The sequence below is a fragment of the Chrysoperla carnea genome, chromosome 5, assembly GCF_905475395.1.
Source record: "Chrysoperla carnea chromosome 5, inChrCarn1.1, whole genome shotgun sequence".
In the NCBI taxonomy this organism is placed as follows: Eukaryota; Metazoa; Arthropoda; class Insecta; order Neuroptera; family Chrysopidae; genus Chrysoperla; species Chrysoperla carnea.
This window is the reverse complement of record NC_058341.1, coordinates 26,291,194-26,363,282: the sequence shown is the minus strand read 5'-3', so window position 1 is coordinate 26,363,282 and position 72,089 is coordinate 26,291,194. Positions and strand designations below refer to the sequence as shown.

At 28.2% G+C, this 72,089-nt stretch overlaps 4 protein-coding genes across 6 annotated transcripts; 3 read left to right on the top strand and 1 right to left on the bottom strand.

The window, feature by feature from the left end:
* The first annotated feature begins 19,225 nt into the window (after positions 1–19,225).
* On the top strand, positions 19,226–46,067 carry LOC123301490 (hillarin). Of its 2 annotated transcripts, none has more exons than XM_044884247.1 (9): positions 19,226–19,561; positions 20,023–20,267; positions 42,172–42,288; positions 42,350–42,546; positions 42,610–43,080; positions 43,547–43,974; positions 44,390–44,520; positions 44,668–44,925; positions 45,696–46,067. In XM_044884247.1, exons 1-9 carry the CDS (start codon positions 19,237–19,239, stop codon positions 45,990–45,992), a joined length of 2,469 nt encoding a protein of 822 aa, XP_044740182.1. In that variant the 5' UTR covers positions 19,226–19,236; the 3' UTR covers positions 45,993–46,067. The 2 variants fall into 2 exon arrangements, with proteins under 2 accessions (XP_044740182.1, XP_044740181.1); XM_044884246.1 differs by having other exon boundaries at positions 19,226–19,579; positions 45,696–46,065.
* Positions 46,068–51,095: 5,028 nt separating this feature from the next.
* On the bottom strand, positions 51,096–58,185 carry LOC123301494 (dystrophin-like). Of its 2 annotated transcripts, none has more exons than XM_044884255.1 (13): positions 58,003–58,185; positions 55,256–55,315; positions 55,039–55,178; positions 54,759–54,966; positions 54,179–54,422; positions 53,970–54,081; positions 53,738–53,904; positions 53,248–53,366; positions 52,921–53,028; positions 52,719–52,839; positions 52,347–52,656; positions 51,978–52,186; positions 51,096–51,224 (listed from the first exon to the last, which is right to left on the bottom strand). In XM_044884255.1, the coding sequence occupies exons 2-12, from the start codon at positions 55,306–55,308 to the stop codon at positions 52,014–52,016; spliced, it is 1,755 nt and encodes a 584-aa protein (XP_044740190.1). In that variant the 5' UTR covers positions 55,309–55,315; positions 58,003–58,185; the 3' UTR covers positions 51,096–51,224; positions 51,978–52,013. The 2 variants fall into 2 exon arrangements, with proteins under 2 accessions (XP_044740190.1, XP_044740189.1); XM_044884254.1 differs by having other exon boundaries at positions 51,102–51,224; positions 52,049–52,186.
* LOC123301078 lies at positions 55,857–58,042 on the top strand. The gene is made up of 3 exons (XM_044883806.1): positions 55,857–55,885; positions 56,627–56,771; positions 57,542–58,042. Exons 1-3 carry the CDS (start codon positions 55,857–55,859, stop codon positions 57,782–57,784), a joined length of 417 nt encoding a protein of 138 aa, XP_044739741.1. The 3' UTR covers positions 57,785–58,042.
* Positions 58,186–59,540: 1,355 nt separating the features above from the next.
* On the top strand, positions 59,541–60,960 carry LOC123301511. The gene is made up of 2 exons (XM_044884278.1): positions 59,541–59,722; positions 60,612–60,960. Exons 1-2 carry the CDS (start codon positions 59,576–59,578, stop codon positions 60,852–60,854), a joined length of 390 nt encoding a protein of 129 aa, XP_044740213.1. The 5' UTR covers positions 59,541–59,575; the 3' UTR covers positions 60,855–60,960.
* Positions 60,961–72,089: the final 11,129 nt, after the last annotated feature.

Below are 72,089 nucleotides of genomic sequence, written 5' to 3'. Positions count from 1 at the left end.
TAAAATAATCAACAGGTGAAAATTCTGCACTCTCCTAGTAGTTTGAAGCCAGTTGTTTGAAGTTTCCTAAGAAAACTCAGGAATTCCTTTGCATAAACGAACTAAACCATTCTCTCTGTACAGCTATGTTTTTTAAACATATGTTCGCAGTGGCTGCTAATTCATTCATGAGGCCATAAAATATATTTTATGCATTATATAGACATACTTTTGAAATTCATTCTCTATATTATTAATAGTCCGTGTTTTTTATGATGATGCCCGCTTCACTGGGCTTAAAAGTAAAAATCACCGCTTAATAGCCCCCACCTCTCTTGATCACACTTATCGTGCTTCCATAACACTCACAGGGATTGTTTTACACAGGTAAATTATGTGTACAGTATATCAGAAAAGATGGCCATGGATTGTTTGACATTTTAAATTTTTACAGAAATCTTTAATTTATGGTTCAGTAAGATGACGCAGTAAAATGTCAGACTAAATTTAATTTTTTTAAAAAGTATATCTTTATAAATTATAGCTCATGTGTTATTTTGATGTATGAGCTATATTATTGTACAGTTTCATTCAGACTCGTTCTGTAGTTTAAAAACAAACATCCTTACTTTCACATTTATAATATATAGAGATATCAATTTATCTATTTGTCATCTATTATTCATAAGTTCTAACCTTTATTGCACCAAGAATATTAAAATTAATTACACAGTAATATTAAAATTAATTGTGCATATTGTACGGATCTATATCGTAAATAAACATCCTGTATATTGGGTCATTAGGATCTACGCACTTATAATTATATGCAAAAAGTTTCTCTATTTAAATATTAAATTTCATAATACATATATGCAGTTAGGTAAATACTAAAATTGTCAATGAGGACAATGTCAAAGACATCCCACACTTTATCATGATCGTATATGTAAAACCCTTGAATTTATTATATAAAATTAATCAATGTGTTATTTTATACACCCGCACAAAATTATTATGAATATTCAAATTTGTTATAAAAATATTCGATAATAATTACTTACAATTACTGTATTAAGTATTAATATAATTACTTCTAATAATATAAAGTATACGGCTGAACTGATTAAAACAAGTTCCGTTTCATGAAGAAAAAATAGAAATTTTTTTCATTAATCAAGTGTGAATTTTACTTAAGAATTAGGTGTTCTGTATATTTCAAATATTGTAATTTAACTTTTCGGTATAGTGAATTTGATTTTTTCTAAATTAAAATGAATTATTTTTTAACGTAAAATAAAAAAGTCTTCAAGGAAATTAAGTTTTAAAAATGGCCCCAATAAGATGAAGATCGTTTAGTTTAAATAATATATTTATAGACGTTCAGAATTGTTTAGAATTCATAAATTTGGTTATACCTATATAGACGAATGATTAGTTTTATTTTTATGATAAATGAAATTATCAACGGAAAGGTAGTAAAACGCATAATGGTACCACAATGAGCCCTATGGCCTCATGGCCTCGTGTGTCTCTCGTGGTTAGCCAATATAGCCTATCCTAACTTGCAAAGATAAACGACTTGGCCTGTTTGTACTAAGATTCAATATAATGAAAGTTTACCTTTGCCTTTAGATCCCCGCTTCTGATTGATCGATCTATATTAACTTCTTTCAAAACTTTATTCATGATATATAGTTGCAAAGTTACAGATTGCTAAGTTATACAGCTGCAACTTTTCTGGTAAGAACAATGACCAATTAGCTATAAAACCTTCACGATCTTATATGGTGAGTTCCTTGTTATCCATCCAAAAAAGTTAACTAATTAGCACTCCGTTAATTATAATTAACAAACTGCCATTGTATAGTCAAGAATATGAAACTCTTCGATTCGAGAATGAAAGTTTTGCACCTTACTCAGTACGCACAGTGGGCTGATAATGAATTTTTTCTATACGGAACACTAAAAACTCTATTAGTTATTATTTATTAATCTCACGTAGGAAGTTAAACTCAATTAATTGACTACAATTCAAAAAAAAAGGTAAGTTATAAATATCATCTTTTTTTCTTATAATATAAATTTCAATATCAACGCCTGCCTGCAGTATGCTTGGGTTGCTGGTTACTGGGAACACTTATAGAGTTAACAAATAAAAAAAAGTGATTATTAATTAAAAATAAAAATATATTTATTATTATTAAACACCTACAAAATGTATCAATTGGGGACGGGCAGAATTATTATTAAAAAATATTCAAAAAATATACATAGTGCAGGCGCTAGATAGGGAGTCCCAAGAGTTTTTTCAAGACATAAATGATTTCTTATGGTTATGGATCCGTAGGTATATGTAATCACTTTTAGTTAAGCCAAAATCTCCCAGAAAATTTTTTTACTTATATGAACCATTTCTGAGATATCGCACCACAAAATTTAAAAAAATTGTTTGCTTGTTAATTCTAAGCAAACAAAGTTAAAACAAACTTTAGAATTAAATAAAACTGCCAAGGCAACATCTATTTAAAAAAATGAAAAAATTCACCTAAGAAGGAATTTTTAAGATTTCTATGATTCTCTACTTATCGGGCTATTGAGGTATTGTGTATTCTATATAGTAGAATCTTATCTGAACACTCCATAATGAGAAACGTTAAGTTTTCCGAACAATTTTCGCCCGCCATTTCTACAAGGGTCCCTACGCCTGTGAGAGGCATGCATACATTTTTCTATACAATCCCAGTAATTATTAATTATTCAGCTGGGATTATCGATACTCTACAATGATTATTTTGTATGCATGCCAGCGTTGCCAACTCTTCCAACATTTTTCTTCCAACTTTGAATATCTTTTGAATGGAAAGTTGGCAAATCTACCAACTTTCAGTATCTTTAGTTGGCTCAAAAATACTCTAAGTAACTAGAGCTAAGATACGATCTACAAACTTTTAAGCAGAATTTGCTGAAAACTACCAACTTTTTAAATCATACCAACCACCTAGACAGATTTTGGGTTGGCAAAGCTGATACATGTATTCTGTTTAAATACCATCACCATGATTGTAAAGGGCTGGATATTTCGAGAAGTCTTTTGTAGGAAATTTCTGGATAGTCAGCTACATTTAATTGTAAATTTGGAACTGCTTTGAATTAAACAAGAGCACAGCCTTTTTTTTAATTTTGGTGTACGATATCTTAGAAACGTCTCAATTTAAGCAAAAATACTTCTGGCCACTTTTTATGTAACTAACAGATAGACGCTTTTGCAAGATCTAAAAAGTATCGGACTATGTTAGGCTAATTTGAAAGGCACTTTCGTCAACGCCGACACTGAATTGAGACCCGAGACCCATTCAACCATCTTATTGATTCTAAGGGTAAAACAATATTGTAAATCTCGACGAAATCCTTTTGTGGCCAAAGCTTCCTTGCTGGCGCCTGAAGTAACAACAAAACCTACAATATAAAAATTTTGAATTGAACACATAACATCAATGCTATAATGTAGGCTGTCGTTTTGAATGTTATAATACCAACCACACAAAATTTAATAATACCAGTTGTTGTTTATTTATTCTCTATGAATCTAATGTATAACGACCTTCACAATATTATACACAGATACACTACTTATATTATTATAAAATATATATTATTATGTATTTTCAATAATGAAAATGTTTGTTTTGTTACATAATTATATAGGCTTTCATCATCTAATATTCTTTAAAACATACAACAGTTATTCCTAATTTTCGTTGTGCGATGAACATTTTAAACATACATTAAAGATTAAAGAGGCGGGTGGACGTTAAAAATATAAAAGAATACTATCTTTAGAATAGCCGGAAAATTCCAAGTAAACCTATTCAGAGGATAAGGAGTGATCACCGGATTAACGTGGTTACTAGAATGATAATCAGGACTTAATTAGAGTTTAAAAAGCGTAATAAAATATTAGTGTTTTCAAATATAAATGAATTTTTGCTATACCCTCTATCTCAGTTATCGAATTTCGAAATAAAAATACTATTAATAATATACGGAAAACAATGAATTTATTTGATTTTTTTTAAAATCTTATTTGCATGCTATAAATCTATAAAACGTAATTCTGGGGTAAACGTACAATCAAATTTATTATACCATGTATATATGATATATATACATAGTATATTAAGTTTAGTCCCAAGTTTGTAACGCTTAAAAATAATGATGTTAGGAAAAAAATTTTGTCATAGGTGTTCATAAAATCACCTAATTAGTCCATTTCCGGTTGTCCGTCGGTTCGTCCGTCCGTCTGTGGACACGATAATTCAAAAACGAAAAAAGATATCAAGCTGAAATTTTTACAGCGTACTCAGGACGTAAAAAGTGAGGTCAAGTTCGTAAATGAGCATCATAGGTCAATTGGGTCTTGGGTCCGAAGGACCCATCTTGTAAACCGAGAGAGATAGAACAAAAGTTTAAGTGTAAAAAATGTTCCTTATCAAAAATTTAACAACTTTTGTTTGTAACATTTTTTCGTAAACATCACTGTTTACCCGTGAGGGCGCCAATTAGGCGGAAATTTTATAATATGTACTATACTCGATTATCAGTTAATCAGTTATGTATGTGTCACATGTATGTATATGTAATGTGATAAAGAAATCAACACTGACTATGCATGGTATTTCAACAATTAACTCAGTCAATTGTTTGTTTTCATTTGTTTATTCAATATTTAAACTATTCAATAATAAAAAAATTACGAAAATTTATTTAAACGAATAGGCAGCTCTACTTTGCGTATTCCATTCAAAATTATTAATTATTCCAAAATTACAAGTATTGGTTTTTTCGATTTTTTTGATTTTTTTAAGGGATACCCCTTTATACAAAATCGAAAAAATCGAGAAAATTTTTTTGTCTCTGATTTTGATAAAACTCTGTTTATAAGATAATTTTGACCCCAAAAATTCAAAAATGGTATTAATATAACGGTTAGGCAACTAGTTTCGGAGTTATCAAGCCAAAATATGGGATAATGGGTGATATTTCAAAAACTATGCTTCCAATCATCAAATGAATACGATTTTTAAAATTTTTGGGTCAAAATTACCTTATATACTAAGTTTTATCCAAATCAGAAACCATAAATTTTTTTAGATTTTTTGGAATTCTTTTAAGGGGTACCCCTTTACAAAAATCGAAAAAATCGAAAAAAAAAAGTTGGCTCCGATTTCGATAAAACTCTGTTTATAAGGTAATTTTGACCCATAATTTACAAAAATCGTATTTATATAACGATTAGGAAACTAGTTTCGGAGATATCGAGCCAAAATATGGGATAATGGGTGATATTTCAAAAACTTTGCTTCCAATCATCAAATGAATACGATTTTTGAATTTTTTGGGTCAAAATTACCTTATATACTACGTTTCATTCGAATCAGAACCAATAAATTTTTTTCGATTATTTGGAATTTTTTTAAGGGGTACGTACCCCTTTAAAAAAATCGAGGAAATTTTTTTCTCTCCAATTTCGGTAAAAGTCAGTTTATAAGGTAACTATGACCCATAAATTACAAAAATGGTATTAATATAACGGTTAGGCAATTAGTTTCGGAGATATCGAGCCAAAATATGAGAAAATGGGAGATATTCCTAAAACTATGCTTTCAATCAACAAATGAATACGATTTTTGAATTTTTTGGGTCAAAATTACCTTATATACTAAGTTTCATTCAAATCAGAAACCATAAATTTTTTTCGATTTTTTGTTTAAGTACTTTAGTTTATGTATATGAAATATACCAAGGTATACTAAGTTTTGTCCCAAGTTTGTAACGCTTAAAAATATTGATGCTATGAACAAAATTTAGGTATAGGTGTTCATAAAATCATTAAATTAGTCCATTTTCGGTCTGTCTGTCTGTCGTCTGTCCATCTGTCATCACGATAACTCAAAAACGAAAAAACATATCAAGCTGAAATTTTTATATAATGCATCTAAGTGAGCAGTATTATATACATGTGTTCCCTCCCACTCTATGCAGGCACACAATAGAAGAACTGTTGTATAGCTGAAAAGACATCGAAGCCACGATACAAGTCTTTTTTTGCAATTACATATAACATCTATAATATCTCTTACTTAGATGCATTGCTTAACGCATGTACTTTGTCATACTCGCGATATTTATATGCCTAGATGTAAATCGAACTAGTGGTATATGTGTGACATGTATGTATGTGTAATGTGAAAGAGTAATCAACACTGCCTATACATGGTATTTCAACAATTAACTCAGTCAATTGTTTGTTTTCACTTGTTATAATAAGATATTTTGTTAAATGTTTTGACTTGCGCTTCCACCAAAATGAACACTATGACAATTGACATGACACAGAAAAGTGAAGTAGGTTTTGGAAAACCTTTAGATGTACGCAAAATATAAACGTTTAAAACTCCTAATTAAACAAAGAGGAAGATCCTTAAAAGTGACATCATTGTTTTATTCTGCCTACAAAAAACTTAGATCATGTATTAATTTTCAAAGATTAAAAACTAGAAAATAATTTTTCTTATCAGTCACCACACATGACTATTGATATTTTAAATTGAGCTCGTCTAGTGGCTCATAAGAAAAATTATTTTCTATTTTTAGTACACTGAAAGCTTGTTCCTAAATATAAATATAAATAATATATAAAAATGTATTTAAATATAAAACAGTACCTATATACTAATAATCATAATAATAATGGTTAATAATAAATACAGTTAGAAATGTTTAGCTTCCTCTTTGGAGAAATAGTATAAAAAGAGTATTTTCTTACCGCAACAAAAAGACATTCATATGATAAGTAAATATTATATGGATATGTATAATTTTTATTATATATTGTTGTACATTTTATTATATTTATTTATCGTATGGTTAGCAAAAAAATTGTAGCCTCGTTGTTATAATATTGGGAAATTTATTTTTCTAGTCTCTTGGAAGAGAGTCATTTATCGACATGATTTGGTTACTCTCTTAAAAGAAAACAATACGAAAAATGTAAGAATATTTGCTGACGTTTCATTCTCGTAAAAATCAAAAAGCAAAGCAAAGTGATTCTTTACATTTTCGAAGATTGGATTCCGAGATATGTCATTCCTCCGAATAATTTTTGATTGAAATTTTAGGTAGAGACCTAGATCAATTTTTGTATTGCAAATTACCTTATATTTTGAGTTTTGTCGAAATTGGAGATACAAAATTTTTTGCTATTTTATTAAGGGGTACGTACCCCTTTGAAAAAATCGAGAAAAACGCAAAAAAAATTGCGTTTTGGAATCTGATGAAACTCGTTGGATAGGGTAATTTTGATCCAAAAAGTATAAAAATCAGGTTAATTTAATGATTGGATGCAGAGTTTGTGAATTAGCGCAATATTTGGATCAATTTTAATCCGTATCTCAAAAAATATTCGACCAATCATCTAATACACCCGATTTTTGTACTTTTTGGCTCAAAATTACGTTATATACTGGGTTTTATCGAAATTGGAGATAAAAAAACTTCATTTTCAAAAAAGTGAGTTCCCCAAAAATTAAAATCCATAAAATTGTGAACAAAAAGGAGGTTAAGTGAGGACTATAACGTGATAGTCTTTGTTTTTAAAGGAGAAATTGCTCAGCAAAGCGGGCAGATATCTTCTAGTTTTACATATAAATTCGCTAAAAATAATATAAAAGGCTTATAAAGAATCAACGTTATTTAAACACAGGTTTTTAAGTATTACAATAGCCACTTCAAAGTCAAAGTTATGATCTTTGTCTTTTTTATTAATTATAATTTTATTGTCTTCGGATGATAATACAACATAATTTCTCCTCGACGCGACGGTTGAATTTTCGACCAATTTCTTAAGTTTTTGTAGCAGATATGGTAGCGTTTTTATGTACCATATGGTATGAATATAGTTGAACAATGAGTGACGGGAAATCATCAGGTGAACTATAAAAATGTTATAACTTCTCTGTTTATGATGATGGGAAGAAAGCACGAGTCTTTTTTTTATATAGAAATAAACAACTACATTATATTTATTGTACAATATGTAGGTATATCGTATAATATCGTCAAACTTGTATATTATTGTATAGATTGTTTTATAAACTCAATTCATTCATTCATAAATTAATATTATTGCTATATTATTCCATATTTAATATTTGAGTAAAACAAAAGATTTAAACAATTACATTGTTGTTTATTAAATCTAGATACTGAACGAATATTATAAAGTGGATTTCATTTATATTAGGTGTCAATGAAATAATTTTCTTTCGACGTATTTTAATTATCTTATACTAGAATGATACCCACCCGCTTTGCTGGGCTTAAAAGTAAAGATTGATAAAGATTGCTCTCGCTTATCCCCTTTTTCTATAACACTCGAAATAATGCTTATTAAGTCTAGATTTGACGAAAAGTATACCCACGATCTTTAAATGTACCGCTTAGGAAAAAGCATGCTTGACAAATAATTTGAACGCAAAAATATCATAAATTTAAATAATAGTTTATTAGAGAAACTTTTTAGTTTTTACAGATGCTCTCCTAATATTCTAGACATATAATTTCTAACTTTGATTTGCATGCATTTTAATGATTTTGGAGAAATTGGACTTAATCCTTCTTTTTTTGGAAATTATATGAGACAAAAATTTAGAACTGAGAAAGGAAACTTCTGATGTTTCCCCATTCTAGGTTAGGTTATATTGGCTGTCCACGAATTACACACTTAGGCTATAGAGCCTGATACCATATATGTGTTCTACCACCTTTCCGCTTATAATTTCAATTATCAGCTCCTCAATTTCAGAGGCTCAATGCACCTCCTTCATGCATATACCATACACTACACCAGCCCATCACAACTAATAAATAAATTAACTTTGTTGCGACGGCGGGAGTCGAGCCCGCTACCCTAAGCATACCGCGGACTCTATTAAATAGATCTTATTTTAATTTTTACTGTCTTTATACTATATATGCCGGTCAAGGAAGATATCTTGGTTAGTTTCGCCTTTAAATAAACACTACTTACCTAATATTTAAACTACTTACAATCTTTTTCTATAACTGCGAGTTCACTTAGGAATTTGACACAAAAAAAGGAAGACAGTTATACAAAAGATAACCACAATTTTTTAAACCATTTTATGACGTCATTAGATGATGCGAATTTATTTAATTGAATTATTGAAACATGCAAATATATAATTTAATTTTTTTACTCTTGGCATTGAAAAAAAGAAATTCCCATAATAATTACTGTATTTTAATTGTAATATAATATAAATATAGATAATATGATTAAAATATGATCATGAAAAATTCACATAATTATATTTTTTTAATTAAGTATGTATTTATTATACAAATGAGTTTTAATACATAAAAAATATGATACGTTTCCTTAGTGTGAAAACACTCTTCAAGTCTTCGTAATTATTAAATCGGGTAAATACTTTTTACCCGACTAAATTCACCATTTCGTTACTTTCAACAGCCCGTAAAAAGGCGAGATAGAAGCAAGAGAAATTTGGGTATTTCCACAAAATTTGCATATGTATCAATAGAAAGTTATTGGCAACGCAATACGTGGAAAAAAAACCGGAAGTTTGCAACTGTCAAAAGAGTTGAAGAATGGAGTGTATACTTTCGATAGCTGCAAACTTCTTGCGATTTGTTCACGTATTATATAATTAATAACCATATTTACACAAACAAAAAAATCCTCCAAAAATATAGATAAAATTCAATTTCTTTGTTACAAAGCTTACCTTTATCAATCCTTAAAAAAGAAATTTCGCTTCATTACGGAATTCACTAGAATATAAAAAATTCCACGAAATATTAAATTTTATTTAAAAAGTGGATTTAATGCTGTATTTGTGAGTGTTAATGTTTCAATAGATCAATTTTTCCAATTAAAAGTTGAAAAAACTCATCATAATAAAATCATCACAATATTATAAAAGTGTACAACTTTTTATATAACTTATTATATCTAATAAAATTAAGCAAATGAAAGTAATATAAATTAAAAGATTTTTTATAAAATATAATATTTTTAATTGATTATTAAATTTAAAATAACTGGTTCGATATTATTTGTGAACGACAAGTTCCATGTAGGGTAAGATGTAACACCTAGAGTCATATGTATCTTGAATCTTCTGTAGTTTCTCGATATATAATGACATTTACTGGACAACATTTCTATTGAAATGAGGATATTTTATATGAGAATGCAGGTTGGCTGAAGATTTCTCATCAATGTAGTCTTGTTTTGGAATAAACTAAAAATAAATGTTTTCTGCGAACGAAAATAAACAAATTTTGATTTTTCTTATTTTTTATTTACGAGCTGACAATTGCATATTGTTACATATTTTAGTTTGGAACATAAAATTAAATTTTGGGGGCCTGTAGTTTCAATACGCGAAGTGATGTACGTTGATCCTTACAATATAATAGACACATGTAATGTGTATACACTAAGTATTACAATTGTTATTTTATTTTTTATGAATTTCTAAGTACACGTAAGTGGGAAAAAGAAGTCCCGAATCATTAAAAATAGCTTCTATAGTGTAAAGTTTTCAAAGTTTTAATCACATACTTCATGATGATATTCCCTACAGTAAACTGTAGCAACTATATCTCAAAGAGAGCGCCTTCAGGTACAATTGGGGGAAGTGATTCAAGGAACGTGGTTTTGTGAGCCATGTTACTTATGATGCTTTACCATGGTTCATTCATCATGTACCATGGTTCCTCATAATTGTTTATTATTAAAATTCTCAAAAAAAACAAAACACGTGATGTTGAGTAATAAAAGTGTTGTTTCTAGGTATTACATCTGCCCCTATAAATTAAAAATTATTTCCCATAAATTTTTAATATGTTTATATTGCAAATTATTACATGAGAATCAAGCAGTTAGTTATATTATTTATAATAATCCTAAACAAATTATAAAAATAATAAGTGGAATAGATTTTTAATGCTTTCCCATTTAAGATTTAATTCAGAGAGCATATGGTTAATAAAATTTTTTGAAACGTAAAAGAACCGAGTTCAAAAAAGTGAAGAATAATTTTAAAACAATACTAATTATATCAATAATTTCTTTGTAAGCAATTACTTTTTGTAGTAAAGGATGCGATTGGCGAAACATAAAATTTCTATTCTTTTGAAATTGGTTAGACTATAACTCCTCGATATAAAAGTTACCACAATGACAATGATCAAAATTGGTTGCACAGTTTCTACAGCGAATACGTATTCTTTTTGTATATCGGAGAAAAGAGACCTTATCTAATTAATTCTTCATGAAAATCCTTCGAGTATAATAGTTGAGAGTTTTAAAAAGTTAGAAATATTTTACCTAAAACCTAATATTTTAGGGTTTTAAGGTAGGTAGATTGAGTGAAATATTGGCACAACAGAAATTGGCAATAGAAATTTCTAAGAATAAAAAAAACAAGGCTAGTTTCAATTTCATTTTCATGAGTGACATTTTGGAGGGATCAGGGGTTTTGCATTGTTCTAAGAAGTCATTTCAACTATATACCAAACAAGTCACCCTATTAGCTCAGTTGATTAAGTCGTAAAAAATTCCGTTCGCGGTATGAAAATATCGTCTATAAATGAAATTATCAGCGGAAAAGTGGTAAAACACATATATGGTATCACAATGGGCTCTATAGCCTAAGTGTGTCCTTCGTGGACAGCCAATATAACCTAACCTAACCTATATACCAAACACAATTCTGCTTTTGATTGGTGTCTAGCCAATTTACATTACACCTAAATTGGCCACAGTCGATATTAAAATGATTTATAGTAATCAAAAAAGTGTTTTTAATTCAATCATAATCATATAAAATAATTTAAATTAAAGTAGCCATTATATTTGGTTTAAAAAAATTACAAAAAAAAAGTGAGGCCAAATTGGCTTCTTGAATGGAGAAAGTATTTTTTTTAATAAGATTATAAAAGTTGATTTTATATATTATATTATTTTGATTAAACTTATGTTTGGTTAACTACTTATATCAAACATATGGTGGTCTTATAAAGAATATATTTTATTTTTTTGTAAATGCATTTATTTTATTTATTTATTTATTTGACAATAATTTTCTTTTTATTATTAATTTAGAAGTGAAATCATTTATTATTGATTGCAATTATGATATAAATTGTAAATATGATCGAAGAAATATAAAAACAAATGCTATGTAAATACGAGTTCAACTATGTAGAAGTTGTCCAGATTACGTGCTCCATCCTCTCATAGGATTAATAAACGCAGATTGTATAGGTACTGGAAAACTCACTAATGACGTCAAGCATTTAATTTGGCACTCATAAACAAGCTTTAATCTTAAAAAGCAGTGGTTAATGGAATGTTAGACCTTTAAAAAGTAGGATATTTTTTTATTAGAGAATTTAAAAGAGTGTTGTTGTAAATTTCTATGGTTGCCTAATATTCACATGTTTATTCAACCCTGCTGAAACACATTTTTGGCCTTTTATCGTATAGTTCTATTTGACGCCACCGATTATTGCATGGCAAAATGATTTTTCCAATAGTGGAACAAAAAGATAATCTATTCCATATTAGGATGAAATGTTTTTTATTAAACGATTTTCAACATTTTTAGGTCCTCTGATTTCAAATTTTAAGACATTGATATGTGCATATGTCTGCTGTACGCGTGCCAAATGTCAATTGCTAACTAAAAAACTTTGTGATTAAAAATTAACTATTCATAATAAATATTAATGATAAATATATACTTTAGGACCAGCCGAATTAATTCACCACTTTCTTTTTTTAAGATTTAGAAAAAATCTTAATATGTTCTTCGGTGTATTTACACAAAGTATTTAATGCTTGAAATCGTATCCAAAATACTCATTCCTCTTACATTCGATAAGATTCGCTTTTGCGGTACCAACCTAACTAGTTGGTTTAAAATGGTTTGCAACAGCTTTCTAAGAGCAAAACTCAATCATATAGGTAAAAATCGCTTTGATCAGACAATACCACTCTAATATAGTCTTACGTTGAATTTTCTCGTACGAAACTCATCTGTTAAGATATTTACTCACTAACAAATATTTCGTTTAGAAAGGTTAGACGCATTAACTATTGTATGATCAAATTTTAGGTATCAGATTATACCATTTTTATATAAAAATGAACGCCTCTTTGCAATAACAGCAATTCTATTTTCTTCTTTTTTAAATGTATGGTCCGTTATTTTTAGCTCCCAAACAGTACTTTTGCTTATTCACGAATCCATTGAACCAAAAGGAGATTGTTTCATGAAATAAAGAGTTTCCTTTTACCTACACAGATATTGCCAGTTTTGAAGTTAAAAATCCGTATTCCTCTCTACAATTGGTATGATTAGTGATATATTTGGATCATACATTTTAAGGTGAAAATTCTTTTTTATAAGCTTCTAGTGCCCGGATAGGCATTATTTTACATGAAACAATTTTATAATAAAAATGCCACAGTCCAATGTCTAAAATTAAAAATAATCATTTTGATATCTTATACCGTTTTGTTTTACTATAATTTGAATTCCATAATATAATTTAAATGTATTTGCACCTTCCACCTACAAATAGTGCGATCAAAGTCTCTTATTATAAATGAGATGCCAAGGGCCATCTCAAATACTAGACTTAATATAGATATTTTTTGTTTTTGTTAGAATGAAAGGCGCCTATTCTATAACTTTCAAATCGTCATACTTGGTGATTTTTAAAATGTTTAATGGTATGCATAAAATATTCATGGCCATTAGAAAGATAGCATGTTTTGATTTCAAAGTGATAAAATTAAAATTGATAGATCAATTGATTTCATTTACAAACTGTATATAAAATATTTCTAATCAAATATAATAAATAAATATAATAATTATTTGTTCAATGAATAATTTCTTATTTTTTTCAAAAAAAAATAAAAATTTACTGTCACGATCACTATTAATATTTTAATTACATTCACCTTTTTCATAAATTATTATTATTATTATTTATGATACCATAAGCGTAAAGTATAATAAATAATATATTTTTTGAATACCATCACATTACTCATTCATTTTTTAAACTTGATTAATTTTTGTAATTTTACTTTTCATATTATTATTGATTTCACTTTTTTTTAAATATTTGTTGAGAAATTTAAATTATTATTATTTTTTATAATAACAGATTCTTTCTTCTGTACGTAATAGGTACCAAAATAAATATCTGAAGGGAGCATTAACACCAGATAACTTTAATAAGCCACAAAGTTTCTATAGAGATCTCTACCATATCTTCATATAAAGGTTAAAACCAAATATCTTTGAAAAGACCAAATTTATTAAAAAAGATCTGTAAGACTAAAATACTGTGCAGGCTTCAATAAAAAAATCTTATGGTTAAATATAAGATTTTGATGGATCGCTAACTTTCTAGAAAAGCTTTTTAATATAAGATTTCGATGGATCGCTAACTTTTTAGAAAAGCTTTTTATTAATCAATCATCAAGTATCAAAACCTTGAAATAAACTTTAAAATTACAAATCAATATGTTATCTCGTTGAAAATTACTCACAAAATCATTTTAGCTTTTTTTTGAAAAATGTCATAAAACAAAATATTTAGTTATTCAAATTATTCTGTTAAATTTTGCTTTCGATTTCTACCTAATCTATTCGGGTTACAAAAGGATATTTAAAAAAAGTTTTTTAATCCTTCAAAAATACATGAGAACCAGTACAGAGAAATTAACAGAATCGTTAAAGCTAATACAGACTTTATGGTTTATTCGCTCATTGAAGTCTCCAATATAATGGTGCATTTTTAATGGATACACAGACAATTGAGACATAATTATGGCCTCTCTTTTTTGGAGGATGTTGAGAAGATGTGTCTGTCCAACAAAAAGACAATTTAATATCAAATAATATCAGTGCAACATTTAACCGACTTCAAAAAGGAGGAGATGTTTGACTACATGTAATTTTTTGTATGTCTGCATGTATGTATGTATGTTCACTGATTTCTCCGCCAATTGTGGATCGATTTTGAAATTTTTGTTTAAAAGCACAATTGCTCGGCAGCGTTCTCCCTTTTACCTACAGATACAGTAGAATCTCGATAACTTAAACCTCGGTAACATAAAAACCTCTGTTACTTCAAAAAATACTAAGTTCCCTTCCCATCAGAGCCCAAAACCTCTATAACTTAAAAGACGCAACCTCTATAACTTAAATAAATAATCTCTGTATAATCCCTCAGTAACTGCATAGAAACATGTACATACCTCTATATTAACTAGGGTACATAGAAACATGTACATACCTCTATATTAACCTTTACCTAACATAGACACTTGATAACTTAAAACCTCTATAACTTAAAATATTTTGTGTTTCCCTTGGACTTTAACTTATCGAGATTCTACTGTACTTATGACTAGCATAGTTACTCGCGCACTCTGTTCTTATAATTTGCCTGATTTTTGTCCACTTATAGGAATTTGAAACATTCCTATAAAAATTATTCCTCATAATTTAGATTACCTTTTCAGAGACACTACATTTGTGATAACGTATTTTGAGTTATTGATTTTTCCTCAAGTTTCGTATTTAAAAGTGTTAGTTACATTAACCCATAGATATGTGCCTATGGGTTAATGTAACTAACACATATAAACCATATACTATTTTGTCTACATCATATACGTAAAAACTTATATAATATGTTGTTATATATTTTCAAATTAATAGTTTTATATTAAAACTGCAACTACTTTCAACGTAAGAATTTATAAAAAAGTCATTTATAATAATTGGTATAAATACAGGTAGTATTTTAATAGTGCAACTCCTATCTAGGAACTTACTTTTATACTTTTAATGTGAACTATTTATGCACTTTATAAGTGAGTTACGTGTCAAGTAAGAGATATTGGGTGTCTCAAAATTCAGATAATAGACAGCATTTTTGAATATTGTTTTTCTTGATATAAAGCCTTAACTTAAGTGCATGATGCATGATAGTAAAATTTCCAAGTAAATTTATTTAATTTTTCATACGTTTTACTATTAAGAATACCTACAGAAATTAAATCCTTTTACCTTATTGATACACACTGATGCATTAAAAACTTGATAGGAGAAAACGTTTTTGTTGAAGATGTTTAAAATTGTTTTGTACATGGGCTTAATAAAGCTGTTCGCTCGATCGATGCCATCACATAGCGATTTCTAAACAAAATCGGTATGTGATGGCATCGATCAAAATTTGTAATTAAAATACGTTTTCAATAAACTTTTAACTCTATATTGTTCCAACCAACACATAAAGGCTTATTATCGATTTTTGTAAATATTCCAAAATATGTTTTTCTTAGCAATCAAAAGTTTTATTTAATCGAAAGGCATTCAAATGTTTTTATACAAAACAAATTTTGTCTAAGGGCTTTTTACTGTATCAGTGTATGCAGTCATAGTTCCTGTTTCTATAAATCTATAACCATCGATATTATCGCTGTATATATTGCAATCTCTAACATTATTCCCCAGTAGATCATATAAAATGAAATAAAAGCATTAGATCCATGGAATGTTTTTGTTTTTTTTTTAAGTAAACTATTTTTGAGATACTTTGTATACCTACTGATTATGTAACACATAATACAATATCTAACAAATCACACTTATTTGTTTGTGAAAACAGTTGTTAAATGCATTAATTTGGTATTAATTATAAAAACAAGTTAATATTATTAAGTAATTTTTATTTAAAACAAATAATAAACAAACTTTTGAAAGAAAAAATCAGTTAAAAATGTACACAACATATTAGTCAAAAACTATAAAGATTAAATCGTTAGTTAAAGTGAAAGAGAATCCTTCGAATAGAAAAAAAAACCGTTCGAATAGAAAACGTTTCAATTCTAAAAATATTAGATACAGTAGACTCTACATGTTGTCTTGTACGCAAAAACGCACAAAAAACTAGAGACAGACCATTTAAATGCAAATTCTCTATAAATATTAGAAAAAATCATGAGTGCAGCAATTATTTCTATAAGTTTTCTTATCTCATTTTCTTACAAAACTGCTATTTTACTAATATAATAGAACTTCGATAATCGGAACACACTTCGTAACAAAAATGCAAAACCTGCAAGAAAAGTGTTAATAAATATTAGACTAGATGATCTTGAAAATTAGTAGAAATCTATTTAGATAGTTAATGAATCGATAGTGATTCGACGATGAATCGAGTAAAAAGCCAGTTTTATATGACCGAAAACTCATGAGGGAAAAAAACGTTGATGTGTTTCTGTAAATGGGGCCTACTTTCAAGACGCCAAAGTAGGAAATTAAAAAGTAGTAAAACAATGTAAATCACATATATACAATTTATAATACAAAACAGAATTTAATCAATTGAATTAAGAAAAAATCAATAGAATACTTTATTGACACCTTTTAAACATTTTTTTGCACATACTTTAGTTCGAAATTAACTATTCAATATATGTGTGATATACTTAAAATGAAGGTGACCTTCTATAAAGTAAGTACACACGTATTTGTATGTCTTGTAGATGGTCTAATTTCTATTTGTTCATTTTTATTGATACAGATCAATAAAAACTATTTATCACTTTCATCAAATACGTGCGTAAAAAAGTTATAATTTAATTATTTTTATCAATATTAGATCACTTTTTACCATTGTATTTATTTGTTACTATCAAAATATAAGATCATAATCTGATTCGCACGAGTCTTCAGTCATATTTTTGTTTAAACATGGTTTATTGGAAAGAAGGTCGCGCATGGCTAAAATATCTGATTTTATATACTCGTCGAATTTTTTAGAAACCGTATGCTAGAATATAGATCGAATATATGCTGATATTTTTCGGGTTCGAAATTTTCCATTTAATATAATCGTGTTGGGCATTAAATCAAGCGTCTTGAAAAGCATAGTCTAATTTTACATATAATCGATACAAAAAAACAAAATAGCGTCCTTTTTATGTCTCCCGTTAAAAGTTAAGGGTCAATCAAAAAGTTTATGTAATATTTTTTTGTGTATAGCGTTCTATCAAAGATCTTGCAAAGGTCTTGTAAAGTATATTCCATATTTAGGAAGCCGCATGTTTCCAACTTTTAAGTTTTTGATGTTAAAAAGATAAGAAGCTCAAGTTCAACTTCAAAATTATTTATTATTATAATCAATTTAGAAAGTTAAAATACAATACGTCTTAGAATATATAGTGCTTAGCCTAATCTTTACCTATAATACATCATCTTATTAAATAAACACATCGAAATATATAATCATTTTACATCGTTTCTTAAATTGAAAAATCCTATACAAAAAACCATTGATATCAAAACCTAGGTTTGACGGATAAACCGCTCTAAAACTTAAAGAAAAATATTTACAATTTGGCACGCGATATCTTTTCCTGAAAAGTAGCGTACGTGGGTCAAATTAGCTCAGTTCCGGGAAAGGATATTTGCGGGATGATTGGAAATAGTATTTCAAAATGGTTTGGAAGAAGATTTGGATTGTAAATAGCCCGTTTCTCTGTGGAGATAATTAAAAGTTTTTTTTTTAATTTGTTTTCAATTCGTTCCAAGTGAAAATTATCAAAAACTTTCAAAATATGTCGTTTTTTTGAGATTTCTCCATAAGAGCCATGTATTTTACATCGATTTTCAATGATTTTTTTCTTAAAAATTTGCATGGATACTTAAGCTGCGCTCTTAACTGCATATTCTTTGAGTAAAAGTCTATCGATAAATAAATTTTGAGCATTCAAATCAAACCTTGTTGTCATGCTCATACATCCTTAACACTGGAAATAATCTAAGGAGTGAATTCTCTCTCAATTTTAATAAACAACTGAAATGATCCACCCGTTTACACATTATGAATATATTACAGTTAAATGCAATTCCATTAATTAAATATTTTTTTGTTTCAGATAACCAAAATACCAAAAAGTTAATAAATTAAGTGATGTAAATAAGTATTTTTAATAATAAAACCAAGTGCATTTTAATAAAGAAAATCGTAAACAAATTAAAAATAAATAAAAGTGATATTAAAAATTATATAAGTGTATAAAAAAATAAATAAAAAATCATAATCAAAATGATGTACAGACCAAATTTTTATGAAAGTACCTGTTTACGTTGTAACGATATTGTATATCAAGTTGATCGTGTTGGTCCATTAAAAGATTTCACATTCTTTCATAGTGGCTGTTTTAAGTGTGCGGTGTGCGGGACAAAATTAACGTTGAAAACATATTATAATAATCAACATCGACAAGAGGATAAAGAAGTGTATTGTAATAGTCATGTACCAAAAATTGGACCAGGACATTTAGATCAAACGGCGGTTGGTATACGATCCGCGTTAAATGTACCACGTAGTACGAATTTTGTTAATGAACAGATACGTGGACATGGACGAGGTACATTCGATGCTGAAGGTAAATTGAAATTAAATAACATTTCTTTCTTTTAAGTTAGATTATACTTAAGTTCCCGAAAATCACCTCTATCACATAACAAAAGATACCTGAAGGTATCAAATCTTTTTTTTTCTATCTAAGCTTTCGTTGCCTCTACTATGTCCAAGAAGTCGTTAAATACATTAAATACTGACTTTGCTTGTTTGAGTCCATAGCGGTGGTTTCCTACGATTCGCCTTTAGTTGAGGCTATGGCCTATGAGAATTTTGAGGTCTCATAGTAAATGCTCTTTATTGCTCGCTTCCTTCCCATTTCTTTGTAAAATGCAAAACACTGGCGAAGTTTGGACAAAAAAAAATCAACTCAACCTAAGGATAACTTATAGATATACTTATTTTTATATAAAAAAGGATATTTACAAAATAAATTCAGGTTGTATAGCGTTAATTTTTTCTTTACAGCGTTAAATATTCGAACACATCTAAATGGTTCAAATAATTATCAACAGACATCACCCACACATCATCGGGATGCACATTATAGTAGTCAAAATCAATATGCACATCAAAATCAGAATTCAAATTCACCAAATTATCAATATGGTCGTTTTGATGCATCTGCATTACATATTGCGCATGCATTACGACAGACCGAATTACAGAAAGCATATCAGAAAGCACGTGAAAAACCCATTGATTGTTATTTGGTAAGTAAATTTTATTTTTCACATTTAAATTATTTGAAGATTGCCATTTGCCTTTGAAATAGTCAATTTTTTAAGTCAAGTCATTAAACCCCCTTTTTGGAAGTTATTTGTAAAAAGTCGAAAATTTGTCTAGAGATAATTTTTAGAGTTAAAATGTTTTTAGCTTATTATTAAAAATCCCAAATTTTTAAAAAAACTTTCGCAGAACTTGCTTTCTTATTCAGTATTGAATTTAATCTTCCCTTCGCCACCACCATTAGATTAATTATTACCGCAGCTGGTGTTAAATAACTGCGTTGGTTCACATTACGTTGCAATAATTAATTATATTTTCATCTTCTGGGACACTAACTTATTAATGACTGAAATGTTTTTTTACCAAAATGATTCTAAATGGCATTTTAAATATAGTTTGACAATTATAAATGTTTTAACAACATCTCGTTAACAGACCTGAAATAATAAACCAAAAATTTATCAAACCGTGATAGAGAAATAACTGTTGTTAATTAAGTGGTATCTAATTAAGTCACATATCCCTAAGTAAATATTTTTAAGATTTTTAATGGAGTCAATTTTTACTATATTCAACATAACTTATTGAAAGTCAACAGAGAGAGATGAGGAGGTGTTAGAAATCCATATCATGACCCCTAGAACATATTTTAGAGAATTTTGGGGACATCGACGACCCCATTTTATTCTAATGAATTGAGCTCGGTATGTAGGGCTATATACAAATACAAAGCGGATTGACGTTATTTAAACGGCACCTCAATTCAGCAATTATGGCTCTGCTCACCTATACAGCCTCTTGAGAATTGAGACATATCTGAGTATAACTTCCCTCTCCAATATGAGCATTAACTTCTCAGTCCTCACACCTCCTTTTTATAGCAAAAATCATGTTTTTCGTGGTTTCTTAAGGCTTTACACATCTGCATATGCCATATTCCCTCTACACCGAGCTAGAGGATTGAAATTTGGTAAATATGGTGATATAGTGTCAAGAATATATACCTTTTAAGAATATCAATCTTTCAGACCAAATAAATACCGTAATTTTTATTTCATTGCAAATCCTCGAACAATAAGAAACATTAAATGAGGTGGCAACTATGACTTTATAGATGGAGCACTACTATTTAGGAGTTTTTTTTTTTAAATAAAATGCTTTAGTTTAAATTATCCCCCAATTAACAACTCATTTCTAGAAGAGTACCCCTAATTGTCTCTTTATTATTACTATACAATTTATTTTTATACTGAAAAAAAAATTTCTTTCACTTTTTAAAACTTTGTGCTACCAGGGACACAACAATTAATCATAGTGATTTCATTCGATTGTTTTTCCGTAATTTATAGTGAAGTTATTGATAAACAAATCAAATAACGGGATTTTTTTTATTTATAAAAAAAAAGAGAAGAAAACAGACAATTGTTTAAATTCAACGAACCACAAAATTTATATAATTTTTCATATTCAATACCTGCCTGCTTCTATACCAAACATAACAACTAAATTAAAAATTTTAAACAATTTCTATAAATAAGACCTTCTAACAGTAATAATATAACTTTTAAGATAACCTAAACCGACTTCAGAATAAAAGGTGCTGGATATAATTTTGTTACTCAAACTTATATCTGAAAAGGTGCCTGTTGGGATATCTCTGGAAGATTGTGCTTTTGGAAGTTTAATGTTTCGGAAAATCTGGCACTCCCGGTGGTAGCCCACCCTTAAAGCCGCTAGATGTCTGTCCAATTGGGCTAATCTCTGAAACTGCTAATTTTATTTAAAAATTCTAGGAAAAATACAGAACCTTAAATTATTGATTGCTGAAATCCACTGAGAACTTCTTATCGTATTTCTATTTGTCACTTGGAAAAATGATAAAAAGTAAAATCGCTTTGATAACAAATATACATACGAATCAAGACTTCTCCTCTTTAGTTTTGAAGTCAATCAAAATTATAAATACATTCTTGAATGCAATTGTTCATTAATGTCAATAATAATAAATAAAATAAAGGTATAATTATTAAAAATAAAAAATCGCATACACTGTTGTTTAGTCAACACATATAAAATCTTAAAAATAATCTTACATAATAATAGAGTAACATCGTATCGGTGTTAATTGATTGTTTAGACTTTAGAATACAATTTAGGTTATAAATATACCTATTACATTTAATTTTTTTTAATATCCGAGACGAATCAGAAAACCATTGAATTCAATAACTATATAATTACAAAATATTTCTATATTTATGTATATATAAAATCGTTAAAGTTATTTACAAAACCACAATAACGAACAAAAAAAAATATTTATGTCATGATTTTATAAATCGTATAATATATTTAAAGTAGGTTAGTAATCATGGTTAAATAATAATTAATCGAAAATTGATAATTTTAACACGTTTAAAAATAAGTAGATCTTTAAAAAAAAATATATATAAGTGAAAAGTATACAGGTAAAAGCTCCTACAAAACTAAGCCTGTATCTATTTGTATCTTATATTTTTGATTAGCTTAAGGATGTATGAGCGCCAGGGATATTTTGCATAAAAGACTTGATTTTTGTTATATGAAGTTGGAGTAAGTCTAAATCAATTCTGAAAATTTTAGGGGAGGTTGCCCGATTATTTAAATAAATAAATGACTTTAAAAGTAGGCATATTTAACATGGGTTTGATGGGAAAATGGTAGATGGATGATATGTTTTCAAAGATTTCCCCAAAACTAGGCGGTGGAAATTTAAAAAAAAAACTATTTAAATATAAAAACCTTAATAAATATTTGACAACAAAAAAAAACCGTTGTGCCCGACTAATTAAGAATGTACGAGCACGGTAGTGGGGACACAAATTTTAAAAGATATATATTTTCAATTTTGATGGTGAATATGTTATAACTTGTCAATATAAGACGAAAAGTAAGAATAAAATTTTTGGATATCTGGATTAATTTTCAAATTACCGAAAATTGGAATTTTTTTAAAATTATTTAGCTTTCGATATTTCGAAAATCAAGGCAGATATCGCAAAATTGTATTCTTATTTTTCGTCTATCAATTCAGAAGGAGGTAATATATGTTTGAGCAGACTTAGAAATAGAGTTCTAATTAGTTCAAATTATGTATTACTAATGGATGAAGTGATCAAATTAACCCTTTCTTTCGATTTAATGCTCAAATAAAATCATTTGCATTGAAAAAAGATTAATTTAATTATGGAGTTTAATTAATACAACTTAATGTTTTTTAATTAAAAAAAATTATCGCATTAAAAATTTAAAAAACTAATGTATTTTTACAAAAAAAGAAAACGAATTTAATGTATTTGTGTAGGAGACTGGTTCACATTCTCACGAAGTATTATAGGTCACTACATAAATGACTTACTACTACTACCAGTCCATATATTTCAATAAAGCAGATAATAATATTAATAATACAATTCAAAACAATAGAAATATTCTTTTCTCCTCTAATAATTATTTTACAATTTACAAGAAATAATTATGACTTCCAAAATTTGTAAGTACCTAAGTCATTTTCCCACGTCCATTTTTAAACAAACTTTCTTGGGGCATATACACAGGTCTTGAACCAAAAATTCCTGTTTTAACAGAGTTTTTGATGTAGAGGTAGCGAAAATTGGAAATTTTTGGCCTAAAAATTTCATAAATTATTAATTTGGCATAAAAATATACTACTCAGCTAGATAAATGCGGTCAATCCGCTACGCTAGTTTCGGTATACGGGTGTTATTAAATTAAAATTTTATTGGTCACAGATTATTTTAGGCCATTTTTCTAAAGAAGTCAATGAAATATCGGAGACCATAAGATATTAACAGATACTTTGAATGAATTTTGTTCTCCTATATTTTGACTAGAATAAAATTTTGCGATGCTAAATTTTTTCCATGTTATCCTCGTAGGACACTCGCAATTTTCCCATTTTAACCAAAGTTTAATTTCATAATTTTGTACTTTGTCCAAACCGGATACTACTTTCAGGCATCTATAATCGTGATTTATGGTGTTGCAAACCGGATGTAAATACGCTGTACATGTAGTAGACAAAAAGTGGTAAGAGAAAGGTTACATTTGCATCCGTGCATCCACACTTGGAAAGAAAACTAATCAATTCCCGATCAGAGCTACAGTAAGAGCCTGCAACTCTGGATTATGATCAATATGCAAAAATTGAATATGTTTCAAAATATAAATGTGATTTGTTTGCCTTCCTCCGCCCTTTAACATTTTGAGAGCCTATACCCATAATTTCTGTCCAATCGACCAAAACCTTGTCCCCAACCTAAAAGTATTTTGATCCTAATAGTTTGATTTTAAACGCAGTATTTTAATAATTCAATTCACTGATAATATCATTTTTTATCGCTTTAAATATCTCATCTCTTTTTCTAAACTTAATGAATTACTTTTCAAACACTTGTAACTATTCAACAAGTCATGTACGCGTTATTTATATCAGGTTTACATTCTTTTATTTAATTATGTGTGACAAATATGCAAAATTGATCATTTAAATTCATTAAGTGTATTTTATTGAAAACTTTATAATGTTTGTCTGACTAAACATATCGGGTGCTACAGAAATATGATTCAATAAGATATTTCAGTACCTATTTTACTCTGGCCGCCACCTATTTAATTTCGGTCGGTTTTCTTATTTAATATGCACCTGGTTATGCATTAAAAAACCATGAAATAAGGATCAATTTTAAACGTCATAAACCAAAATCTAATAATAATCATTCCGATTCACTTGCAATTAAAAATATTGCATTAAAGACTGTTATTTCGTTTTTATTGTCAAAGTATCATATATGCGAACCCCGTTGGTAAGTCGCAAATTATTATAAGTATACTCAATACATTAAATTTTAAGGGAGATCAACCTCTATATTGTCTGTTAATCCCTACAATCACGTAGAAATAATCGTATTGGGAACTATGTTTACCATAGACAGATAGATATCCGCTGAAACTCACACGTTAAATTTTTTCTAAGACATTCTGTATATCTTATAGTAGGTATAATCAATCGTTATAGCTTGTAATTTTATGTAAACAAAACATCAATCAAGACTCATCATTGGGTTAAAAATTGAATAAATTTATAAATTACTTATGTATGTAATTAGGTTTTCTTAAAATAATAAAAAGCGAAACTCATTAAAATGTTTTGTCTCATTATTTGTTGTCTACTTGACAAAACACCGAGAAAAATTAACAGTTATTACATCCTTCCTTTTTTGAAAAGAATCAGTAAGCTTTTGTAAGTACATTTATAAGACGACTTATTTCTCAACAATTTACATTCTCTTCGTCCTTGTGCAAGGCTTGAAACTGAGAGATGAAAATATTTTTTTAAACAAAAAATGGTGGAAGCGGCGGGAAGTCAAGTTATGTTATTAATAATTACCGAAAAAAGTTAACATTTTTTATAAGAATTAAAGAGAAAGATCACTTATATTTGTTTTCAAAATTATCGAAGGATATACGCTACTTATCAGAAAAAATCACAGAACTGATCCCCGGTATGATTCGTTTCTTAGATACTGAATCTATGGTAAACCATTCTGAAACATTTTGAATCTTCGAAAACCCAAACAAATGACGACGGCATGACTGCCATTTATGTAAATGGGTTGGTTTTTTAATTTATTAGAGTATAAACTTTTTTAATTTATTAGAGTATTTCAACAATTAGCTTAGTCAATTGTTTGTTTTCACTTGTTTTTTTAATCAAATGAAAACTATTTTAATATACTTTGATTCCAACAAATTGTTAGTATGTTTATTTGCTTCCATAATATTACTTGTCGACAAATTACATAATAAATTTACTTCAATTAGCATCGGAATCAACAAGTTTATAATTAAATAAGTTTTTTTCCGGTAATTATTAAGTGGAATTTATTAATTTGTTAATATTAGATGTAATTTCAGCAATTTTTCCTTAACATAATTATAGAAAATGCGCCTTATTGCCTCCAACCTATCAAAGCCTAGATTTATAAATAAGTTTAGGTATATAAATCAAAGCAAAGTAGGAAATTTTTATTTATTTCTTTAACGAACTGTTGTCTAATTTGCTGATGAATAAAAATACATAACTGAAATATTTTGTAATACCATGAAAGCAATACAAATAAAAAAACATCAAAAAGTCGCTGTAGTGTAGTAAAAAAACACAAAGATTAATTATTAGTAGAGATTTAATAATAATAGACCTTGATCCCATAATAAAGCGAATTTTTTTTGTTTTTTTAATCTCCGAACTAAAAAAAGGGGTGTTATAAGTTTGACCACTATGTGTGTTTCTGTGTGTTTGTCTGTTTGTGGCATCGTAGCGCCTAAATGCATGAACCCATTTTAATGTTTTTGATTTCATTTGGAAGGTAATTTAACGGAAAGTGTTCTTAGCTATGTTTCACGTGCGAGCTTAGAGTTTTGTACCCGAAAAAACTAAAACATTTAAAAATTGATTATCTTCTAAATCGGTTCAGTTTGGAAAAGGCATGACATATAATTTTAACATATAAATAATTACTATGGAAATGAATATGGTCAAATAAACCTGGCTCCATTCATTTCAAAAAGTGAAATGGTAAAATAATTAAGTAATTCAAAACAATAATTCATAAGAACAAAGTCAACTCAAATATTTCAATTTCAATTAAAATATTTCCAAAAATTTGTCCCAAAAAATAATAGCTCTCTAAGTATCCTTTTCATCTCATCTGATGTCCTTGACCATCACTTTGATATTGATTTAAGAAAGAGTGTTATAAGTGTGTTTATCTGTGCGTCTGTGTGTTTCTCAGTGGCACTGTAGTCCCTAAACGGTCGAATTGACTTGATTGAGAACATTTTATAGCTAAGTTTCCAAAAATCGGTTTACCAGGAATAAATTGCATTTGTCGGGGGTTTTTTTAATTTTGTAAATTTCACTTGTAATAATGTAGTGATCGGAATATAATAAATACAAAACTTCAGCCACGATTAAAATTTCAATTTTCTTTAATTAATTAACTTGTCTTTATCATTCCTCCAAATGACAGATAAAAAGAATCACAGAAACTTCGCTTTATTATAAGCGCAAGGTCTTTAAAAACTAGATATAATCAAACATGTTTTTTTATTAATGTACGGGTACTTTGATTGATATCTAAAACAAATGATTTTTATGTAATAATAATTTTTGTATTATACTTTTGATGATTATTCATAATTTTATATTTTCCCACAAAATACACTCAAGATTACATAACTACTTGACAGGAAACATACGGATGCCATGCTATACCGTCAATTAATTATAACAAATACATTTGTCGTAATTCATTTTTTTAAATTAATGTAATTTAATAAATCATATATAACTTTTTTTAAGCTTTATTAAAAAGCAAAAACATTGCTGTTTAAAAGAGCTCTAAAATGAAAAATCAGTTTTATATAGTCGTATTATTTACAAGGGTTGGAATTGGAGATTTTCTGCAGTTTGTATCCACGAGAAATTATCGTTGGGAGAATAGACCTGGTACCTTCGTAGCCAGTAGTCTTTTAAGTATAATTCTGAAAAAAATTTAATCTTTTATTGCTTTGAATTTGATTGTTACTAAAATTTAGCAAGCTTATAAAAAAAGACATGGTTGGCATATCTCCTTTTACACATGGACGCAACTTTTTTCTACTGGTGGCAAACTAGCTTGCAACCAGGATAAAATGAAAGGAATTAAATGAACCCATATTTATTTATCTAAAAGTTGTGAAAAAACCCTGAATGATTAGTTTCAATATATTTTTAATAGAATAGGAGCCCTTATCATTTTCAATTTTTAAATGAAATATTTCGATTTTTCTCATGAAAATAATGTTTTATCTCAAATTATAAAAGTAAATATCAGATGACCCATTCTAAATAAAAAAAAAAAGATCGTAAACCCCTTTCAAAATATCATAAAAACACACTCATAAATATGATGAGCTTATGATTTATTATAAAATTTATTAATGTTTATCTGTCAAAATTTAAGGTACAAAGGGTCAACCACTTCTCGTTCGCATTCCAAAAACTTATAATGCTTATATAATAATATTAAGACACTAAAACTAACAACATGCAATAACGCTAAAATGCCATGATATCGTGACGGTTGCGTCATAAAGTAGACTTAACGCACGAGTAATTTGTTTGTTGTCCAACGGAATTATAAATCCTTCAACCATAGCTAAAAAAATGAAATACAATATACCTTCTTTTACCTTCATCATAAAAGTAAATAAATATTATATGTACTTATAATCAAGTTCTGTAATTAGACTCATCGAAAAAATTATACGTTATGCAATATTCATTTATTTATTAATTTAAACAAATTTAACGGATTTTAATTATTTCATTAATTTTAATGATGCTATTTATAAGTTTCATATAATCATCAATTTAGAGCAGCTTCTGGAAGGTTTTAGATATTCAAGAAGCAATTTTTGCCCCAATTTCCAAGATCAATTTTTTTAATATAAATACGAATTTCGACTACTAAGTAGTCATCATCAGTATGAATTAGCTAATTGTAATTACTCGAATATCATTTCGCATAAGGATCATGTGCATTGGCCAAGAACTAGTCAACTGAAGGACGCTGATTGGCTGACGTCACTGATATTACAATTTGACAGATACTTGGAAAAGTATAAATTGTAGGTACACGAAAATATCAATGTGCAGTTCGCCACCATATTAGCAACGAATAATATACACAATAAGAGTAATTACGATTAGCTAATGAACTAGCTAACTGAGAAATTGGGGCAAAAATCGAAACTTATTTCGAAATATCCTACACTTCTAATTTATTATCTTTGATAATATCAGACGAGTCATGTTGGTTGATTCATATCTCTTAGACGCTCAGGAACCCAAAACTCATCGTCAGATTTAAAATTGCAAAATTTTCTCTCCACACAATTTTAAAACTCTATAACTTTGAAAGAGACTGTAGTCTAAAGTTACATTTAGTTATTTTCTTGAATGGTTCTAATGTAATTTAACAATACCAGCTTTTAATAATTTTGCTAAAAATACTGTTTGTATAAGTAAATGTTTGTGTATTTGTAAAAATATGTCTGTTATGTGTTTTTGAAAATTTAAAATGCTAAAAATATATCTTAAAAAATGGATGGGTCTTTCTTTTCAGCGTTTTTAAAATCTTATCGCTTCCACCAAAAATCTATTTCGTAGGATATTATAAATTTAATTGGATTATTTAAATGTATGATAAAAATGAATCAACCTAGTAAACGCATGTATAAAAAAAAACTTTTTGTGTGTTTAAGTGAAATTATTACTGAATAAATAATTTAAGCAAAAAACCAAAAAATAACTGTACTTTTTTTTTTATAACTAGGTATATACAGATTTTTACAATTCCATTCACAAAATAATTAAAATTTTTATTTTATGGATGCACAATTTTTATTTTATTATTTAAAACAATACACATGATATACAAATTACATTTAATTTGACTAATTAATTAGCTAATTAAAATATATTATTATTTATTATAGGCCTAATTTCATTAGGGATTTAAATTTTATATGATAATTTTATTATATTTTTTTCAAAACTAAATCAGAACGCATAAAAAGAAACCATTATGGAATATTAAAATAATGCTTATTAATATAAATATAAAAGTTCGTCATGCAGAAGCTGCGTAAGCTAATCGAATTCAATTTCTTTTTAAGAACAATTGAAATTTCAATCATGTGTAAAAGCTCTAAAATTTATAATTTCAACTAACTTTTTTAAGCAGTAGGATAAAATTATCATTACGTCCTACTGCTTTGCACCCAGGATGGAAAATGTGGGAAATATAATTTTTCTTGGATATACACATATCTAAAATTTCGTCAATTTTACAACCTTTTATTTAGTTTCACCTGTCCCGTTGTCTGTCTGTAATCAAATCTTGCAAGTCAAACTTGATCCACTTTCCGGTTTCCGATTGAGCTGAAGTTTGGCATGCACATTTAGTTTGGATGACAATGCATGGTAAGGTTGTGGCGTCCTGATTTTCCGATCGCTTTCACCATATTTGGTATATATACATGTTTTTTAGTCTTAAATTAATAAAAAACACTTTTTAAGGGGCAAGCTTTTATTGTACTAAAAAGTAGAAAATAATTTTATCTATGAGTCACTCTTACCCGACTATTAGTAAAAGTTTGAGGCGCTTAATATCAAGAATGAATCGAAAAATAATTATTCATGTGGAGTAGATGAGGCGTTCCGATTCATTTTTGATATTTTTAATTGAGCACCTCAAGCTTTTACGAATAGTCGGGTATGAGTGACTCATAGATTAAATAATTTTCTACTTTTTAGTAGAATAAAAGCTTGTCCCTTAAAAAGTATTTTTTTTATAAAGACAAATAACGCTTTTTTTTAACTAAACGAAAAAAAGATTGGATGATGTATAGGCTTGATCTATAACTTTGCTTGTATATGCTTCGATATTGCCCGTAAACGAACTTAGTATGATCAACCTTTGAAGAAATTTTTGCAATACTCCAATAGCCCATTTTCCTTAAAAATGAAATTCGCTAATAAGTATAAAAAAATGTTTATCAGATTCTTTATGTATAAATAAGTTATTTTAATTTGGTATGTTTTTGGAATAATAATTAATCTGATTTGTGTTTTAATGTCAATGATTACAATAAATTTTATGGTAAATAATTTTTTATGGAATGTCTCAAAATGAATGTTAGATTTGTATTGTATTTATAGAGTACAAAAATCTAGTTCTTTTAATATATATGCTCACTTTTCACTGTTTAAAAATCAGAATGGCGACTGGAATATATGTCTAATGAAGCGATTGATTTTTAGACGATAAGAATTACAACTTATATCAATGGTAATTTTGTCTACAATCTAAAATCTATCCAGTACCACCGATACAATCGTTTTTTTTTTCTATTTTATTCAGTAAGAAAAATAATCTTTAATAAATTTTCATTATTCGAAGGGGGGCTTTTTGGTGATCTTGACCTTCTGAGTTATTTGAAAGTCAACTCATGTTCATAACGCGGGTAAGAAATAATTTAACATTTTAAATTATCAAGATATTTCTTAAAATGATGTAAAAATGCAATTTGCATTCAATTTTTGAAGTGTCTCTGATTTTAAAAAAGGTCAACAAATGTTTTTTTTTTTTTTTTGTACAGACAATTTAAAGTTATTTCTTATCTCTTGTCATTATCAAAAATTGGAAATAAAAACATACTTCATAAAAATCCTAAAAAATTCAAAAATCGTATTAATTTAACGGTTAGGCAACTAGTTTCGGTGATATCGAGCCAAAATATGGGATAATGGGTGATATTTCAAAAACTATGCTTCCAATCATCAAATGAATACGATTTTTGAATTTTTTGGGTCAAAATTACCTTATATACTAAGTTTTATCCAAATCAGAAACCATAAATTTTTTTCGATTTTTTTGGAAATTTTTTAAGGGGTACCCCTTTACAAAAATCGAAAAAAAAATGTTGGCTCCGATTTCGATAAAACTCTGCTTATAAGGTAATTTTGACCCAAAAAATTCAAAAATCGTATTAATATAACGGTTAGGCAACTAGTTTCGGAGATATCGAGCCAAAATATGGGATAATGGGTGATATTTCAAAAACTATGCTTCCAATCATCAAATGAATACGATTTTTGAATTTTTTGGGTCAAAATTACCTTATATACTAAGTTTCATTCAAATCAGAACCAATAAATTTTTTTCGATTTTTTTTATGTACTTTAGTTTATATGAAATATACCAAGGTATACTAAGTTTTGTCCCAAGTTTGTAACGCTTAAAAATATTGATTAAACGAATAAGCAGCTCTACTTTGCGTATTCCATTCAAAATTATTAATTATTCCAAAATTACAAGTATTGGTTTTTTAGATTTTTTGGAATTTTTTAAGGGGTACCCCTTTACAAAAATCGAAAAAATCGAAAAGAAAAAGTTGGCTCCGATTTCGATAAAACTCTGTTTATAAGGTAATTTTGACCCATAATTTACAAAAATCGTATTTATATAACGATTAGGAAACTAGTTTCGGAGATATCGAGCCAAAATATGGGATAATGGGTGATATTTCAAAAACTATGCTTCCAATGATCAAATGAATACGATTTTTGAATTTTTTGGGTCAAAATTACCCAATATAGTAAGTTTTATCCAAATCATAAACCATAAATTTTTTTCGATTTTTTGGAAATTTTTTAAGGGGTACCCCTTTACAAAAATCGAAAAAATCGAAAAAAAAATGTTGACTCCGATTTCGATAAAACTCTGTTTATAAGGTAATTTTGACCCATAATTTACAAAAATTGTATTTATATAACGATTTTGGAAACTAGTTTCGGAGATATCGATCCAAAATATGAGAAAATGAGTGATATTTCTAAAACTATGCTTTCAATCATCAAATGAATACGATTTTTGAATTTTTTGGGTCAAAACTGCCTTATATACTACGTTTCATTCGAATCAGAACCAATAAATTTTTTTCGATTTTTTGGAATTTTTTTAAGGGGTACCCCTTTAAAAAATTCGAAAAAATCGAGGAAATTTTTTCTCTCTAATTTCGGTAAAAGTTAGTTTATAAGGTAATTATGACCCATAAATTACAAAAATGGTATTAATATAACGGTTAGGCAACTAGTTTCGGAGATATCGAGCCAAAATATGAGAAAATGGGTGATATTTCTAAAACTATGCTTTCAATCAACAAATGAATACGATTTTTGAATTTTTTGGGTCAAAATTACCTTATATACTAAGTTTCATTCAAATCAGAAACCATAAATTTTTTTCGATTTTTTGTTTATGTACTTTAGTTTATGTATATGAAATATACCAAGGTATACTAAGTTTTGTCCCAAGTTTGTAACGCTTAAAAATATTGATACTATGAACAAAATTTAGGTATAGGTGTTCATAAAATCATTAAATTAATCCATTTTCGGTCTGGCTGTCTGTCGTCTGTCCATCTGTCATCACGATAACTCAAAAACGAAAAAACATATCAAGCTGAAATTTTGATATAATGCATCTAAGTGAGCAGTATTATATACATGTGTTCTCTCCCACTCTATGCAGGCACACAACAGAAGAACTGTTGTATAGCTGAAAAGACATCGAAGCCACGATACAAGTCTTTTTTTGCAATTTCATATAACATCTATAATATCTCTTACTTAGATGCATTGCTTAACGCATGTACTTTGTCATACTCGCGACATTTATATGCCTAGATGTAACTCGAACTAGTGGTATATGTGTGACATTGGGTTGGGTATGTATGTGTAATGTGAAAGAGTAATCAACACTGCCTATGCATGGTATTTCAACAATTAACTCAGTCAATTGTTTGTTTTCACTTGTTTGGTAATACTTTCGTTTTGGTATCTTCGTACTTGGAGGTAAAGATGTACAATTCTATATATTTTTCCGTAAACATGTGGCGGAGTACTAAATAATTCAATATTTTTGTCTTATAAGGTTAGAATAAGTCAGAAAATGAATCCAGTTAATAAAGGGGTAATATTTGCAGTAAACAAGTTTTTTGGAGAGTTACAAAGATAATTTTATAACTCTTATTCAATTAAATAGTTATAATCTTTTCGCCCACATCACGGCTTTCAATTAGCAAAATTTCCAAAAACAAAACTTAATCAGTCAATATATTGAACTTTAAAAACAAGCAAATTTCTGATCACAAATATGCAAAAATCTCGATTAGATTAACTTACCTGGCTTCCGCTTCTAATAAAACTTAGTGATGCTTATTATGTAAATAAACTGAAATAAAATACCTTAAGTAATAAATTCGTACATTAAAGGTCATAGAATATTAATAATTCATTAGCAGTGACATCTCTCACCTTACCATTTATAAACTTTTAACTGCAACATGACATTAAATTAATGTCATACATAAATTGTATCTAGCTGAGATTATGGTACTTTTAGTAACGTAATATTATGTTATAAAACAATGCACATTTATTTTAAAATCATAGAGTAGGTAGGGGGTTTCGAAGATAACATAACGTTACTATAATATGACGTCATGCATGTATATAATAAATATATATTTTCAATTATTGTAAATTATAAAAGCTTTTCAAGTGGTGTCAACAACTGTACAACCATATAAGTGTTCATATGTTTATACGAATACTACCGGCAAACTATACAACATTATAATGGCAGACTAATAAGACAACCCACTTTTAATCTCAATGAGGCTTTAATTTCACAAAGTTTTTTTAATTCAATCAAGCTACGCCGACAATATTTATTGATTTGATAGTAAGGAACATTACCAACCAGGTCAAAATACGAAGTTCTTCCATAGCACAGGATAATCGTTTATTCTATCATATATGAATTTTAAGGGCCGTCAAAAATTTATTTCATCAAATTCTATCCAAGTTGTCATATGCGATATTTTGTACATTACAATGACCATTTCTCAGGTGATTGCTTCATTGCAAAGATCTTCAAAGATACTTTTATCAAATCGACGGAAATTCCTTCATAAATTTTTCGTCATTGACGATCGATTATAACTTCTGAAAGGGAAAATCTTTTTGATATCTTATCTGTTTATAAAAGCACACACATGTAAAACATATGAGTTAATAAATAATTTGTTAAACAGGTACATTCAAAATACCGCACATATTATATTAGAAAGTATAAGGTATATTTTTATATATGGTGGACTCTAAAAAAAGATTAACTCTACTGATTAAATTTTTGACATGAAACTTTCGTTAAAATTTGAAAATATGCGAGAATAGATGACAAGATCTGAAATCAAAATTCAAATCGATTGATAAAAATAAAAGATAGAATCAATTAAATAACTTTTTCTATCTTTTTCTTGCCTAACAACTTTTGATATGCAGTATCTATGGCAATTGTAGGTTATGACGTCACCAAGTGTTATTTTCCTTTCTATTTGCGCATTTTAATCCTTTCTATATTTTCGTAATAAAAAAAAATTTCAGGAGCAAGGCCCATTGATATTTACTGGATTATTTATTAACTTCATAATATGAAAAATATGATCTTTTTTGTCAGTATGGTGATTAACACAGGAATATCATCAAATATTATATCTAATTAAATGATGATACTTTAATAATTTTATTTTATTTGCGATTAATCATCCCAAATAAACTGATTGAAGCAACAGGGACCAGCTAAGGCACTATTAAGAAACCTCATTACCCTTTTTTTCCAAAAATAGCTGAACTCATGTTCTATTCTTTTGTTTCATAGATACATTATTATGCTTTTCGATATCCATTCCGACAAATTTTTCTGGAACTTTTATTTTGAATACTTGGGTAACCTAAATGGGCAAATACATTATCCAACTTTAAATAGACCAACAGAATGGTTATATTTTTATACGAATATCAATTTTCATATCAATCACTCTCTGTATATTAACTACATTTGACAAGCGAAGTAATATTTACTAATAAAAATGTATTTAATTTTGGTGAAATAACATACAATCATGACTCATCTATAATAATACATATTATAAAATTCACGATTAGATGTTTAATTTTATGATAGGTTTATTACTAGTTTGCATATTAAATTTATTTGATTTACTAATTATTACCAAAAACAATAAATAAGAGAAAATATTAACTGTTATATCAACTAATATACTTAGCTTTCTTTCATACTACATACTATAATCAATACTCGAGCTTGCAACTTGGTTATTCTTATCGAAAACTGACATACTTCAATTTCTGATGGGAAGTTTGAAGATTGTATTCTTACGCTTTAAGGGAATTTGATTTGGGATATATCTATCACCTAAGCTACACCTACATTTCTTGTCCACCTTCCATATTCTGAAAACAACATCCAGGCAAGACCCAATGTGCAAATTCAAGATCAAGACCTTTTAGTCTTAGTAGGTCGAGTATATATCTGGAGTACTGAATCTTATCTTTTAAATTAACAGGTTTCCACGGCCATTATTAAGATATAGAATAGTTAACAGAAGTAGAATTAAATTGCAAGCGTCTCTGAAATTCCCTACGTCAAAAAGAAGAGTGGGTCATTTTAATATATAATGGCTAATAGCTTGTTTGTAGTTAGCCAATCTAAAAAGAACTTAAGCAAAAGTTGCAAAGTTTGATGGGAGACATTATGTTCTGACAGCAGCCCAGATCTAGTTCTTCGGGTTGCTTTAATAGCCAATTTAGATTCTAAACTAAGAAGGGCACTCAAAGTTGATCGATAATTGTAATACGTTTACAGTTGATCGATAATTGTAGGTCAAAATCATGAATACAGGCGAATGTCCTCCATTGCCCTTGAAAAATTTTTGGCTAAAGTATCTTTCCATATTTAGCGTATTTTCTTTTGATTCAATGCAATAATGACATATTTTTAAGTCAAATTTCATCCGAAAGCTGAAGATTTTCGAAAAAATGGTTTAATTTTTTATGAGGATCAACTTTATAATTTAAAGAATTATTCTACCCTTAAACGGTTTTAAATTCAGAATAATTGGGACCAATCTGTCAGAACATGATGTCTCCCATCAAACTCTGCAACTTTTGTTTAAGTTACTTTTTGATGTTAAGTCACACCATTTGATTGGTTAACTACAAAACGAGCTATAAGCAACTATAGCTTAAAATGACTCACTCTGTATGCACACACTTACGTATTTACGTCCAATTACCATGTAGGTATATAATTGATGTTCACATCGGTAATTTTAAGGCGAAAATATTTTGTACAAAGTAAACAGCAAATACAGGAAACAATTAAAAAGATGGAGAAATATAAGCAAAAAAAATTATTTCAGATCTTGACACCATCTGCTTAAAAATTATTTTCAAATTATAATGATGCTGTGTTCTGATCACAAATATGTAAATATGGTTAAAAAATGGTTACATCATATTTAGTTAAAAACCAATAAATAATACCATGATGACAACATAACCAAACGATCCAATCAAATAATAATGGGTACAGAATGGTTGGTAAGATGACGTCATCTAGATAAGTAGGTGTAGCCAGCCACATTGTAAAAGAGTTATTTCCATGTTTGATGAGAAGTACACGCAATAATTACTATTGTGGGTTGAATAAGATTTACATACAAATACATACCTATAACATTATCTAGTTAGTTATTTAGTTATTTTATCTGCAGGTGTTATTGTAAAGGTTTATTAATGAACAAAAAAATAAACTGAACTACATTCATAATAATACGAAGTACAATTACTTACAGCGAGTTTCTGAAAGATAATTTAGCTATTGTTATTGTACCGATTATGAAATTTTTTGTAAAAATTGGATTGTTGAATAAAACATAATCATCAAGTTTCATTGAAATAAATCAAATTTTAAAACGAATTTACAGATTATAAACGTTTTTGAGCAGAGTGTGCTATATGACGTAGTAAATGTTAAAATACAAAAGCCCTTAAAAGCTCTCCTATAGGCACAGAATTACTGTTACTCCATCTATTTCATTTAAGCTGATTTATACTTATTTAATTGCATATAATTTTAAAAATTCATTCACGTAGATTTTGCTTTCAGTCTTATATATGATAACTAGCTGTACCCTGCCACGATTCGTTGTTGCACATTATGGTTGGATGGAAATAGATGAGAAATATCTAGTAAATTTTATGAAACTTGATAAACCTCCGATAAAAGTGTCCACAACTACTAAACGGCTGAACTGATTTTCATGTAACTTACAGTTTTTTAATGCACACATCATACCCTTTTATTGGATACCCGTCTCTGACCTACTCAAATGACACTACAGCCCCAGCTGGGGCCATGGCCTCCTCAACAATTGACCTCCAGAGCAGTCTATTTTTCTCTTCATGATTCGGACATCACCCGTGACATAGCCTAGCCATCTCATTTTGGGCCTTTATTTTCTACTTGTGCTATGAACTTTGACATTCAGTACCCATTCAATTTTGTGAGCTTTAATGAAACGAGCAATGTCTCGATTTTGCAAAATGTTATTTATCTCCGTGTTGTATCGGATTCTCCACTATTCTTTTCTTATCATCCTTGGTCAGCGCCTATATGTCACTACTGGACGAATTAGTGATATACAATTATTTGATACCACATTTGGGTATATTTGAAAATATTCGATTGTTCTTCCCCACTTTTAGCCCCTTCCCCCATATTCCCTTGCGTTGGGGTTACAGTTTTGTAATGTACCCCACTTGGATATATTTAAAAATATTCGATTCCATCCCCACATTCAACGCATTTAATTTTGTTTTGAAGTAAATCTCAACTATACATCATTATAATAAAATTCTATTTTAGTACGATTTCCAGAAGTGAAGACTAAGCGAGCTGCTTTATCATAGAAAAACTCTAGCAGATAATTTAAACATAGTACATATAAGTAAGCTGCGTGGAACATACTAAAAAGATTAGACAAAAAATTGATACTGAATATTTTTTACACCGAAACGAAGGTCTAAAAACCTTGAAAAGTTTAGCTCATATCATTTTAATATATAAGAATATCATCAGTTAGACAAGTATAATGTGACTTTAATTGTTCACATGCTTGGCATTAGAAACAATAAAACAAAGGCTCTTTTACATGCCATGTTATGCACCAATTCATTATAACTTAATTGGCAGTCAAGTGTTTTATTTTTGATGTTCATGGTCTTAGTAAATTAATACCTACCATAATTAAGAACTGCATATTTTTCCAATTTTCATTAACAATTTTCAAAATATTTAGTACATGAGTAAAAATAATTGGTTTTGAAATATTTTCGTCATTTTTAAATAAATACTTAATTATAGGTAGGTAGAGATATTAGTTGTTTCATGACATGCCTAAATGACGTGATTAATTTAGAAATTTAAAACAAATATTTCATGATGATATGTAAAAATCTTAATTTGTAAAACAAAGTTGGGTTAGTTAGACCATTTACAACTCAAGAACGGCTGTACCGATTATAATGATCTATGATTTTATTAATTCGTCGCCGCCCCAAATAGCAGGAGGGATGAAAGTTTGTATGAAAATCCATCATTTTTGAACTAATCTAAATCTAATCAATTTGGGGTATAGAACGAAAAAAAATTAAAATTTCTTTTTACATTTAACACTGCAATAATTGAACACCAATGATTGACGATTGTTGAAAAGATATTAAAAGTAATTAATAATAAACACTACCTGTCCATATTGTGTGAAATCGAATATCTATCTATATTATACTTTTTATTTATGATATAAGTGTCTGTTTGTTTAGAAAAGTATTCATAAATAGAAAGGTATTTTTGTTTGTTTTGTTGGTTATTTTTGTGCCTGATCCATATTACCTATGCTATGTTTTATAAAGATATTTTATTAAGGTAATCTGATATAATTATTGTCGTTGGTTCTTAAGAACTTTATATTTCTCAAATATCAATTACCTTCGATATTCGAAAGGACCAGAAGTCCAGTTTTAAACGCCATTATAATCATTCTTTCATTACTGATGCAGGTGCAGCTATTAAAAATTTGCTTGGGAGATTTTATAAAGTACCTCGAAGCGAGAGTCAGAAAACGGTGTTGCGCAAATCACCCCTCTTGGGGTACGGAGATGCCGTTACTTCTCACGTAATAAGTTAAGTGGCTTTTTATGGTTTTTCAGATGGTATATGTAATGCTGAAAAAGGTTAGAAAAGCATTATATTTACACCTTGGTGGAAAAAATTTCTGAAGAAGAATCAATCTTAATAAGTTATAGGAACTCTGAATAACTATGAATTTCTCAACGTTTTTAAACTGTTGTGAAAACTGAATGTGCAAGACCGCCAAAGTCTTGATCTCGTTTTTATCAAAGTCAAGGTCAATAACAGGACCATAAGTATGCAAGACTAAAAACATAACTAAGTTTGCAGGACCACCTTAATATTGCTTTTTTATAGCATGTGGAATGACGATTATGTATCAAGTCTATATATTGATGATTTAATATGAAAAACTAAAAAGCAAAAAAAATGTGTTTGATATATTTAATTTTAATTATAGTTCGCTTGTGGCAATTCCGCAAATTTATTGAAGAAAGCGTTAACTTTTGTTATCATAATTTAACAAAATATTTAAATGAAAGTGATTAATTAAATTTATGTTGTTTCCGTTATTGACCGTTATTGATTGATTATATTTTTAATTTAATTAAAAATTATTTATACATAATAAGTTTTATTTCTGTTATAACTGTTTAAGTTGACATAACAGGGAAAGCTGAAATCTCTGATTAATTCAACCATCGCTAATAATTTCCACACTGTCTACAAAACTAGACAAACATTTCCTTCCGTTTCTTTTTGATTCCTTTTGGTAGGTATTTAAATTTAAATATAGTATTAGTACCTACTGAAGGCTGTCAAGATCAGTAGATAATTTTTTTGACTTATATCATCCATAAGTTTCAAATTTTATAAAACGATCAATTATCTTATATTAAGGGGATAATCCTGTGGTCGAATTGGCCATATTATCCATAATGTCTAAAATGTTAAACTAGACTAGAACCATGACAAAATTTGAAAGGAAACGAAGTTATAAGCAATCAAAGATTGCATTCAAAGGTTGTCCATCTCTTTTTAGCAAAACATAGTTCTATAAGTAATCTCTATGGCGATACCCACGTATGACGTCACTAATGGGTATCCTCTCTTTGTTTAACTAGGAATTTTAAACGTTCATATCTTGCATACTAGTACAAATTTTTAAAAACCAACTTCACTTTTTTTTTCGTGAAGTGAGATTTCCATCCTAAGTAATAAAAAAAATTTAGTTCAATCCCCTATTAATACCTATTTTACATCTTTGGTAATTAATCCATCTCTTCTTCTGTTAAACTTTTTATTGCCACTTAAAATTTAAGTTCGTTTTAAAGACTTAAGAGTCAAGTGCAACATTTGAATGCAAAACTTAGTGTAGGTTTTTAAATTACTAAAAAATTATGTAATTTTTAAAAATACGCAAAAACATTATTTAATTCCTTTATATAATATTTATAATAAAGTAACATTATTAGTGCCGATAAAATATTTATTAGTGGGAGTCAAATATCTAAAACTCACAATCGCCTACTAATTTGGCGCCAATAAAATAATGAATTATTTTATTGATTTATAAATTCTGTTCCTTACAATGTATAAAAGAAAAACGCCGATGATGAGAAAAAATAATTTTATAAGATCTAAATTTTTAGGCTAGGTAAAAAATTTCATCACTCTCAAATAGCTAGGTCGATTTTAATATGATGAAATTTTGTTTAATCGTAAGGTTGTTATTTAAGTTTCATGAAACTATATTTACTTTTCCAAGATCATAAATTTTTCTTGAATTTATGAAAACTTGAAAAATATTTGTTTTTGAAAAGTAAAACATGAGTCTCATTAGCCACAAAACTCGAAAATTCTTAGTTTTAATTTGATTTTATAGTATCAAAAGTGAGCCGCGTATAACTAGTAGGTATGAAAGGTGAACCGCGTAATTACTAATATTTTGGAGCTTACCTATAGTGCAAGAGCGATGAAAACTATTCTGTGATAAATTCCTACAGCTTACCTCTTATTACTAGTTTTGCAAAATTTATTTCTGATTAGTCCCTACTTAGCCCATGCATACCAGTATTGGCGCACTCGGCAATTGGCAATCTTTTGCAATATATGTTTTGCTTTATCACTTAATCTAATTTTTTCTCTTGTTTTGTAGGACAAAGATGAACAAACGAAATTGGAAATGAAACATCGAAAAGAAGAAGACGATTTATACAGAAAATTTGCTAGACAACGCGAAGAAGAAGAAAAACGTATTCGAGAAGAATTTAGGGTATTGTTTTTTAATGCGAAAATTTACGAAATATTTTTTAAATATTGTTTTTTTTTTTTAGGATGAATGGGAAAAAGAACTTGAACGTTTGGCACATAGATTTGAACGTGAAATGCAAGTAAAACGAAAACGACCTGACGAACAAAATGTGCTTACTTTAAGACACCAACAAGAACGGGAAGATTTAGAAAAAAATATGACCTTAAGGCGAGATAAAAAGAAAGAATCGATTACCAGAAAAATGTTGGAACACGAAAGGTATAATATAAATAATCGGAGATTTAACCGAATTTAAATTAATCGTTTTAATTTTATTTTTAGAGCCGCAACAGCTGCTTTAGTTGAGAAACAAAGTCACGAAATGTTAGAACTCATCAACGAAAAACGTAGTGAATATATGATGGCTGAATCATTATATTTAGACGGAGACGTGGCTGAAGGATATGTTGAAGAATTATCACCATACCCTAGTCGTGCACCCATTCCAGCACCTCCGGCACTATCAAAATTCCAAATTTATAATGATCCGACAGAGTTTGCAGAGGTTGACCAAATTGCTATATCAGTGGCGCAAGAAGATCAAAAAACATTCACGGACCTAGTTAGACAGTTAGTGGGACGATGTGGTTCAGATATAGAGAAAGCCAGAACAATTTTCCGATGGATAACTGTGAAAAATTTGAATACAATGCAATTCGACGATAATTTAAGAGGAGATACACCAATGGGATTACTTCGTGGTATTAAACATGGAACGGAAAGTTACCATGTTCTATTCAAAAGACTTTGCAGGTAAAAATTAATAAATTTAAAAAAAATTGTACCCTCTATCGAGATTTGAAATTCCATGTAGTTCGATTATTATCAATACAATATGCCGAGCTATAAGCGCCCGCGGCTGAATTTAAGACGCATATCTGGGCGGGATCTAGTCATCAATTGTAGCGTATTTTGTACTGCGCATGCCAAGTGATTGAAAACAATTGAAATCATTCAATTGATTGAAAACAAAAGACTCGCCCAGGCAAGAGCCTTTTTTCCAGCTACCCTCTTCACTCTAGTTTTACGGCCCTAATATATATACGTTCTTTATACTACTGTTTTTTAAGATTTAAGCATGTTTATGCCATATTTTGACTACTTGAGGTCATTAGTAGTTTTCCCAGTAAAAAGAAGTTGATTTATTGTTAGTGTACGTTTCCAATCCCATGAATGAATATCTTATGAAGTTTTTAAATGCAAATAATTTTTGTTACAGTTACGCTGGTTTACATTGTGTTGTTATCAAAGGCTATTCAAAATCAGCGGGATACCAACCAGGTGTACGATTTGAAGATAATCGATTTAGGAATTCATGGAATGCTGTGTATGTTGCTGGAGCATGGCGATTTGTTCAATGTAATTGGGGTGCACGTCATTTAGTGAATGCAAAAGAAGCACCAAAATCAGGCAACAAAGCAAAATCGGACAGTTTACGATACGAATACGATGATCATTATTTCTTAACTGATCCACGTGAATTTATTTATGAATTTTTCCCATTACAATCCGATTGGCAATTATTAAAAACACCAATTACATTACAAGACTTTGAAGAGTTACCATTTGTTCGTTCATTATTTTTCCGTTATGGATTATATTTCTCAGATACAAATACAAAAGCTGTTATGTATACAGATTCAACAGGTAAATATTTTTTTGGTTTTAATTGCAGTATCTTCCTCTGAAACAAAGCCAAGCAACAACGTCAAAGGAACAAAGCCAAGCTTCATTGGGGCCCCCCAACTAATTTTGACTAGTAGTAAAACTATACGGTCTGCCTCCATACCGTGAGACTTTTTCCTGTGTGCTCCATACTCTTGTGAACAGAGTTGTCAATTTATTTATTCAATTCTCTGTTAATTTATCTATATCATATATTTTATCTTACAATCCTCTTTCGACATTTTATAGTTTTGCAACCTGATCAAACCGACTGACCTCTCCATAGAGTATGTTATTATCAAATTCACTTTGATAAATTACTTTACTTAAGTTCTTTAAATTACGTTAGGTGTTATTAGATATATTTTGTTACAAGATGCATTTTTAATTTTTTTAGGAGCTGCAACTGTTAGAATAGCAATGCCAGCACATATGCAAGGCAGTTTAATATTTCATTACAATTTAAAATTCTACGACAGTGATGGCGATGGTTTTGATGGTGTATCGCTTAAACGATTTGTTATGCAGGTAAATAATCTTTAAAAGTTCTAAAAAACAGAAAAATATCTGTGCAGTCTAAAAGAGGTATCTCTCGTTATCTCCACTACTGATTGATGTGAGCAAGTTGATTTCTTTTTTACGGTACACTTACCAAATTTTTTGCTTTTTTTCTAGTCTGTTGTTGGAAATCAAGTAGCCTTTCGTGTTCATGCACCATGTAGTGGTGCATTTTTATTAGATATTTTCGCAAATGCTGTTACACCAAAAGAATATTTAACTGGTGAACCAATGAAATTTAAGAGCGTTTGTAAGTTTAAAATATGCTGCGAAGAATTACAAACAGTTATGGTTCCATTACCAGATTGTGCTAGCGGAGAATGGGGTCCAACAAAAGCTACACGATTATTTGGTTTAGTTCCAATTACACATCAGGTAAGATTTAAAATACAAACATTAGCCTTACAAGTATCGTTTAAGCTGCGGATAAATGTAAACCTTGAGAGTTTCGAGTTAGAAGATGAATTTAGAGAAGAAGTGTTTGTGTGTGTGTGTGTATGGTCTACGTGGTCATTTTCTTCGTAATTAATATCGCACGGACAAAAAATGATATCGACCTCGTGGAGGTGTCGATCGAAGCGTATTAACGGCAATATGATTTGAAAAGAATTCATAATATTCGATCGAACAGTTTCGAGTCCCATGTCGACCCCATATTCCCGTTTCATCCTCAAAAGAACTGAAAAGAACATCAGTTTTGACTTAAATATAGGAAGTTGTGACTATCCTATTGAAAAATTAATTTTCGTACCCCGATGTAGCTACAATTTTGTCAGTTCTGCCATATTTACTGAATTCATTCTATGCTATAGAACTTTCTGAAGCATTGGAAAGCATTATACATAAGGATTGTAAGTGGGAAAAGGGTTGAAAGAATTTTAAGAGTATTCTATCAATGGAAAGTATTAAAATCGATATCGTGAGGCCTACAAAAGATATCAGCATACCTTCTGTGAATGGCTAAGTAAGATTAAAAACCTGAAAAAGAAAATATTTCGATATACTATTTACGCAGTTAACTATCAAATTTTCCCTCCAAGATAGAAGCGAAAAAATGAAGCATCTAAATCTATTATTTTTATCACTATCTATTTTTTTTTTTTTTTTTTTAACTATATAAAATAATTTCCAAAATATATTTCTAGGATGCATTGGTATTTGCCGGACGTGAATTAGAAATACAATTTCGTATGTCACGACAACTCACTGATTTCATGGCAACATTACATAAAAATGGTGTAGAAGAGAAACGTTTATCGAAATTTGTAACTCACGTAATATCCGACGATATTGTTACATTTGCAATAACATTCCCAGAAGAAGGACAATATGGTTTAGATATTTATACCAGAGAATATAGTTCGGCTATTTCGACATCAGGTGAAAAACATTTATTAACACATTGTTGCAAATATTTAATAAATTCATCGAAGCGTAATTAAAGAAAGTTATAGATTATATTTTTTTGTACAGAATTTAAAACAGTTGTCTAGAATATTCCAAAAATTTTTATATTATGTAAATCTTCTAACTGTTAAATTATATTTTTGTAACAAATTTTATTTTTATTTTAAGATATTCATTTATTTTTTTATTGTAATTATTATTGATTCCAGTTTAAGAAATTAGATATCAATTATATTTTAGGCTTAGCTTAACAATTCCTGTGCCCACGATTTTTACAGCGTATTAGATAAAAAACGTGCTTCTTGAAACTTTTTCCCAACATGATTCATCAGTATCTTACGTACGGCGTGTTTCCTTACGTAAATAGGATATTTCCTATAAATATATAGGTACATTTACTTATTAAAATCGGCCAGACAATAGATATTGGATCACTAGCAGTAATATGGTGCTAAATACTTTTAAAACTATTAGGTACTTAGACTCTCAAATGAGATTAAATGTTTCAAACTTAAAAAAATGGCTGCAAATATTTTACTTCTACGTTTTCATACTTTATTAACTATAACTTACGTTGTTCTATTAATACACAGCAATTGATATAATAGGCAATTAAATTAATAATAACGAGTGTCTAAGCCAAAAAATATATATTGTATACCTAATTTTTTTAAACTGTTCATAAATGGTCGGTTTTTTGCAATAATTATTATATTTTAATGTTTTTAAAATTTGGCATCAGTGTCTTGACTGATCAACCTTAAAACCATTTACGTTTAAAGGATCGCAACAGAAAATTTCGGAAATTTTCTTTATTAAATATATTTGTTAGATGCTAAATAATATGAAAAATAATTCCTGGTTATCAAAAAATATAGGCAATACTATCACATAGGTAATAAATCTTTTGTGAAGACATTTACAATTTTTTCCAATAAATTTAGAATACTTGAATTGGTGAAAATACTTTAAATTGATTTTTTTTCACGTCGAAAAATACAAAAATTTCAACAAAACTTATTTAGAAAATGAACTAGTAATTAATTATAAGAGATAATAGGATTTTGTTATCTGTTAATGATCTGTTGTGATCTTTATATTAATTTTGTAGTAATATTAGTTTTGTTAATTATTATTATCGATAAATTATCAAATTGTAGATAAAAAGATTAAAAATAAAAATTTATTAATACATTATTAGGTATTAAAATAGCTTTATAAAAATAAAATTATTGAGATAATTTCACTATATTTGGTGCAATACAACAATAAACTCAATCAAACAAAACATTCGTTGTTCTCGATACACATTCTGTCAAGCTTAGAAAATTAGGCTAACGTTGGTGTCTTAAATTTTTCTTCTCGTGGTATATTTTTACCAGAGACTCAAAAATATTATTAATTATTTTGGATACCTCGAATTAGAAACTTTTTGGTTAAGTTTATGTCGACAGAAAAATGTGTATTATTAATATTATTAAACTTCTAATTGGAAAATCATTTTAGAAATTATAAAATATCCAACTGTATTTAGAATAAATAGATACAATTTAATTAGTAGAATTTAACAACGAACTAAAAAATAATATTTTAATATAAATTAATAAATTTTAATTTAAATAATTGTATATATATTGAACAAAAGGTCTTTAAAGAAAATATACTTTATTATTTAGAATAAAAGCAAAGATATGTATCTGTATTCTTTGATCAAAGCAAGGAAAATAACGGATTAAGAAATAATAATAGTTCATATGAAATATCACAAACTATAATAGAACCCAACTAAAATAATTCGACGTTATTCATATCTCGAATAGTTTGGCTATAAATTACATTTTTTTCTTAGGGGGATCTTTATAGGACACCTTTCTCTATCTTAAATACCTCATGGCCGTTTTAAAAACTTATATTTTGTCACAATATCCAAATAAAGAGATAGACAGACTCGAAATTCTTAAAATAAGAGATCTTGTCGTTAGTTTTGGTGCTAAGAATTAAAAAGTCGCGTACTTTTTGGTGCCGTGAATCTAATAAATTCGAGGAAATACATATCAGTTCTAACGAAACTTATATTTATAATACAAAAACATACTCCAAGATGCGATTATTACAATACAATCATCGTCAGTAGCTAAGTCACTGTATATGATACAATGCAGTGGGTTTCAAACTAAGAAAATAAAAAATTATAGCATGTTTAAAAAATTAATTCGCAAACATGATCTATTTTTTAAAGGTAAAGTCATTCTTTACCATTATCATTTTTACATCATTTTTTATGAAGAGGTTTAGTTGGGTTCGTCTTCATCGTAAGAGACTATAATAACTTAAGGCCTTTAAATTTTAACTAGTCTATTTCTATCTATGATTTGAAATAAGATAAATAACAATTTTTTAAACTTATATTCAAAAATTATATGCTAATTACTTATTAAATAAAATTTTAAAAAAATATTAATTAAAATTAGATTTCTATATGTATTTAATTTTAGATTTCTAAGTTGATCGGATACTATAGAACGATTATTTAAGTTTTTTGTTTGTATTCAATTTTGTTCTATAATATTCGACAATCACCACTTTCCATCTTCAACAATAAAATCTTTCATTAATTTTCAAACCTACCAATAAAGTTTCATTTTAATTGGATTTCATTTGTAGGTTACTAAGCCAGTCGCCTGGTAGTCAAAATCCACCCCATTTCGAAAAAAATTACGAATGTCTAAAAATACTTTTCTAAGGGGTAATTTTGTGGTAGGAGGAGCAAAATGATTCAAAAATTCGTGATCAGAGCAAGAAATTACCCCTTAGGTAACATTATTTTTAGCCATTCGCAAAAAAAAAATCAACAAAACCTATCAGGCGACTGGGCTATACGAAAGTTAATCCTAGATTAACCACAGGTGCGGGTAAAGCTGAACCCTAATATTGCATCAAAATTCTAGGAGCCTTAAAAATATTTCTTAACCAACTGTTTAGTAAATTAAAAAAAAATAAATAAAATAATTAATCGTCAATTATTAACGAAATATTTTAAGGATTTTTTAAAAATTTGTAATAAAAAATTATAACGAAAATTATTTAATATTTATTGTTAACCATTTTTTTTTTTTTACTATTTGAAAAATGTATATATTTTATTTTGTATTAATTGTGTACCCTAAACCAAGGCAATTAATAAAATTTAATAAAAATATTTTTAATAAATATTTATAGTTTAGTGTTTTATAATCTTCCTAATAATTTCCCCAATTTTATTAACGAGTTTAGAAAATGATCGGCCACTAATCCATACCATTAATGACATTTCAGGCAGCAGCGGAAATGGATCCAACTTTTAAATTACATTATGATCATATTTTCCGTTTTTCGATCTGACTAGCCGTTAACTATTAATTAACTTAAATAAAAATCGTTATATATTTTAAATTTTGTTTTATTTTTTTATTTTCTATCCTATTTTTTCATTCAGAACAAAATTATTAATAAATTAATTATTTAGTAAAGGAAAGTATTAAGTTTATTTACATTGTTTCAAAAAACCCGGGTGGTAGGGTGGGTATAGCATCTGACGTAGAAACCAAGGTACGATAGTTCGTATCCTGGTGTGGAAGTATTTTTACTTTTAAATAAAATGTAATTTTTCCTGAAATTAAAACTTTTTTATCAAAAAAGTTCGAAAAAATCTTCAATTTTTTCAACATTTGTACTAGGAGAACATAAGTACGAATTAGTAGTTCCTGATAGGGAGAAAAAGCAAGTAAGTGTTTTCACCCCGAAAGTCTAAAATTTTATTTTGGCAGAAAGTTATTGGTCTGCCCAGAAGTCATACTCACCAAACACGGGTGTGCAGACCACTAGCTTTCTGACTTACGAGGTGACAACAATTACCTTGCTATCAGGTACTACTAATTCCGTCCGTCCATGATGTTCTCCTAGTAGAAATGTGAAAAAAATTGAAGTTTTTGAACGAAAAAAAAACTAAAATTTTTCATCATTTGTACTAGGCAAACATGTTGTGGTGGAAATTTAAAAAAAAATGAAAATAAAAATCCGAACTTGCTTAAAAGATTTTTGAACTTTTTTTTTTATTATATGTCCTCTCCCAGTTTCGAACCAGGGGACTATTTATTCGAAGTCAGATACGCTAACCATTATACCATAAGGGCTCTGTTATTCGTATTATTAAATAATTATATTCATATTTTCGACTTTCTTAAATTATAGCAAAAAGTAAAACTTATTTTCGGAAAATTTTGAGTAGTTTTATTAGAAAAAAAATGGCAAACGAAGTTTGAAATACTTACCTATCGTGAAGTTCGAAATACTTACCTATTTTTAACTGAAATAATAATGTATAGCTACAGAGAGATGGGGAAAAATAAAAGAAAAACAGGTTTTGAGTTTTCAACTTTATTTAAATAAAATCAAAATACATAAAAACTATTTACGAATTACTTCCACATAATTCCATTAAATTAATTTCATCTTAAAAAAAAATTTTTGCATCAATTTTTGGATAATTTAACTATATAATTTATGGATAATTTTAACTATAAAAAGAGTGGAAAATTTAAACCTCAGGAAAAATTCATTTAATTTAAAAGTAAAATTATTATCCACACCAGGACACGAACCAGTGTAACTTGGTTTCATAGGCAAGTGCTATATCCGCCCTGCCACCCCGCTTTTTTATAACAATATAATTAACTTAATACTTACCTTTACTAAACCATTAATTAATTGAAAATATTGTTCTAAGGATAATTAATTAATTATAATATATTTTTCTATATAAAATGAGTTTATTAAAAATTATTATTATATATTCAAACCTTAATATGACACACAAAATATTGCAAACAAAACTTTAGTTTTAAGGACGGAATAATATTTTTTAATTATTGAAAAAAAAAATTATTAAAGTCTTTGGCAAAATAAATCATTTTCAACATAATTGAGAATTTATATAAAGTATATAAAAATTTTAATTACTACGTTTAAATTTGATTTAAAAGAAAATTATTATTTTTGAAAATAAATTGATTTAAATTTTTATATTAAGTTCGTTTGAACTATGTCATTATAAAAAATTGTGTATAAAATTTTATTTAAATAAATAAATTCAATTAATTCTTCGTTATTATGTTCTATTAATTTATGTTACAATTTACTTCTACTACGCTCAACTTCATCTATTAACATCGACAACATATCTTCCATCTCTGTCACAGCATTTTGTAATTTATTATTATCCGATCCATCTAAATTCAAAATAAATTAATTTAATAAATATTGATTTGTATAAATGTAGAAATAAGTTGTTAAATCAGAAATTTAAATATAATCATTATCAAGAAAATTTCAAAAACTTCACCGATTTTGATAATTTTTGTTTTAAATTATTTTATAATACCGACACTCCTTACGCAAGTGGGAAAAAATTCACGTTTTTATGAAAATAAAATCGCATAAATCTCAGAGTGCAGAGTGTAGGCTACATTATTATCTCTCATTTTAAATCTCGTATCATTCAATAAACTGATGAATAGCACTTTATTTCGCCACAGCACAGTTCATTATTTAGATCTGAAAAATACTTGATTCCCAAAAATGCAAATTGCCCAAAAATGCAGAACACAGACTAAATAATCCACTTACCGAAAAATTGAAAGAGCGATGCTACCACAAAATCTATGGAACTTCACAAAAGCATAACATGATTGCTTCCACGTTAATTACAGCTCAAAATGTAATCACATTTTGAAAGCTAATTAACTATATTGAGCAAGCTCTTCCTGACAACAATCTTGCAATTTGAATTATTTATCAATTCAAAATTCGGAAGTTTCTGAGATTTTCTTAGGGACAATGCTTATTGATACTAAAATATCTGTATTACAAGACGGACATCAGATTAACAAAGCATAAATAGAATAAAGTTTCTTTCTTAAAGTGAGAGACTTATCACTCAGATTTAAATTTATGTTTCTAATTTAGAAAATATTGTTATTTACATGTTTGTTGCCTTTATTTATGATCAGCAACAAAAGTTATAACAATTCGATAGTAGAAAGAATTTCACTACCATCAAATGTCATATTGTTTGCAAGAATTTCATGTAATTTTTCTAAAACTGCATCCAAATCGCTATCTTTTTCTTTTATTCTGGATATGGAATTTTGTGATGTAGATTGCATTTTTGTTGTTTCATTTGTCGGTCGACCTAACAAAAAGAAAAAACATAGTTAATAAAATTAAGTAATACAAGATGTTTCAAAAGAGCTTTTTTTTCTCCATTATTATTTTTTTGAAACACCAGAGATCGCTACAAATAAACCAGGGAGAAAATAGTTACAGTCAAACATACAAATTAAATTAATTACCTCCAATCCAAGTACTAAGATCTTGGATCGAGCACGTCGGACCACTATCTGATAAAAATGGATTTTGCGAATGATTAACAACAGACGATGATCTCTCGTCAATACTAGATCTATATGTTGCAGAAGGTTCAGTTTGTTCTTGTGTCATTACAATTGGACTAAATAAATTAAAACCAGTCGCATTTCCTATTCTTTTTATTCGTTTATTTGTGGATGGTATCATTGGTGTACTTTCAATATCGATATGATTACGATTTTGTACCATTGCTGGTATTTCATCAGATATTTCATTCTTTTTTTGTAAAACTTGCTAAAAATTTAAAAAAAAAATCTAATTTACTAATTTCAAAATATAAAACAACGTAAATTTACCTTTAAGAGTTTTAATTTTTGCACTTGTGTACCAACTTGACTGCGATGTTCTTCAAGACTACGCAAAATCTCTTTCTCGATACTTCCCGATCGTAATGAATTAATTTGTTGTTGTAATTGACTTGAAAAAATTTAAAACATTTAATAAAAATCTTATATTTTTAATAATTCTAATTAAATAAATGTTTATTAGTATACTTACTTGTTTTGCTGTTCTAACTGATGAATAATGGTTGATAAATGTTCTTCAATTGAATTTATGGGACTAGAAGCGGTATCAGAAATAACTGATTTATCTTTTTCATCAATACTGAAATTAAAAAAAAAAAAAGAAATAGAAATGTGAAACTCTGACAACAGATAACTAAGCTACAAAGGAAATGAAGAGAAATTGGACTAAAATAAGTTAGAAAAGTGTAGATATTGTATTGTCTTTTTTTTCTTCATTTTAACGGTACAATTCCAAACAACCGAGCGAATCGATTGGGTTACCGTAAGTTTAGAAAATTTAAATTAATTTATAACAAACCTTGGTAATAAATGAGATGATTCTTTAGTATCATTTAAATTATGTGATTTTGAATGTGAACACCTGACAAGCTTACGCAGTCTCTTCAAGAACGCATGCGTAACTTCGGAAGATGAATCCTATAAGATTTCAAAAAAAAAAAAGAAAAAAAAAAGAGAAATATAATAAATTAATGTTGTGTATTTAAAGGAAACCGATATGGTACTCTCGTATGAAAAACCTTTTGGGATTAGTGGAAGCTGTAATCTTCGTTGCCTCGAGTTTGATCCTTATCATTTTTTTAAAATGAAATTATAACAATTTCCATTTCCATACTTGATACTTCCACTCAAAAAGCCTTACTTTTCATTTAACATTAACATCGCCCAGCTGTCTTTATTCCCAGAACGGTAATTTTTAAAATAATTTAGGATTAACAGAAATTGTGTTCGAAAGATTTTTCATACGAGTGCGTCATTTCAAATTGCATTAATTTAAATATTCTAATTACCTCTTTACAATGTTCTTGCATAGGATGTTTTAATTTATGATTATGGCTAACACATGCAGTAAAATAACATGTCTGACATTGAGTATAGCGCACACAACGCATACATTTATATCGAAGACCAACAATAGGTATTTGTTTGCAAGATGAACATTTTATGTTGTGTGTCACTGTTAAACAAAATAGATTATAAAATTACAGATACTCATAAAATGTTAACAAACAAATAATTTACCATTTTCAGAAACTCTTAGACGATTAAATGTTGTTAGCCAAGATAAAATTGGGGGAGTATCTTGTAACCATCGCATGAACGAATCTTCATCAATACCAACTACTCCCGATGACTGTAATAAATTTAAATATTCATGATTAATTAGAGGAAGAATTAAATAATTAAATAGTCAAATGTTTTATAAAGATGTTAAGAAAGGAATGACTTACGTTAGTAAAACATTTTTCGATTGCTTCATCCACCAATGATTGCCCAAACATGCTTCCTTCTTGTAAAAATTCTGTAATAGTTGCTAAATAATTTAGCAAAGTTTGTAAACGTCGACGTGTAACACAATTATTATGATCGGCAATTAATGTATAAAAATAGCGATATACATCAGACAATGTTGAATTACATAATACAGCCATACATATTTTCGCTGCAATCACTGGTATTTTTCCTTCTTTGTTTCTAAAAATAAATAATTCTTATAAAATCGTTTTAGAAGAAACTTGGTAAAATTACAAGCCAAGGGTAAAACAAATATTATTTTGTAAGAATATGTTCAATAAACCAATAGAATACCGGCTACGCGAATACCTCTCTTTATCTATGAGCCTCGCTACGAAATAATAAAGTTAATTTTATTTTAGGCTTGTTAGGAGGAGCTTATTTTATTGTAAGACGAAAAATCGGTACAATAATTGCCTGCAAATATCGACGAGACAAAAATATGCTAGTAGTCTCAAACTTTTGACTAGATTTAGAAAATAATAACTCTTGGATTAACTATATAGCTATACATACTTGTCATATATGTTATACAAAAGCATGACCATTATGCTAGTCGCTTCGTCAACATTATCAATAGGTAACCCATGTTTTTGTGCAGCAAAAAATATATCGTACAAAACAGCTTCTAATTCACAGCATTCCAATAAAAGGGAAGCTTCTGTAGATCCCAAACGGTGTTTTGTAAATATACTTGCACAAAGTGTAAGTGGTAAGTTATTGGCTATAAATTCAAAATGAGAAATTTAGAAAAGTATTAAATAAACATAGAATAATTAACTTTTTTTTTACTTACTTTGCATCGAATGTTGTAGAATTCTTAATTTTGCGGCGACACGATACGCCGCATAACGTATAATATTACACTCATCCAGTCTTCTACGAATTTCGATATTCTTTGGATGATGCCAATCATTTACTAGACATGCCTCGTTTCTGAATTCATTTTTATAAAATTAATGCTAAGTGATCTTTCAACAGAAATGAAATGGGCAAAGGTGAAATTTACTTACCTATTGTATAGGGAAATGCTCAAGGAATCATTCCTTTGCCATGGATTTTGCATGATAAATCTAAAACAAAAAGGCATCATTATTCACATGAACGAACATACAGCTAAATTTTATCCACCGATTAGAACGACAGAAAAGCAATAAGTATCAATACGAACAAAAGTTTTAACCCATCCCCGGGAAAAATTTTGTGTTTTGCATTTTGCAGAAAATTCTGTATGGGGTACGTCATACACCATTTGAGTTTACAGAAAAATTATTTTGAATAAAAATTCGTTGCAAAACATGATGCAATGATAACTGATTTTTGAGACCTAATGTTTCCAGTTATAAGATGAACATAAAAATACAATCATATTGATTGAATCATAATACATGCACCTCAGAAAACCCAATCCTAAAAATAAATTGACAGAAGGGTTATAACCAAATGGCACTTCCTTATTAATAACTCAATTATCATACGAATTTGGATATCTGAAACTCGAGTGTGTGGACCTTGTACGCAAAACCTTAAAAAACGTGAAAAACCATTAAATTTCGATATAAAAAACAGTGTGGAAGTGTTGAGAAGTTAACATTCCCAAAATCCTATCTTAATATGGAGGTGCGTAAATATCTACACGAAAGGTACATCGTCCTTCAGCTCAATTTGGAAAGGATGTTGTTTACAAGTTAAAAAAGTGGGATTCCCTCTGAGATTCCTCTCGAAATTGTTCAAAGCTTCCCTCGCTTTTATAACATCAATCCGAGTAAGATGCAACCCTGCACCTCAATTAAACTAATTTTGAACTAAAAGTGTCGCTGGGGAATATACACCAGACATCCTTAAAACGCTATAAATCATGTTCTAAGGGTTATAAAAAGAATGTTTTGTCATAAATCACCATCCACCAATCATTTAAGCAACCTCGTTGACCTTCGATAAGCCTATATTTTCAAAGAAAATATATGGCTAAATATCAATGTTTTTCATAACGAATCATTATGCTTATCTACATATGTTCTTATAAGGGGACCTTAAAATGAAAATTCACGGAAATGATCGATCATATGTACAAAACCAAATTCTATTCCCTCCAATTTTTCCATAAAGATAATTGTATACCTTTGTATTAAAAGATAAACAGTTACTTCTGCTTTGTTTCCAATTGTAATAATCATTACGGAATTATTAAAAATTTTAAACAGCACTCTAAAATGTTTAATCTTATCCATACTATTAAGTTTAATTATAAAAATTACATAAATAATTATTATCAAGATTTTTTAGAAATATTTCAAAATTGTTAATTGAAGACTGTTTACTTCAAATTTTATTGTTTAATTGAATACACAATTTAATAAAAAAATTTTCGATATGTTATCACACCTTAATAAAATTATTTATATTGTAATAATTTTAATTTACACGAAAACTATTGTTGCGAACGAAAATGTTATAAAAGGTAGACAAACTTTTGTTGATTGTATTGCTCAAAATGGCGATAAACTAATTTACAATCAACATCATGAGGTAAATTTATTATTATTTTTTTATTAATCAAATTAATTCTAAAACATCATTGAAAATCAGTTTGAAATCAACATTTGAAAAAGCTAAATCGACATCTCTATTATATTATATGAAAATCATTTTAAAATGAAATAAATATAAAAATTTGCCGTTTTTAGTTTCAACATGATAATCGGACAGGCTTCGGTATTACATTTTCTTAATTGTACTTGTAAGAGCCTACAAAGGCTAAAAGTCACCTCAAATATACAAATTCATTGTATTTTACATTTAATGAGAAGACGGTATAATAATCCTTAAAAATCATCATTATCATTACTTTGTTCTTTTTTGTATACTATATTTCTGGCAAATGTCGAAACATCAGAAAAACATATGCTTTTATTTAAACTATTTTACCATGTAGGATAAAAATTATGTCGAAAACATCAACGTATTAGATAATTTCTTAATATTTCTTTCTGGGTTTATTAAGATTTCTATTTCAGCAGCAATTTGACTGTAATTAGTATTGAACACAATTCGGAATTATTCAAAGCGTTGCATTGAATGAATTAAATTATTTTAATGAATTAAAAATAATACAATTGTATTTAGAGAAAATTTGCGGAAATCCGAACTTTGAAAAGTATTTTTCGGTTATTAAGTTACTTAAATAATAATTAATATGGACATAGTTCATTAACTCTTAACTCTAAAACTATTTTCAGTCCGCATTTCTCATTAGAGATCTTTATATTTGTTAAAGCAACATAAATTAAATTTTATAGGCAAATGGAACATTTTTGGGAGTTCAAAAAGAAACCATTCTATATCCAGAAAAAGGAGATGAAAGAGAATATATTATAACTTGTATAAAGGTTTATGACAATCGAGCTTTAACTGGACCTAATGAAGGAAAAACAGAAATTATCAGTGGCGGGGTTGGACAAAATTCAGTTATAATTCGTGTACAATCTGCAAGGAGCAAAGGATATGATCTTGATGTTGAAATATGGGGTAGAAAAATATAAACAATTAATCCAACACCAAATATCAAAGGAAGAGATGCAAAGTCTTCAGTCTTACCTCTAAACAACACGGGATTTTGCGCTTATACATTACGCTCTTTATTTTGGAGTCGGAAAAACAGGCTTTTAGCACCTCGTCCTTTGTTCATGCAAACTAATATTAGTATATAAAATAAATGTATAAAATGTTAAATTTGAACTAAATAGTAAAAAATAAACACCTGTAAAATGTATCTGGTTAGTCTTATACAATTTGAATTTATTCCTCACACACTAAAAACTTTTTAAACTAATTTGTTTTTAAACTTATGCATCATTTACTTAATAAATACTTTCGAGGTATTTATCATGAGTACTTTATTTTATAATTAGACGAAGGCCAAATATATCATTTTGGCAGAAAATGTCATTCCAAATTTTTAAAAACTAAAAAAAAAAAAAATAAACAAAATTTTAGAATATATTTTTAACACAAACACAATTTACGTAATATATACCTCTTCTTTTATCCAATCACATACCTGTATCATGCTATTACAGTCTAATTAATATGAAATTAGGCATAAACAAATGTACGTTACTCGTATACAAGTTTCTAAACAAATGGTTTTTAGATTGTTAAACAGAATTTAATATCGAATTTGTTTATTTCATCTTCGAAAAAGTTGAAATTAAATAATACGAATATTTACAAAAGTTTATTTATATTTCTTTTAACTTAAATGTTTCTATATTTCAAACTGACATCTACGCGTGTTTAGTTCACAAATATTCTCTTGATTTGAATTCCAAAAAAGTTTGAACTGTTTCACAGTTCAGAGCGTATAAGTTGGTAGACTCCTTCAAGTTGAAGTTAGGCAAACAGTTATACTTATTTAAATCAACAATTGCATACATTTGATTTAAAAATGGGTATATATATATTATTTTATATTCATTGTTAGATGCCTGTTCAAATGTATAAATTAATTTTCTTAATTTGAAAAAAATATTTATATTTAACAACATCTAATTCAAAAAGTATTAAATAAAGATAATAAAAAAGAGGTATAAGACTACAGAATCTTCCATGAAAAGCACTCGACTTCCAGGATATTTGACACAAAGATGATACAAATTTCGATTTAATTTGCCTAGAAATAAATATAAATAAATTACCTGCCTAGAAATAAATTTCTTTATTTGAAAAAGCTTTGCTGCATACACACGTAAATGTGACTTGGCATAGTTAAAATTATATCTAATATTTATTTACCATAGCCATAAGCCAAGCAAGCCATCATTATAAGTAATTAAATATTTGAATAAGTTAGAATAATGAACACCAAGTTTTGATATGCACAGTCACTTGTACCTATAAACTAAGTATTCGAGTCAAATTCAAAACTCACTAGACTTTCCTTGCAAGTTACATATTAATATTAGGCAACCGGTTATACTTTTTTGAATAAATAATTGCATATCGTTGGCTTAAAATGTACAATTATGATGATTCCTTAGAACTTGAAATTGTTTTATTTATTTTTTAATCCTAGTGTAAGTTTTACACCCTTGAACTCCCAAAGTAGTAAATAAATACGATAATAAAGTAAGAGGTATTAGTTTTAAAAACAATCGATAAAGAAAATATTTTTTAAATCCTTTATCAAATTATCAGTTTTAAAAATATTTTTACGTAAATTGATTATCAATAAATTTGTTTACCTGTATATATAATAAGTGGAAAATATTATAATTTATTTTAATTAACGTTGCACAATTTATTTAATTTTTAACTTTAGAAGAAAAATCATCATGAAATTAATATTTTTATGTACATTAACGCTATTTTTCGTTTTTAAAGTGAATGGTAGTGCGATAATACCGATAATTCCTCAACAAACATTAATAGAATGTGAACCACAAGCAACGGATAAGTCGCTGTTTACACGCCATGTACAGGTATTCATATTATTAAAATTATTTCAATTTCAAACAATAAAATCCCTATTAATTAAATTAATTTATAATTTATAATCGAAGAACAATTGTGCCGTTTTATAGCTTCCGAGATATGGGCTCTAAATTCATAGCTTTTGAGTCAAATCTTTAAAAAATTAATTGATTGTGGTTTTCATTTAAATCAGAAACAATCTATTAACGACGTAATTTTTTCTAGGGAGGATCGAGAATAAAAAGTTTTCCTTTTATTCTATATTTTTCACAAAATACTCCCTTAAAAAAATTTTAAAAACGAAACTTACGACGTAATATTTACGTTTAATAATATTTAGAAAAATATAAAATATTTATTTTGTAAAATTCAATCTAATTTGAATTTAATGAAAAAAATAGAGTCAAACAATTGATCTGATCAAAGGTATCAGAGATAAAACAAAAGTTAAATTAGAAACCCCAGAAATTGGGAAACCTTATATTAGGGAACTGAATAACAACGAATTCACTTTTTCACTCGAAAAAGTTAACTTATTTAAAAAAAAGGCACGTTTGATTTCTGTTATCCTGTACGCTTCCTAAAAACGATAAAATTACATTTCCACACCCTTGTACTTACAAAGTAAAGAAATATTGTAAGTAATTTGGAAAAAATTAAGTTGGAAAATCACTTGAAAATCATATTTTAGAGGGGCTGTAAAATTTAGATCACATTTACATCATTTTAAATATTTGTCAAGTTACAATTAAAAATTCACAAGGTACAATTAAAAACTCCTCCCAAGAAGGCGGGCCCTTAATTTGGAAAAATTTCAGGTTTTAATTATGATTTGACAAATATGATTTACAATGATGTAAATGTGAACTGCCCTTAATTGTAATTATTATCATTTAGGATACTGGATCTTTTCTAACTGTTAAAAAGCGGACAGTTATCTATCCAGAAGATGGATCAAATAAAACAATTATACATTGTATTAAAGCTATCGATAATATTGCTGCGACGGATGTAAATTATGGTACGATAAAAATTGTTGAAGGTGGTATTGGTCAAAGTAATGTAGTTTTCAAAATTGAATCACAACGTGGATACGGTTATAACTATGATATTGAAATTTATGGTCAAATTAAGAAGTAAGATGTATTTAATTAAAAGGTGTATTGACATAATTTATTTGGTGTGGAATTAAAAGAATCACCAAAATTTTTTTATTTTATTTGTATGCATCATACATTTATTTAATAACATGTAATAATTTTTAATAAATATTCTTCATTTGTTGTTTTTTTTTTTTTTTTTTAATTTTCCGCACTAAAAAAATGAAAAAGTTAAAATATCACTTTTATGTTTAGCTGTTACCAGACACTTTTCTTAGTAACAACTTCAATCTTCAAAAAAATAAGAGATGAAAAGACTTTTTAGTGGGTCAAGTTAAAAAAATTTTTGAAATTAATATCTTCAGTCAATTAAAGCCTATTTAAAATACCAACCACTTTAAAAAATGTATAATTTGATTTTTAAATGCATTTAAAAAATATATTTGTCAGGACAAATATTTTAAAAATTTCTATCAAACAGGTAGTTAAAAAAATCTGAAATAATCATAAACAATGACAAATATTTTTAGATTGAATTAAAATTATCAAAATCAAAAGATAAATTGTTAGACACTATTTGTTTACAAATAAAATCTGAATAATTTATAATATACTTTTATAAATTAGTGAGTTGGTTTCCTCACAGGGTGGAAACCTCATTTCCTTAAAATATACAATCTGTGTAAGTTGAATGATATATTTTGAAAACCGACCAATAGTAACAAAGTAATAATAAAAAATATCTATTACCTGAACTTAAACCATTTGGTCTATTAGACCAAAACTAAGACTAAAAAGACTTTTCGATTTTCTTACTTGTCAAGCATTCTTATGCTCAGCGCCGCACCAAGGGTGGAGTAAGTGGAGCGGGCACTCCAGGCTCAGGTTGTAAGAAGCACCAAAATGCCAAATGCGAACAAAAATTTCGAATTTTAAGTGTTGATTATTGAAATAGAAGTTAATTTTTGGATAAGAAGGAGAAGATCTTGCTACCTGGATTTGAGGGTAGAGCTGCTTATGGTAAACATAGTATATGACGTAAATACAATCCGATCCCTCTGTCTAATTAGTAGTTTAAAATGCTTATATGTATTATTCATCGTTCTCTGCTAATTTTAATTTTACTTTTTGTCATCTCTTTTAGCTTTTGCGATAATATATGCGAAAAAAAATCAACAATAAGTATTCCGTCCATTTCACACTATATTTGATCCTAGATTTCAAGATTTGTACCTTCAATATGTTAAGAATAATTTAAAGAAATTCTCCCTGTACACTATCAATATTAGATATTAATAATAATAATGATTAATTAATATTCATCAAAGTAGCAATAATTGTAATTGTTTAGTGAAGTATTTAGAAAACGTTTTTATCAATAAAATAATTTTTATAAAACACGATAACTATCATCATATTATAATAATATTTATGCACTTGTGTTTTATATTGATGGCCCATATACCTTATTAATAATAAATATATATAAAATAAAAGAAAAATTCATACCATAATAAAATAATTCAAAATAATTATAAACTTAAATATATCTTCAACTACAAGTGTCTGTAATATGCATACAGAGTGCCTTAAATAGTTAGTAACTCTGTACATCGATCCATCAAGTACAGTATGGTTCAAAATTAGTAAATTTATTTAAACCTAATATAAAAAGTTGCCCAGGCGAAACATTGCTATTGAATAATTGCAATAAATTGCTAATTAAAATAATTTACATATTAGTAATTTAATTTCGGCGATCAAAATTGCTACCAATGGTTCAGATTAAAAACTTCATGCAAGATTGTAAATTTGTCAAATCAAGATTGCGTTATTTGCAGTAAAAATTTTTCTTAAAGTAGAAGTGCAATGCTCAAATCTATCTGTTACCGGCTCTTAAAATGGAGTTAGAATTAAATTGATTCACTAGGAGTTTGAATATGCTCATATCATCCGGCATATCATCTAAGGTACCTGTAGCCTTTAAGGACTACCTAAATTAACAATGCTATAAAAAGCATATAATTATAATAATTGAGACAAAATATACTAATAAAAAGCAACGGAAAAGTTAAACCTTTTAAAAATATTTGACTTTTAATAAATCTTTTTTTAGAATCTTATTATACCGTGGTTAATTAAAAAAATCTTATTAGATAAAAAAATGTATTCTAAATGTAAAAAAATGCATCAATTGCATTGAATTGTACACGACAAATTATAAGAAAACAAACTTTAACCTGTTTCATGTGTGCGTAAAGAGTAAAATGCTTTATTACTCTGTGGGTCTTATTTACCTTACTCGTTAGAATCTGGATAGGTCGGGCAGTCCTCCAGTTCAAAGAAGGGTTGAAACATTAAGAGTTCGCAGTGGACGATAAGCATCCCAAATGGGCGATCACATTTAGATGAACTCTATCACCTTGTCAATTTCTTCAGTAATTCATTCATTCGTAGCTATGAAAATATGTCGAAATGTTGATGTTGATCAATGAAAATATGTCGTAAGACTTTGCTGGTATTAACGTAAAATACGTATCAACTTTCACGGTTTTGACAGGATGCCTGTATTGTCGCAAAACACAGAAGTGTTACTTATAGAGCCCTGAAATAATACTGAAAATTTTGGTTTTATTGATTAAAATCATTCTATTTGAATGAACAAAAAGAAAAATGAAAATTATTCACACCCTGATGGAGCGATTGTAAAAATGTTTTTAATAACAACCTGTATAATATTCCTTTAATACTTTATAATTATATTAAATACCTACTTTTAAAAATATTATTTTATTAATTTTTAATCACGCAAAAGTTTTCCCAATGAGTAAGAATGTCAAAAGAGAAATTACATATTGAACATTTTTTTAAATTAAACTGTATAGGAGGTAGTACTTTAGAGCATTTAATAAAAGGTGTGAAAAACACTTAATGAACAAAATTTTTAATTATATATTTTCCATTTTATTAAGATCATTAATTAAATTTTATGATACCACATGACGCCCGTTATGACATACAAGTGTAAAAACCTTTAGGAGATATGCAAGAATTGAATAATATTAGGGATTTTAATAAAACTTTATAAATAGATTTTTTGATTAACAAAGTTTCAAATAATCATAAAAAATTTCCGATATTTATAGTATTATATATGTTTAGTATTTATCTGAGTTAAGGGGTTTTTAACAATCGGAAACCGGAATATGCGCTTACTGTAAGTTAAAAACCTTTGCTTTGACGCCATTTTCACTACTATCATAGCAAAAAACATAAATATTAATTAAAAACAAAGTTCGTACATTAGCTCAAAGCTTCGGCAAGAGTCTGTTTCATTTTATATAATCAAGAACGACCATTCTGGCTTGGCCAAGACTTGGATAAGAGCTGATAAACCAGCCTATTTTTTTTTCATCTTGGTCAAGGGTTGGCAAACGAAAACTTGGATAACGGCTTAATACCAATTCTGGCATAATCTCAATTTCATTGTTAATTCTGATTTTTCTTACATGAGAACGTTTGAGCTATTTTATTTAAGTTTTTTAGATTTTAAACGTTTTAGTAAGTATGTACGTTCCTAAGTAAAAATAAAGTTTTTCGTATTTTTTAACATTAAAACCAAATAATATGTTTCTTAATATATCAGATAAAAGTTGTGAAAAAGGAAATTATATGTAGGTACATAATAATAGCTGGGCATTACTTTCATTTATCAAAGGAAATTTATAGATTTCAATAAAAATTTAATGTTTAAACTTATGTATGTCTAAATAAAATTATATACCTATACCTGTTATGATTCTTATTGCAATCTAATATATTATAATAAGATTATATGTGTTATATAATAAAATAATAAGATATAAAAAAAAATGTAGCGTGAATAACCCCAAAACATCCATGTACAATATTCACTATAATTTTGATTCTATTATTAAGATTATACTATTAGATTTTCAAATTATTAAAAACATTACTCTATATTAAATTATTTTTTTCCATATAGTCTTCTCCAGACTGAACCGATTTTGAAAATCGTCACCTGTTTTTTAGTTGTTTTGGGCACGGAATTCTAAACTCTCACTTTTAATATGGCTATCTATGGATCGTATGCAAGTTCAATGAGATCCATAGAAAGTGGATTTAAAGGCGTCAATTAGTCGTTATTATTTCTTCTCCAAATTTCAGAATTAAATTGTAAGAACGACCTCATATATTATGGTTCCGATACCGGGAATCAAACCCGAGCCTCCTGGGTGAAAATCTTTTTGATTCGGGAGTTAAAATTATTTATGATTTATTATTTTGTTTAGTGCCCTGCGCCTACACCATCAGACATTACTAAAAACTGCAGGACAATTTTTTACAAATATTGAACTATTCGTGATATCAATTTTTTTAAAAATTAACCACTCAATTGCTATTTGTATATTGATGTATTCAATTGCAATTTGTACATTAACGTAAAGAGTATATATTTCGGTCAGTACACTAAGTATTTCCGTGTACCGATGTAAGAAATTTGCATTGTGTAATATTTTATTTGATACGTATTTAATTTTTTTTTTACAATATGAGCATAAGTTACTGTACAGTGCGTTTTACGTAAAACAAAAAACAATTCTAATCTTGATATGTTGACAATATGAATATTGTGATTTATTTACCTACTATTATTTTTACGCGTTGTTAATAGGCGTAGGATTTTCTTATTTTCAAATAAGATTTCATTGCAAATATACCTAAAAAATATTCCATCTTAGATTTATGAATTTCTTGAACTTTAAATAGGAATAAAGCTACATTTAAAGCGGTGCTAATGTTGCTAAGGTAGTCAAACGACACGCCATGCCAGTTTAAAATGTGTTGTTTTGCCCTAAAAAGTTTTATCAACTCTCCGAAACTCTCGACATTCAACAAACAGAAATGTCCGTAATTCTACGACGCCTCTTAATACATATTGAGAAAACAAAATAGCAGCGATTTGTCAGACAGACAGACAACCGGAAATGGACTAATAAGGTGATTTTATGAACACCTATACCAAAATTTTGTTCATAGCATCAATATTTTTAAGCGTTACAAACTTGGGACTAAACTTAATATACCTTGGTATATTTCATATACATGGTATAATAAGATATTTACTGTTTATTTATGTAGAAAATCCATAAGCCTTGTTCTTAAATAGTGTTGCCACGGTGACAGCACTATTAAAATAATCTTGGATACTCACTAGAAATAATGATTAACAGAGATTGGAATATCCAATGTTTCCAGATTTCCACCCTTGTCTAGAGACCACTTTTCAATAACTATATTACATAAAAATCCCATCTTCATTGCATGTCTATCTTCAACAGTCAACAATAAAGTATAAAATATATTATTTCTACTTAAAATTTTATGGAATGATGAGTTACAAGAAAGTACACAATATTTTTTAAATATTAAATAATAATAATAATAACAAAATAATATAATTTAAGTAAATCTAAACTATATGATTTACATATTATATTGTTAGATTTGTAATGAGATTATTTATTTGTTAAAACAATAATATGTTTCATTAAAATATTACACAACAATAAAGTATAGTTTATGAAATTAATTATGCATAGTTCTAAATATTAGAACTGAATCTCTCTTGCTTATCCTAAAGGATGCTCAGGGAAAAACTAAAGGATTTAAGAAAATACCAATATGATTTATTTTTTAAATTTAAACCCCAAATTAATGAATTGCTAGCGAAAAACTGACTTCGCAGTTGAAAAGAAAGACCTTAAATTAGTGGGTTTCAAAAAAAAAATTCCAATAAGATCGAATCAAATTTGATTGTACTTTATCACGTCATCAGAATCCAAAAAATTTAATTTTGCTCTATCACATCCAAATTTTATCCAATTTTGATATTAAACTGAGTATGTAATCCTACTAAATTTGGGCCATACTTTTCAAATTTGTCATCAAAATTAACCTAGTTCTTATAGGTTTCCAGAATGTGGAATCCTGGTTCCGGAATTCAGCACATAAGTGATAACTAGCGAAAAAGTGGTATCACAGCTGAAAAGAATGACCCAAAATTAGTGGATTTCAAAAAAAATTCCAATTAGATCGGATCAAATTTACATGTGTTATCAAAAAAATCGAATTTATGAACTTCGTGACGTCATCAGAATCCAAAAAATTTAATTTTGCTCTATCACATCCAAATTTTATCCAATTTTGATAAACTTAGTATGTAATCCTACTAAATTTGGGCCATACTTTTCAAATTTGTCATCAAAATTAACCTAGTTCTTATAGGTTTCCAGAATGTGGAATCCTGGTTCCGGAATTCAGCACATAAGTGATAACTAGCGAAAAACTGGTATCACAGCTGAAAAGAATGACCCAAAATTAGTGGATTTCAAAAAAAATTCCAATTAGATCGGATCAAATTTACATGTGTTATCAAAAAAATCGAATTTATGAACTTCGTGACGTCATCAGAATTCAAAAAATTTAATTTTGCTCTATCACATCCAAATTTTATCCAATTTTGATAAACTTAGTATGTAATCCTACTAAATTTGGGCCATACTTTTCAAATTTGTGATCAAATTTAACCTAGTTCTTATAGGTTTCCAGAATGTGGAATCCTGGTACCGGAATTCAGCACATAAGTGATAACTAGCGAAAAACTGGTATCACAGCTGAAAAGAAAGACCCAAAATTAGTGGGTTTCAAAAAAAATTCCAATTAGATCGGATCAAATTTACATGTGTTGTCAAAAAAATCGAATTTATGAACTTCGTGACGTCATCAGAATCCAAAAAATTTAATTTTGCTCTATCACATCCAAATTTTATCCAATTTTGATAAACTTAGTATGTAATCCTACTAAATTTGGGCCATACTTTTCAAATTTGTCATCAAAATTAACCTAGTTCTTATAGGTTTCCAGAATGTGGAATCCTGGTACCGGAATTCAGCACATAAGTGATAACTAGCGAAAAACTGGTATCACAGCTGAAAAGAATGACCCAAAATTAGTGGATTTCAAAAAAAATTCCAATTAGATCGGATCAAATTTACATGTGTTATCAAAAAAATCGAATTTATGAACTTCGTGACGTCATCAGAATCCAAAAAATTTAATTTTGCTCTATCACATCCAAATTTTATCCAATTTTGATAAACTTAGTATGTAATCCTACTAAATTTGGGCCATACTTTTCAAATTTGTCATCAAAATTAACCTAGTTCTTATAGGTTTCCAGAATGTGGAATCCTGGTTCCGGAATTCAGCACATAAGTGATAACTAGCGAAAAACTGGTATCACAGCTGAAAAGAATGACCCAAAATTAGTGGATTTCAAAAAAAATTCCAATTAGATCGGATCAAATTTACATGTGTTATCAAAAAAATCGAATTTATGAACTTCGTGACGTCATCAGAATCCAAAAAATTTAATTTTGCTCTATCACATCCAAATTTTATCCAATTTTGATAAACTTAGTATGTAATCCTACTAAATTTGGGCCATACTTTTCAAATTTGTCATCAAAATTAACCTAGTTCTTATAGGTTTCCAGAATGTGGAATCCTGGTTCCGGAATTCAGCACATAAGTGATAACTAGCGAAAAACTGGTATCACAGCTGAAAAGAATGACCCAAAATTAGTGGATTTCAAAAAAAATTCCAATTAGATCGGATCAAATTTACATGTGTTATCAAAAAAATCGAATTTATGAACTTCGTGACGTCATCAGAATTCAAAAAATTTAATTTTGCTCTATCACATCCAAATTTTATCCAATTTTGATAAACTTAGTATGTAATCCTACTAAATTTGGGCCATACTTTTCAAATTTGTGATCAAATTTAACCTAGTTCTTATAGGTTTCCAGAATGTGGAATCCTGGTTCCGGAATTCAGCACATAAGTGATAACTAGCGAAAAACTGGTATCACAGCTGAAAAGAATGACCCAAAATTAGTGGATTTCAAAAAAAATTCCAATTAGATCGGATCAAATTTACATGTGTTATCAAAAAAATCGAATTTATGAACTTCGTGACGTCATCAGAATTCAAAAAATTTAATTTTGCTCTATCACATCCAAATTTTATCCAATTTTGATAACCTTAGTATGTAATCCTACTAAATTTGGGCCATACTTTTCAAATTTGTGATCAAATTTAACCTAGTTCTTATAGGTTTCCAGAATGTGGAATCCTGGTTCCGGAATTCAGCACATAAGTGATAACTAGCGAAAAACTGGTATCACAGCTGAAAAGAATGACCCAAAATTAGTGGATTTCAAAAAAAATTCCAATTAGACCGGATCAAATTTACATGTGTTATCAAAAAAATCGAATTTATGAACTTCGTGACGTCATCAGAATTCAAAAAATTTAATTTTGCTCTATCACATCCAAATTTTATCCAATTTTGATAACCTTAGTATGTAATCCTACTAAATTTGGGCCATACTTTGTCATCAAATCAAATCAAATCATCCTATTAAATTTGTCATCAAAATTAATCTAGCTCTTTTGGTGTAAGGGCGATGAACTGACACTTTAGAAGGCATTACATATAGTTTTTATTTACTCCAAAGTCATTAAAGAATTAAGCATATATGCAAAAACTACGTTGGAGTTTGTAAATCAAAGTATAAAAGAAATCAGAAGGATTATGATTTATTAAAATACAATATTTTAAATTATTAATTGACATACATTATATAAAATACTTTGCCATATTTGATTTGTACCATACAATTATTAATATTGAATTGATTGATTCTTGTATTAGTTATTAAAAAAAACAATAAATATTATATACAGAGTGAAATTGATGTTATTGACTATTTATTTTGATTAGAAATTAGTTTCTTCTTCGTGATAGTAAATTATTTGTGATTTATTGATGTTAGTATAGGTATTTTTTACTTTAGAATAACCCTAAAGAAAAAGTGGATCTATATATCTCAAGAGCTGTGATATAAGTCACATGCATTTTTGACCTGAATAAATTTTAATAATTACAAAATTCAATAGATTAAGAATTTAACCACTGCAAAGCTAATAATCCAAAAGCCATAATTTAACCGAATTTTACTAATGGATATTGTTATCTTTTTAACCACCGAACCAAAAAAGGGCTGTTATAAGTTTGACCACTATGTGTGTCTGTCTGTGGCATCGTAGCGCCTAAACGGATGAACCGATTTGGATTTTTGTTGTTTCGTTTGAAAGATAATTAAATGGAGAGTGTTTTTACATACGTTTCAAGTGTGAGTTTAGGGTTCCATACCTGAAAAATATCTCAGGGGTTTTTAAATTTTGTAAATTTCACTTACAGTCAAAATTATCCTGAGGAAGATTTAGTGTAAATTGAAAATAAAAATTTGTATTCAAATGTCACGATTGATTCAGAATACCCTCTGAAAACTACGTCAAACGTCATCATATCTTTGAACTTGAAATTTCTGGCTGATACCACTTTATAATAATTTCACATCATACGATATCGCTTACACAGGCCCTAGCGCCAATCTCTCCGCCACACAGTGTAGAAACATTTCCACTATACTAACCCCCAAAAGAAAACAGGGATGTTATTAGTTTATTAGTGTCTGCCTATGAAATCGTAGTTCCTAAACGAATGAACCGATTATGATTTTTTATTAGTTTAAAAGGTAATTTGACCGAGAGTGTTCTTAGCTATGATTTAAGTGCAAGTTTAAGGTTCGGTATTCGAAAAAAATAGAAATGACACGATGATTTTCAAACGGATGAGTAGATTTTCTTATAACATGACTAAAAACAGGTTCATCCGTTTAGGTGCTATGATGCCACAAAAGAATCGATCGGACCTGATTTTATGTCGGAGGTTTCTTCAAGTTTTTAATATAAAAACATTAATATTGTTTATTCTAGCTTGCTCCCATCTTCCTTAGTCGTTTTTCTAGTTGATGAATATTGCCCGTTCATGTACCAACATGACCTTTTAAAACCAAAAGACATACTATAAAATTATAAACGTCACAGAAGATACAACAAATTCTTTACCTATGCGATAATTGTTCTGTCTCTGAATTATTAAAATTGGCTGTACCTGATACAATCATACTATTTAAATAATTTTATCACCGTTACTTCTTTAATAATTGCAATAAACACTTCCTTCATGAGAATTAAATGATCTCTATAAGTAATAATAAGTATACATGTATTTCCCTTGTACCAAGACAAGAACAATTTTGTACTAAACATTAACTTGAATTTATTCAATGATTTTAATATATTTGAATCTCAAGAAAATTATAAAAATAATTAACAATAAATCTTATTAGTTTTAATTAGTTTTTTACACATAAATAAATATTTGTGCATATGAAAGAAATTAAAACTACTTTCTTTATTTTAATTTTCCTTGTATGAATTAAAATATATATCGATAATCACCGAAGTTTATGGTTAATTTCTTAAGGGAAAGTTGTTTTACTGTGCAAGCTAGTGAGGAAAATTGCTTGAAAATCTCATAATATGATCTTGTGAGTGTTGAGTGTTCTTGTGAGTGTCGATAGAATAAAATACAAGAAAAACAGTTCTTTGTGAATCAAATTTGCCTTGAGCTGGAAATAATACCTATTTCTAGCCTCAGAAAACTAACGGAAATATCGGAGCATATTGGCGACCAAATCAAAAATCGTTCAATGTAAGGCATGCAGACACAATCAATGAAATCGAACAGACAAATCTTTTCGGCGATATACAGATATAGCTTCGATTGCGTTTTTGATATGGCAAAAAAATTGAAAGCATTAGAACCAAGTGAGTATTGACTCGACATGTTTGTTTGCATAGGAACAATAGTAAAGTTTTCTAAATGATCAAAAATCCATTTCGCAAGATTAATTTCAAAAACCGTATATATTTAGTAGCGAAGGATTAGATATTAATAGGCTTTTAATTAAGGAAATACGTCGATATTACGGTTTCGAAATGATGGGTGCGCGTAAAATATTTTGCATGCAAATAAAAATTTGTCAGAAAAATATATGATTAAAAAAATATATTTGCCAGATAAAAATATATGATTTTTACAAAGATCCATGATTTTTTATTGCAAATAAAAATAAATGTAATTAAGTGTAATTAAAGATAATTCACAAATTCCCAATTAGTGTTGCAATTTTTGGTATACATGAGTATAAAAAAAAAATAATATTTTTCACATTTACAATTTCTATTCAGAGCATTTCATTAAAACATGCGA

What these genes read in the sequence shown, in the direction of transcription:
- LOC123301511 (XM_044884278.1), top strand. Translation starts at nt 59,576, where the DNA reads ATGAAATTAATATTTTTATGTACATTAACGCTATTTTTCGTTTTTAAA. An exon ending in TGTTTACACGCCATGTACAG is followed by an intron (nt 59,723 to 60,611) that starts GTATTCATATTA and finishes ATTATCATTTAG; the next exon opens with GATACTGGATCTTTTCTAAC.
- LOC123301490 (XM_044884246.1), top strand. Translation starts at nt 19,237, where the DNA reads ATGATGTACAGACCAAATTTTTATGAAAGTACCTGTTTACGTTGTAAC. An exon ending in AACCCATTGATTGTTATTTG is followed by an intron (nt 20,268 to 42,171) that starts GTAAGTAAATTT and finishes CTTGTTTTGTAG; the next exon opens with GACAAAGATGAACAAACGAA. An exon ending in GTATTCGAGAAGAATTTAGG is followed by an intron (nt 42,289 to 42,349) that starts GTATTGTTTTTT and finishes TTTTTTTTTTAG; the next exon opens with GATGAATGGGAAAAAGAACT.
- LOC123301494 (XM_044884254.1), bottom strand. Translation starts at nt 55,308, where the DNA reads ATGCAAAATCCATGGCAAAGGAATGATTCCTTGAGCATTTCCCTATAC. An exon ending in TCTACAACATTCGATGCAAA is followed by an intron (nt 54,967 to 55,038) that starts GTAAGTAAAAAA and finishes TTGAATTTATAG; the next exon opens with CCAATAACTTACCACTTACA. An exon ending in TTGTATAACATATATGACAA is followed by an intron (nt 54,423 to 54,758) that starts GTATGTATAGCT and finishes ATTTATTTTTAG; the next exon opens with AAACAAAGAAGGAAAAATAC.
- LOC123301078 (XM_044883806.1), top strand. Translation starts at nt 55,857, where the DNA reads ATGGAGGTGCGTAAATATCTACACGAAAG. An exon ending in CGTAAATATCTACACGAAAG is followed by an intron (nt 55,886 to 56,626) that starts GTACATCGTCCT and finishes TATGTTATCACA; the next exon opens with CCTTAATAAAATTATTTATA. An exon ending in TTTACAATCAACATCATGAG is followed by an intron (nt 56,772 to 57,541) that starts GTAAATTTATTA and finishes TAAATTTTATAG; the next exon opens with GCAAATGGAACATTTTTGGG.